We start from the raw sequence: 72089 nt of genomic DNA on the forward strand, positions 1-72089 counted from the left end.
TGGAAACAACTATGAAAGGATAAAATTCAAGATGCATGGGAGAGGATTGTCTGGTGGAGTATGGTGTTCGGTGAGTTGGGCTAGCGGGGGATGCAGGCGCTGCACGAACTAATGGGCCTTCAGGAGAAAAGTCGCTGATGCTGGGGAGAGAAACAATGTGGTTACAGCAGAAATGTCAGAGGAAGGATGTGCATGGGTGGTTAAGAGCCTTGAGAAATAGTGTGGAGGTTTCCAATGCAAAGTACTCTATCATCCATGCGATAAATCTGGTCTTTTCCGTCCTTGAAGAATTGCAGTGTCAAGAGAGGGAAACTAATTTTTCAATAACCCAACAGAATATCACACTCTTAGCCTCAAAAAGGTTCCTGAGTGAATAGAGGTGAACTCGGATAGAGGAGTTTAGACATGTTTTTTGGTAATGTTGTTCCTTCAGGTACAGAGCTCCTGAATAAAGTGAAATGTACAGGTCTGCACAGAACCCTGGAAATGGAACATTTCACTGACATTAATAATAACAATAACATTAAGTGGTTGCCTATCAGTTATTTACTGCTCATTATGTACCAGTATAATGCTAATATTTCATTGTATTATCCCATTTGAGCTTCATGAAAACCTTTAACATTCTGAATAATTTTAACAATTTTTTTCATAATTTCAATAAGCTTTTATGAAAGCAGACACACACACATGTCCTTGAATATATAAGTTTGATTCTATAATGGTACTGCATGGCCTTATAAAGCTTTCATTTTTTACATTTGCATAACATTAAGTTGGTTTTATTCAAGGGACACTGATATTCCAATATGTATTTTATTATCACCAAAATTGCTTTGGATTATTGTTTTTGTTGGAAAATGCTTTCCTCAAGGCCACTTTATTCTTTAATTAATTTAACAAATGTTTATTGAATATCTACTATCTTTCAGGTACTCAGGATACAGGATTGACTGCAGAGTTTTTCAACATCCACAATTTTGTAGGAAAAAAAGAATATGACATAGATAATTACTGCACAGTGTGATTTTTTTTTTTCTGCAAAATAAGTAAGTACTGGAAACTATAGAAGTACATGGTGAAGAAGACAGTTGGCCCAATCAAGAGATTCAGGGAAGACTTCCTGGAAGAAGTGACATCCAAACTAAGATTTAAAGTGTAAGTAGGAGTTTGAAGATAAACAAAATGGAAGGAGAAAAATATTGCGGGACTGGTGAATATAATTTATAAAATCCAGAGAAAACATAAGACACCAGCAGATCCTTAAATAGTTCAGTTAGGCTTTAGGCCAGTATGGGAGTGATAAAGAAGTGAAGGAGGAGGCCATGCACTGTGCTAAGGATAGATCATGACTGTTTATCTGCTGTATTAAAGAACTTGGATTTTATCCTTGGGGTAATGGTGCACGGCAGAGGGAATGTGGATCACTGAGGGCTATAACCAATGGAATGACATCAACAGGATTTTATTTTAGATCAACTTTTTATAGTGGAAAGTTATCTTCATCAACCCCTTCCCTTGTACACCCACCCTAAATAATACATTATTTAAGTAAAGACAGCATACTTGCTTTGCAAACACAGCCTATAAATGACTCTCCTATCTCTCAGTACCTGCCATTGTACATGTATGTGCCCTTCCTACCAGCCTGCCCTCTGCCTGGAAAAAATTTCATTGACAATGGAAATAAGGGCAAGGGATCGCAAGCAGAAACTGACTAGAATTTCTTTTTAAGCAGTAAGTTATTTTAGTTCAAAATAGAAAGTAACCCACAATCCTGTCCTAACAGGAATTTCCTGCTGTTGAGAGCCACTTCTGAAAGGAACCAACAATTTAAATATACACCTCCCTGCCCCTGGCAAATTCCCAACCCTATGCCAGTTTTTTAGTCTTTCTCTCTGACTCTTTGCTTCCTTTTCAAGCTATGTAAACCCCTGGCCTTTACTGGCCCTCATCCTTCCTGGTCTCCTGCCCCAGCTGAAAGTAAATATGGAAGATTGTTATCAGAAAGAAGAAAGAGGAGCTAGTATTTACAGAGCACCGGTTCAAGGCATGTTAGCTATTTCCTTATTCCTTACATTCATTCATTGTGTCCTTCTATCAACCCTGTGGAGGCAGGTGAAATCCTGATTTTGCATATGAGAAATTAGGTCTCATGGTGATTCATTTCTCCTATCTCTGTGCCAGGCACTGGGGCACTGAACTAGAAGTTCAGGGTCACTGGGCGTGGTTGGGGAAGAATTTGAGGTCAGATTCTTTTGGCTCATGCCTTCCCACCTACATCATAAACAGGGCTTGGTCCCTGTTATCAAGGTCTTTTGTTATTGGTGCCAGAGCGCACACAGTTTGCCAGTTTCTGGTTCCCTGGTTTTCCCTGCCTGTGCTGTTCTCAGTTTATGGCTACGTGCCCTCTCAGGCTTTGGAATCCTCATATCGCTTTCCCCTTGGGTGCCTGTAGCCTTCTAATTGTGGGCAGCTCACCTGCATACACCCCATTTCCTCCTTGCTCTGTGCTCAGCTCTGCCTCCACCCTGTCACCCCAAACCCCTATCTGCCAAGCACAGCCCAACATCTTCCTAGTTTCTTTTTTTTAAAGTTTTTTGATATATTTATGTTTTGTTTTGTTTTTTAAATCATGTTTATTCTATTACAGTTGTCTCAATTTTTCCCTTTGCCCTGCACCCATCCCACCCTATACCCCCTCCCAGAGTCAATTCCCACTCTGATGTCCATGTCCATGGGTCATTCATACATGTTCTTTGTCTAGTCCCTTCTCCTTCTTTCCACCATTGTCCTCCTTCCCCATCCCCTCTGGTCACTTTCAGTCTGCTCCATGTTTCTTTGCCTGTGGTTTATTATGTCCATTCGTTTATGTTGTTGAATAGATTCCACTTATAAGTGAGATCATATGATATTAGTCTTTCATTGACTGGCTCATTTCATTTAGCATAATATTCTCCAGTTCCACCCATGTTGTCGCAAAAGGTAGGAGTTCCATCTTTCTTTTTTTTTTTAAATGCAGATTGATTTTATTTATTTTTTTAAATGTCAAAATCCATTATAAAATATTAAAAAAATTTAATCTATTATAAAGCCTCAGCAATTAAAACATGACACCAGCACAGAAATAATCAAGTAGATCAATGAAATAAAATGAGCATTCTAGAAACAAACATATATATCTAACAATGTAATGTATGATTAAATTGATATTTCAAATCAATGGGGAAAATAAGGCTTATTCAACAAATAAGGTGCATGGACCACTATTTCTTGAAATAAAACAAATATAGGACCCTATTTCACATATTATACAAAAAATACTCAATTATATTTTTATATATTTGTATAAATATTTATACAAATATATAATTTGTATAAATTATACAATTTATACAAAAAATACTCAATTATATTTAAGTATATATAAAAAAAATTTATACAAAAAATACCAATATTTTTATATATTGTAAAAATTTAACAAATAAAAAATTATACAAATAATTTGTATAAATATATTTGTAAATATATTTATACAAATATAAATATACAAATATATATATACAAATATATATATATTTGTATATATAATATACAAATATATAAAAATCAATTTGTAAAACCTAAGGGGTTTTAGGAGAAAATACAAAATAATATTCAAACCCAGAAGCTAAGAAGTAAAATATTGACAATGTGACTATATTAAACATTTAAGGCTGTATAGTAATATACATATAAAAAAAAGCTAAAGGACAAGTAATAGACTAGGAAAGTGTTAGCAACACATCTAAAAAAGGGTTAATAGTTTTTCTTTGTTTTGGTTTTTTTAAGGGAAAAAATTCTACAAACATTTAATCAAAAACTAGATAAAGAATACCAAAAAGTCACTTAAAGCATTATAAAAATGATAGAAATAGGCAAGAAATATACAAAAACAGGTTTAGTTTCAACAAACAATAAAGTAACAATTAAAATAACACATCATTGTCACAATCAGATTAATAAGTATTAAAAATATCGGTCGGTGACTGTGAAAAGAACTGGGTATTCATAGACTTTTTCTTCACCTTCTTAAAGCAGTCCCTTTAGCATATTTTGCAATCTGGTTTGGTGGAGGTGTACTCTTTTAGCCTTATTTTTCTGGGAAACTCCTTATTTCACCTTCCATTTTAATGAAGAGCCTTGCTGGATAGAGCAGTTTTGGTTGCAGGCCTTTGCTTTTCATTCCTAAGAATATTTCTTGCCATTCCCTTCTGGCATATAGTGTTTCTTCTGAGAAGTCAGCTGCAGCCATAATGGGGTTCCCTTATATGCTATTACCTCTTTCTCTCTTGTTTCCTTTAGGATTCTCTGTTTGTCTTTGGTATTTGCCATTTTAATGATGATATGTCTTGGAGTGGGCCTTGTTGGGTTCCTCTTGAGTGGGACCCTCTGTGCTTCCTGGACTTGTGTGACTTTTTCTCTCCTCAAATCAGTGAAGTTTTCCATCATTACTTTTTCAAACAGGTTCTCTATCCCTTGCTTCTTCTCCTTCTGGTATCCCTATTATATGGATATTATGATGTTTCAGGTTGTCCTGCATTTCCCTAAATGCCTCTTCACTCTTTTTTAGTCTTTTTTCATTTTCTTGTTCTTTCTGGGAGCTTTTTCTACCTTGTCTTCCAGCTCACTGAGTCGATCCTCAGCTTCATCTAGCCTGTTTTGGATTCCTTCTACTGTGTTCTTCAATTCAGAAACTGTATTCTTCATTTCTCCGGCCTCTTATTGATACTTTCTATGTCCTTGTTCATGCTGATACAGTTTGCAGTAAGTTCCTCATAGTTTCCCTGTAGTGTTTTGTAATTCTCTCTGAGCTCATTGAGCTCATTGAGCTTCCTTAAAACTGGTGTTTTGAACTCAATAGCTGATTATTTACTTGCTTCTATTTCATTTAGTTCTCTTTCTGGGGATTTCTCCTTTCCCTTCGACTGTGTGTGTGTGTGTGTAGGGGTGTTTCTTTGTCTTCCCATTATCTGTAAGATTCTTATCTTTTGCTTCTGCTTCTTCAATTGATCTGTCTTGATTTCTTGACTGTGGTGTGAACTTCTATGGTAGGAGACCCTTGTTTTTACTTTCTGGATCTGCCTCTGATGATGTCAGATGCTGACCCTGTCTGACATTGGGCAGTCTGCTTGAGACTTCCAGAAATCTACTGCCTGTGGCTGTCTCCTTCAGCTGTTCATCTAGTTACTCTTCACTCAGCAGGCCGGCTTAGACAGCTCAGGGCAGGGGCAGAGTCCCTCCTAGACATGGGGTTATTGGGTCCTCTCACACTCCAGCCACTCAGGGGAGTGGTCTTCCTGAGCCATATGGCTGCTGCCCTATGGGGGAGGAGTCAGCACCAGGATCCTGCAAGGTACCCTCTCCGTTCTCTCCCCAAAGCCTCTGTCTCCAGTCTCTCTTCAAGTGTCTCTAGACCACTCTGAACCCCCTTTAGCCAGGGATCTACTATCTGTGTCTGCCACTCTGTACTCAGTAGTCAGGCTTTAGCACTACCAGGCCAGGGCTGAGTCCCTCCTGTGGGCAGGGCTATTGGGTCCTCTCACACTGTTGCCACTCAGGAGAGTGGTCTGCTTGAGCAAGGTGGCTGCTGCCACATGGGGGATGAGTCAGCACCAGGATCCTGGCGTCTACTCTCTCAGTTCTCTCCCCAAAGTCCCCTTCCCCAGTCTATCCTCAGGCATCTCTAGCCCACTCTGCCCCTGCCTTTGCTGGAGACCAGGGTAAGTGCCTGCAAATACAAATTTATGTGTCGGCCCTTTAAACGGCTCTTTGAATCTCTAGCTGCCTATCTCTGGCAGAGAACAACCCTGCTGATTTTTGGAGCTGGCTGTTATCTGTGTATTTCTTGGGCTCTGGTGCTGTAGGCTCGAGATCCCTGCTTATGGTTTAGACCCGCTCTTCTCAGGGGGATCCAATTGGTTCTTTCAATATCCTTCTGGTGCTGCCATCTGTGGGTGCCCCTCCTGTCTTGTCGAGTCTCTACTGCACTCCTTACAAGTTAGTTTGTGCAAAAGCTGATTCGTCTGCTCTCTGAGACTATAAGACTCCTCTCTCACTATTGTTCAGTTGTTTTTTCCAGGTGATTTCTCCACAATTTAGTTGTAATTCCAGATTTGTACTGGGAGGAGGTCAGTGTGACTTCCATTCATTCCTATGCCATCTTGATTCTCCAACATCTTCCTAGTTTCCAAGTACCTGTAGAACTCTCTAGTCTAAGATCTGCCCCTCTATTTTATTGTATCCTTCAAAAAATATCTTTAGAAACTGCTGTTTCCTGCATCTCCTACCATTGAGCATTTAAAACATTTTTTGAGTTATTTTTCCAAACTAAGTCATAAAAAGTTTCACAATGAAATAGTAATCCTCTTTGGTATTGATCTAATTAAATCTAGTTATTTCTTACAAACTAAATGAAAACAATAAAAGCAGGCTTATGCCTACTTTTGGTCAAAGCATATAGCTAGAGAATCACAAAGCTATGAGATCTCTTTGTGGCCATTGAGCTACTGTTAACCTTTAGGTAGAAACATGGCTAAGTTTAGAAAGAGGGAGAGAAAGAAAAGAATGATATTGTTTAAAATTCGGGGATCACGCCTTCAAATTCAGCAGGTTTAAGAAAGTGCTTAGCCACAGTAAAAGACTTTCACTAAAAGGGCGGTACTGTTGGGATTAAAAAACCCAAAAAAGGAAACAATACAACTGACTTCCTTTGCTGGTAGAGATGTGGCCCGAAGACCGACTTTTAAGCTTAGCCCAACCTTCAAAGCTTCCCTTAAACTCCCTATCTAAATAAAATAAAAGTATTATGTTGCTAGTTAATATAAAGATAAGTACTCAATGTATGCATTAATACATGACTCATTTTAAGCAATAGAAGCCTGGTGCAGAGGGTCTTGGTTAAAATTGATTATAATGACTTCACAGCAGTGCAGGCACCATGCCAGGTAGCATTGACTTATAACCTGTGTTTAACTCAGATTTGTTATATCAGTCATGGTAACCCAATGCATAGCGAGTTCACTTGATTTTTTTTTATTTCTTAAGATAACATTCAAACTAAAATACTAAAGCAAAGTAATAAGGACAAAAACTGTAGTGTTGGCATTTTTATTTTGACAGGCATAGATTTAAGTGAAGACTTTTTCAATTGCTAGTTGGATGATACCAAATAAGTGATTTAATCTAAGTTTCTGCTGCAGAGATTAAAATTAAAAAAATAAAAAAGCAAAAATAATGATGGTGACTACATTGTGTTACTGGGAGGATTTAGAAAGACAGCACGCAATGTCCTGCATATAATAAAAATTTTCAACAAATGATACTATATTCCTATAATTAATACAATGTTTTTCTCATCTTTGTACTTGGATTTAAAAATTAAGAGAAATTTCTCTACTGCTCTCACCTAAAATACATATTTTTGTGAGTAGCATATTAAAAAAATAGGAACCTTAATACAGAAATTCCAGACCAGGTCCCCTTATCATTTTGTAGTTAGTTAAAAAATTAAACCTTCTAATGCCACTGAAACCAGACTCCTCGGCTAAAAGTAAGGTTTCTAAGTTCTTCTTACTGAAAGTGAGTTCATAGAACCAGCAGCAGTAGCAGCATCTAGGATCTTATGAAAAATTTAGAATCTTGGGACTTTCTAGACAACTGAATCATAAAATGCACTTAAACAAAATCTTTAGGTGATTCATATGCACGTGAAAGTTCGAGAAGGATTGTTTGAGTAGGGTGGTTCCCAGACTTTAGCATGGCATGCACCTGGAGCACTTGCTAAAACACAGATAGCTGGGCCCAAACCCAGAGTCTGACTTAGTAAACTGTCTAGAGTGGGCCTAAGATTTTGCATTGCTAACAAGATGCTGCTGATGTTGCTAGTCTATGGACTACACTTTGATCATGACTAGGGCATTCAGTAGAGACTCTGGAAGGGTCATACTTTAATAGTAAGGCTAAAGTAGACCTTGAGTAAAGACTACTCTAGGCCCACTCTAGCCAGGCTTAAGAATAAGACTTGAAAGTATCAAGTCAACCTGCAAGTAACAAAAAAAGTTCACCAAAGTTCCTTCAAGGAAAACAGCAAAATCCAAACAGTCAGCAATATAACATTCAAAATGTTGATCATCTAATCAAAAATTGCTAGCCATGTGAAGAAACAGAAAAATGTGACACATAAGCAGGAGCCAATCAACAGAAACAAACACAGAAATGAAAGAGGTGATGGATTTAGCAGGTAAGAGTGTGACAACAACTATTGTATGTATATATGTTCAATGTGCTCAGGGACGTAAAGCAAAACATAAACATAAAAGGAGGAAAATAAAAAATATATTAAAGAACTAAATGGAATTTCCAGAGATGAAAGCTACAAATGACAAATATACCGAAGGAGATTAACAGCACATATATATCTAAGAGAATTAAAAATATATCTACATAAAAACCCATATAGAAATATCCAAAGGAACTTTAGTAGACAAAAAGTAGAAACAACTTAGATATCTTTCAATTAATGAATGGATAAACAAAATGTGGCCTGTCCATACAATGAATAGTATTCAGTCATACAAACAAATGAAGTATTGATACAATATGCTACCCATGACTGAATCTTAAAATATGTGGTAAATAAAACAAGCCAGTCTCAAAGGCTGTGTTATATGGTTCCACTTTTATTAAATGTCCAGGATAGGTAAATCTATAGAGACAGAAAATAGAATAATGATTTTCTAGAGCTGAAAAGGTAGGCTTGGGAGAAAATGAAGAATGTTTGCTAATGGATATAGAATTTGGGGAGAGGGGCATGAAAATGGTTTAAAAGTAATTGTGGTAATGGTTGGATAACTGATTGAATATACTAAAAACCATTGCTTTGTATGCTCTAAGTAGGTGAAATGGATGATATATGAATTATATCTTAATAAAGTTGTTACATTAAGAAATAGAAAAGAAAAAAGTTAGAAATGAATCTTACCCCTAGGAGATCATTAATGGCCTTGGCTTGAACAATTTCAGTCTGAGTTGGGAGATAAAATAGAAGACAAATTATGTGTGTTGTGGAAAAAAAAAGGAGTAGAGGAAATGATGGTATGTAAACAATGATTATAGACCTCTCTCCTAAGTCTAGCTGTAAAGGGACAAAAACACAACATAATGGAGAGGATTTTATGTGAAAGGGAATGAGATGATAGGAAGTGAAAAAAGGAAAGACAAAAAGTGGGGGTGAGAAAGAGAGGTGACTGAGCAAGGCATGAGAAGAGATCGAAATTAGAGAAATAAAAGGGATGAACCTTCCATCTGAGATTACACTTCAACTGATAAAGGAAGGTAGCAGCTTGGCTGTCTGGCTGAGAAGGCATTGCTCAGAGATCTCTAAACCTCTCTAACATTTTTACTAACCCTGGGGGCGGAGGCAATGTGTGTATGTGTGTGTAGGTGGGGGGAGGCTGTCCTTCTCAATGAAAAAGTGCCTATTCCCACAAGGAAACCCAACAGTTTTGAAGGCACAGCATCTATGGGGGGATGATCAAGCCAAATTAGAGATTTTGAACAAGAGCTACAAACTCAACTGTCTACAAGGTCCAGGCAGTTAACAATAATACCCAATGTTTATTGAGCACGTACGATTTGCAGGCACCAGTCTAAACATTCTATATTTATCAATTTAATTCTCATAACAGCCTCATGAGGTAAGTATTCTTAATGTTATTTGACAGGTAGAAAGAAAATCAAGGTACATGAAGGTAAAGGAACTCACCAAGGACACAGTTAGGAAGCTGATAGAACTGGCTGTTGCAACCTGAACTCTGACTGAGAGCACATGCTCTGAACCATGGAGTTATACTGTCTTTCTTTAAAGAGATATGAACAGCAAAATGGGGTGGGCCTATGGGAACAGAAGAGCACACGCTGAAGGGAGCAGTCATATGTCCAACCCATGTCTAACATGCCAAAACATGAACTCTGTGTTCCTGGACCGTAAGACATTTTTAAAGCAGAAGGTAAAATCTGAACTTGTAAATAAAATCTAATAATTTGTAAACATGGGCAATTTACTTTTAAATGTCTATATATTTATGGCAAACACGTCCACAGGCCAACCTCATAAAGATCCAGTGCAGGTGCTCTGCTTTGAAGAGAACTGTAGGCTTCTAAGGTGTCCAAGAAAAGGGAAGATATACATCCAAAATATAAAGTTTGATAATTTTAGAAGTTCTATATGCCTATAAATGGTATTTTAAATATACAGTGTAAGGGAAAATGTAAACACATCAAGAAATAAGTATCACACAAACATGCATCAAGAAGACAATCGGGTGACAACAGCCCAAATGCAAAGAAGAGAAAAAAGCAGACATTCTATTATTTCAGAATATCAAACTACCACCATAAAAATGCTGGGCTACAGTCATTGTCAAAGACAATTAGGATCTCTGTATACTGCACTCAATGAGATGAAAGATAGCAACGGGCTAATCCATCACTACCTCACGGGGTCATTGGAAGAAGAAAAACTAAAGAGCAGGTAGGCCTGGGCCTTATGCACTTGATACAAATAGGTGTGGGCCTAAATACATACCTTAAAAGATAGCACTTAAAAAACTGTTACTTTTTCTTAAGCAGAGACAGCCATAGAATGTAAACAGTTCCAAAACCTTCACCTCAAAGTAGTTTAAAAGTAATTTTTTATTACTATAGGTTGAATATTTTCATCTGTTTATTAGAATGATTTTGTCCTTATTTTATGAATCATCTCTTCTTCCTCTTTGCAATGTATCTATTGAAAATACAATTTTGATTATTAAGTTAGCAATTTTGGGGAAGCCGTTTGATCTCTGTATCAAGACAGTTTCCTATCTTTCTACTTGATAATATCACTTTTAGGAAAATATGTAAGAAATTCACTGGAAAGACAGAAAAATGTTTTATAAGCAAAGATATCCAAAGTGAGAGATATTTATAATAGAGCAACACTAAAAACAGCCTACAAACACACAAAAGGTAATCTCTTATGAGTTTTTTAATAGTATGGGAAATGCTTATGATATCTCATAAAAGAAGCAGTTAGTTGTTTAGATACTGTTATTACCACTGTGCAAATATGCATAGGAAAAGGACTGGAAGACAAAAATACAAGTATTGGATGATACAATTATGAATAATTTTCTTCTACTCTAACATGTTTTCCATATTTCATCCAATGAATAGGTATCATTTTTAATCACAACATTTTAATCACATAGATAACATGCTCAATCCAAACTGCTTCGTGGACTGATATGGGGGAGCTGTGGCTTCTTCAAGGAAATGTAAAGTCCTAAAAAAAGCCAAAAAATGCTCTTTATGAATATTCCAGTATCTCTGCACCAGAGACCAAGGCACCACTCATTGCATGATGTACATATAAGAACCTACTTAGTGCAGTTAAATGGGTAGACACTTGAGAAGTCAGAAAGAAAACATACGCACTAGGCAAACATTTGTGTGAGATGCACTATTATCTCTGCACACCTGGAACCTTAATTAAATGCAGATTCTGATTCAGTAGGTCCGAGGTGAGACCAGAGAGTTTTCTTGCATTTCTCACAAGCTCCCAGGCAATGCTGAGGCTGTTGGCTCAAACTGGTAACAAGAATCTTGGAGGCAGAAATTTAAGTGGTCCAGGCACAACTTCACAGGTAGTGTAAATCAAATCCTGCTTTTTGATGTCCGTTCGTTGTTGCTGGTTTGGTTCTCTATGCCTGGAAGCACAAATCTAATCGGTCAAGCTTGGGTCGTATGCTCACCCCTAAGCCAAGGAACACTGATTGATCTGTGCGTTTGCTGGCAGAAAGCGGTTCCCCCAAAGCAGAATTAGGCTGCTGGTACCATGAGAAGGGGCAATGGATGCCATGTGGTCCTGCAGGGACATAGGCAGAAAGGTGCACAGCTGGAATCTAAAAATTGACCGCCAAGTCAGGCCTCTTCCACAGCCACCCAGGAATAACATACCTATAGTGATGTATCTAAAACAACACTATACAACCTACTCGTGGCCCATGTTCAAACACTCTCATTTGCATTGAAAATATGAAAGACACACACCAGCGTAAAAGTAGCCAGCAATCATTACAACACAGTCACTATGACTGGACCAAAGGCATCAACCCACACAGAAGTGAGTCCACTGTTACTACTTTGTTCACCGGGTTGCCGTTCCTGCCTTGGGCCTTGTCTGAGAGAAACTGTTTACCGCCCCAAGGGAGCTCTCTTATTCTCACAAGCCGAAGTTGTCTTTTGTTCCAGTAAAGAAACTCTTGCTGCCAGTTCAATCCTCTGCCACACTTCCTACCACTGACGCACAACTCATCAAATCCCATGGCCCTCTCAGTCGAAGTGCCATCTGGCAGGGTTGCTGAAACAACACAAGCAGCACAATAACAGTAACAGTGAAGTATGGCCGTTTTATGAATGTGTGCTATGTGTAGGTGCTGCTCTAAGAGTTTACGTATATTAAGTGCCTCACTTACTGCACAAGGTGGGATATAGTACTGGTCTACGCAGCTCAGCGGCAACTCCGTTGCCTGGAGTCCCTTATCTGTTTAGTTCCAGGTTAAGCTTGGCCACGGGAAAGATCTGTCTGAGATCGGACAGGCAGAAGGAGGGCGGGGGGCTACTATTGTGTTCTGGTCGTGATGAGGGGCAGGCACCGAGGTGCAGGTGGGTTCCAGTCTATTTTTTAATTTCCCTGCTGGATGCCCAGCTCTTTCGCTCAACTTCTGGCCCTGCTGACCAAATGTGACTGAAGACGAGGGTGGTCAGATCCAGCAAATTAAAATACAGGGACATGGAGCTAAATTTAGATTTCAGATAAGCTGCATTAAAAAAAAAAGAAAAAAAGTATGTCCCATGCAATATCTGGGACATACTTATACCAAAAAATTATTTGTGGTTTCTTTGAAGTTCATATTAATTTGGAATCCTGCAGTTTACCTGGTAACCTGCCACAGACCTACCTCAATGGCTTTTACTGGGAATTCACAGAGGCCGCAGCCACAAAGAGACTTGCTCAGACTTCTGTAGCGCCTGGATGGTCCTAGCTTCTGGAAACCCCCTACTCATTCACCCATGACAGGGTTGCTGGGTAACATTTTTCTGCTCTTCTCAGGCCTTTATTTCCCCAGATTCCTCCCATAGTTGTGTAAGGTTAAATTCCTACAGTGCATTCATCATTCCACAACATTCATAGTCTTCTACTCCCTGATTAAATGCTAATACTCATTCTGACTTCAGGAGAAAGGTGCTATTGCTATGTCTAGTTCATAGGAGAATAAACATGACACAAAGAGGTAAATTTACTTGTCCAAAGCCACATCTCTGATAAGCAGGATTTAAACCCAGAAATTTTGCTAAAATAGCCAGCTTAACTATCATAATACAGTGCCACAACAGAATATAGAAAAGTATTACACAATGGTATATATAGGGAGAAATACCATATAATATATATATCTAGTATATATCATATACACATGTGTCATATAGAATTACATATATGACACATATAATGTGCATTATAAGTACATATCATATGTATATAAAGTATGTAACTGATTAGATATAGGCATAGATAGTCACCTTATATATAAAATTTAGCTCCAGGATTTCATAGGTGTTGATTTTTTAACTTTATCCACTAGTGCTTATCAAAATGCCACCGCTGTAAAATTGAAAACACACGCATATATGTGTGTGTATTCATATTCTCACCTGCATACATTTGATATTTATTGGTAACAACAGTTGAAAAAACAGTTTCTATAAAATCCTGGAACTAAATTGTCATATAAACAAAAAGGAATGAGTGAAATTGCTTATTTAGATGATATTGGTGACAAAAAAGAGAAAAAGACTGAGCTCATCAATGATTGAACGAGGATGCATTTGAACAGAGAAGGTTAGTAAGTTCTCTGTGTGGGAGGGTTCCTGAGATAGTTTAAGGCTGTGAAACAAATTCAGGGTTTAGAAGAAAATGGGAGGTAATTCCACGTAATGAGTATACGGCAGACTAATTATTGTAGTAAAATATGTTTAATTAAAGAGATATCTGCTTTCTAATGATTGTACTGACTGTACACCAGTTTGAAAACCCCAAAGATAGCTAAAGACTATATATATATATATATATATATATATATATATATATATATATAGTCTTTATATATATATATAAAGGTTGTGGGTTTATATAATTTAAATTTATATATATATATATAAAGGTTGCAGGGAAAGTTCACACAAGGAAAATAAATATATGTGCTTATGCTTATTATTGCAGTTTAGAGTTAGCATTCTAGCAATCCTAGGTTCTTTTAATAAAATATTCCCAGATTCTTTAATGCAATCCCCAGTTGAAGAGAAAAGAGAGTACTTGGAAATAAAAGTCTTAAGAGAATCATTTAAATATATTCAAATATAATTTTGGAAAAAAATACACTTTAACATAAATTTATAGGAAAATGGGAAATTATAACATGTTTATTCAGATTATTGGTACTAGATTCCATTCACAAAATATCAGCCAAGTCCATGCAGCCCTGAGTTGCAGTGGGACTTAGGAATGACGTATACAGTGCATTTTCATGTTCTACTTCAGCCCCACAACCATTGGTGGTCCAGTGGGCAGCGAAAAACACAGCCATGGCAGCCACTGCAGAGAGTATAATTGGGAGTTTCAGTCTGGAGCTGCAAACATGTAACCCTTTTGGCCTCTGACTCCTGTTACACAGTGTGTAACCATGTGTGTGTGAGTTTTGAGTATGGGGGATGTTATCAGGCATATCTTCAAGAGAATTTCAATCTGCAGGAAAACCCATAGTGATTCATTTTCTGGGCATATTCTGGCCTTGAACCATCTACCTCTCTCACCTCTTCCTGGACAAATGGTGGATGGAGGCATGGTGTTCTGGGGCCAGCATGCCCCAGCTCATGAGAGCTGACTGTCAAATTTTTTAGAAATCTTCAGGCTGCTTATTAAACAGAGCCATTAATAAAATTTAAATTACATAAACTCACAAGTAGGTAAAGGTAACAACTACTTGACGATTCCTAATTACTTTACTAGTTTCCTGTTACCTATGCTCTTGAGGTCATCTCCATCTGTTGTATCCATACAGCGGAAAATACTATACATTGCCGCATACCTCTTCATAACTCCACTTTCAGTGACTTCATGTTGGTAGTTGGAAATTGGTCACAGTGGGAATACTTGCACCACAGAAATCGGCATGTGCTACAAATGAGAGCTCACCTCGGCCTTAGATGGTCGTCATCCACCTTGCAGTGCACCACTGGACAGAGGCCGTGATGGGAACTGAGACATGATCCTAGGCATGGAGGGCGGCACTTGAGCTCTGGCTGCTCTGTGGAGCAGAGGAAAGGGATAACAGGCGACTCCACACAGAGGTGATCTAAATAGTTGTCATTCTGTGGAAGCTAGGCAGATAGAGATTGAATTTCTGGCTAGAGGCAGTTAAGATAAGATCTTAGAAAAGCAAGCAAAGCAAGAAGGTCTAAAGAATCGGGTTGGTGGTGAAACCACAGAACACTACTGAGCTAAGGAGATTAGCAGGTTTTGTGAGGTGGATCAGAGGCATAGACAGGGAAGACACATTTGGAGACAGGGACACTGATTTCTACACGTACCCTACCTACGTCACTTCAAATAAAACCCTATTTAAAATTTTTTTTTCCCTCTACTCAAAGCTTTTGAATCTTCAATGTCTGATCTCACATTAAAGAGGAAAGGAGCCAGATTAAAACAATTTACACAAAGGTATGATTAATATTCTTTAATACTAGAGCAAATGTTTACCCACTGCCACACACAGGCACACTCACACATGCATGTGCATGCATACACACACCCCACATACAGGTCAGCTAGAATAGTATTTACTGGAGAAAAACTATTGGCGTTAAAGTTAGTGGCAGATACATAGATTCCCAGTTGCTCATTCATGGCAGCAGGGCCAGACCTAAGATTCAGATGACTCCAAGCCTTGCGCTGTGACCTTTCGGCTCCATGATTAAACAAGCACTGGCTCCTGCCTGGTGTGATGCCTACTGTGATGCAGTAGAAACTTGGCCTCAACTGCATCCTGCCAGTTTAGTAGTCATGAGTGATGGAAAACAGTCTCCACTCTGGACGCTAGGATCCAGGCCTTAGAGTTTCAGTTATATGATACACTGAACTAGCAGTAATTGCAACATTGGGGTTTATGGCTGGGGAAGCCTCAGTCCATCATCAAGAGTTGGAGACCAACCCTTGGCGTTTGACTAGGCTTGCTCATCCCAAGGACTGGGGCGTAGCCTGCTACCACGGAGCTTGCTCCTTTGTTTGGAGGTGAGTCTGCAGGGTATCATTCTAGGTCATATTTATCCTTATTTCTCACTGACATACAGCCTGCATCTTCCAATAGATCCAGGGAATGTAACAAAGGAGTTCCTCAATGCACTGTTAGCATTTATTAGGTGGAAAGCTCAAGGATTTTCTTTTAAGTAGAAAAGCCTTCTGTCGTCTGTTTCCCAGTCTTCTAGAATATCTCATCCTCCTAGCAGAACACTTACTAACAAATTAATGACCCTTTTATGAACACCTGGAACAAGAATAAAACATTTCTTTTCTTATTCCCATTGTTTTGATGATAAGGGAATCTTGAATATGTTCACCCGAGGCAAAGATTGAGTGTGAAGTAGAAATTAAAAATTGAAGAGAGAAAAGGGAAAATTAATGGATTAATTTCCTAAGGGACGTGCAAAGGGAAATAATGAAAAGCTAAGATGGAGCTCAACTTTGGATAAAGAAAGAGACACTTTTTATGAAACAGGAAGAAAAGAGGAGAGTAGTGTGATGAAGCAGAGAAATTTAAATGCAAGTTTATTCTGCCAGCTGATATTACTTGAGCTCCTATTATGAAATGTGAATAAATCTCAGACACTTCCTGCCATGTGCGCGAGGGACTGGAGGAGGGGGAGGGGAAGTGTGACTCACAGCACAGCTCTCCCCCAAGTCACCTTCCTTCCAAATCCTCATTCCTGAGCTTTCTGTACTCTCAACAGAAGTGAAGGGTTTACAGATTATCGGAACGGTCCTGAATCAGCCCACTTTAAAACGCCGGGTGGTCTGATTCGCAGCTCTCATTGGTATCTGCGATCTATCATCTCTTGGTGCCTCCACTGAACTTTTCAATTTAATATCCTGTTGCACACCACTAGCAAAGGGATAGGAGACAAGTGAAAATACAATTTCATCTTAGTAAAATAGATGTTCTGTGCAGAGTAAGCACCTCAGATGATGGAAACACATGGGGTGGGAGGGGGCCCTACATGCTCTTCAATGACCAGAGAAAAGCTGCCGTTCAGAAATCTCCTTTATGACCCCAAGGAAGTAACCAGGAAACAGATGTGGAGTGCAAGAGTGGTAGGAGAAGGGAGGTTCCCCTGGAGGGAGGAGAATGTGTATCGGTCTGGAGGCAGGAGAGTTACTGGGATTGTAGATGGGCTAATAGGACTTGCAAGCTACACCCCAGAAATACCTTGAATGAATGCATTCCAGAGTGTTTGGAATTGATCCTGAGAACATAAGGGAACAGTAAGTAGAAGAGTGACAGTGATTGATTTTGTGTTTTGAAATCATTCTGATGGCCGTTTAGAGAATATGAGGGAGGGAAATGAGACTGCTGGGGGATTCGTGGGAGAAAGGATAGTATCGCGAGACAGAGTGAAATGGTGGAGATGGAGAGAAGTGGAAAGATGCTGGACAATGAGATGGTAGAACTTCCAGACATGATGACTGATTAAATAGGCGGCGTGAGAGGAGCTGCCAAAGGAAATGCCCACCTGTTGGTTTTGGGTAACTGGATTGATGGTCCTGTTTTCAATGAAACAAGTATTACTGGTTCAAGGTCCTAAAGCTTCCTGTAAATTAAAAGAAAGTAGGGAAGGTTGGAATTGTTTAGATTTGCTCTCATTCATTGGATATATTGTCTACTTGTACAAGGCATAAAAATGGGAAGAATGAAAGAAACTATGAAATACCAGAGAAAAGAAAGGGAGGGAGAAGAGGTGGAACAAAATGAGAGCTGGGAATCCCTACAGCCCCATCAAGGCTGGATCATACGAATTAACAGTGGAAACAAGAGTCTTGATTATAGTACTCTTATAGCAACCCTGAACGATGTGAGAGCAGAATCAAGGAAGGAAAACACAGATGGTGGGTTGAACCCAAGCTGAAGAATATATGGGGACCTGTGGGTAAGTATAGTAAAGTACGAGATGGCAGGCAATACCCAGGACTAATATGAGCATCTCTAAAAAGCCTTCCCATGAACACAGCATGATTAGGGAAACCAGAAAAGCCAGGATGGGGCCAATGAGAGAATAAGGAAAGACTAAAAGGCTGGAGTCCGAGGGACTGAGAGGGAAGGAGATTTCGATGAATAGGATGTAGTCATCGGAGAGAATGTCCGCAAGCCAGGGAATGGCAGCAGTGAAATCCCAAGTAATAAGGTGGATCCAGATGCTGTGAGGCAATATCATTGAAAGTGTCAGGAATATGAACATTGACATTCCAAAAAATGGGATCCAAAGGAAATCTGCGAGCAACGTAAGAGTCATGCAAGGTGACGTTAGTAAACCATGGGAACAGGATGAATAAAGAACAGAAAGGTGAAACTGTTCAGAGCTCGTGGTCAGTTGCGTGGAGAAAGAGACAGAGTGGCGGAGTGGACTGGGAATGAGTACTTTTCTCCCTTTGATTTCAGAAATGTTGCCTTTATTAGAAGGCAACTGACATTATTAAGAGAAAACAGGTTCGGGTAGTGGTCATAAGAGGGAAACTATTCCGGGGAGGAATTAGTTTACAAGCATATAATGTTACAATTATAGAAGGGAGCTCAGTGACAATTATTTTCACTCCACCGGTCATTGTGGAAGCAGGCAGAAGAGGGAAAGCAGGAAGGCTGAGGACGGTCAGGGACACAAGGTATAGCACGGAGCATTCTGGAAGGGATACAGTGAGAAACTTTCCCCTTGGTGGCAATATTTTAAACTTTCACAGTTGAAGCTCTTCTGGGTCATTAGCACTTCTAGAAACTCCCAAAGTCATTTTAAGTTTATTCACTAACATTTTGGGGTGGGGGGTTTATAGCTACTGAGCATCTCCAACATGAATTTTTTTGTAGAGGTCTTCCATTTTGAACAGTCTTTGTCTTTTGTTTTTCTTATCTTCACTCAAGGGGATGCTTATTGATTTTAGAGAGAAGGGAAGGGAAGGAGAGAGAAAGGGAGAGAAACATCTATGTGAGAGAGAAACATCAATCAGTTGCCTCCAGTACCTGCCCCAACCAGGGGATCAAACCTGCAACCCAGGCATGTGCCCTGACTGGGAATCAAACCCACGACCTTTTGGTGTATGGGACAACATTCCAGCCAACTGAGCCACACCAGCCAGGGTCCTTTCAACATTCTTTAGGTGCTAAGTGAGAAATGTTAGGCAGAAAATAAAACAAAACAGACAGGAAGATTATTTTCTGCTAGTTGGGGTCTGCACACAGAAAAGATTTACTAAGGAAACAAATCAGTTCAGAAAGCATTAGATTTCCTATTAAATACCATACGTTAAATATTAGAAAGAGATGACTAAGAGGCGGAGAAGATAGGAAGGTGTAACTTCAAAAGGTTTCACCCACACCCTGTCTTGTGGTTTCTACCCTGATGCTGCCACCACACCTATGAGTTTCACTTATAAAATAATGAAGAGGTAGAAGGACTAAAATCTGCTAAATAGTGCATAGTGGTGAACAGTCCCTCAAAGGCTAAACCTCGCTGACAAGATCAGTATTTCAATTTGGAGGATGTCTGATGATGTCAACTAGTATCTTTCCAATCTGGTCTACATGTGTATGCTGGTGTGTGCTGTTTTATCTTCAGCTCGTCTCTGAGAATATTAATCTCATTTCCTTTATTTCACTTACAAAATGTTGACATTAAAACCAAAGATAAAAATGGGGATAAATAGGGAGAAGGAATCCAAAGCACACATAGACTTTTTTAATTACAGTTTACTTTTGGTGTTATTTTACAGTGGTTTCAGGCATACACCATAGTGGTTAGGCAATCCTATACTTTACAAAGTGTTTCTGTCAATATTCCCAGTGCCCACCTGGCACTATACATAGTTACTGAAATGTTATCAACTATATTCCCTATGCTATACTTTATTTACATCCCCGTGCCTATTTTGTAACTTCCAATTTGTACTTAATTCCTTCACCTTTTCCACCCGGGCCCCAGCCCCCTTCCCTCTGGCAACCACCAGCCGGGTCATACACAGACTTTCAAAAATCCCTTTTAAGTGAAATTAATGATTAAAGTTTTATATGGCAAATAGAACCTCTGCAACATCGTAGGTACACAAAAACGTGATATGTGCGTGTGTAAACAGTCAAGAACTAGCAGTCATCACATTGGGTATCATTTAAGAAGCCCTTACTACGTGCTGAACTCTTTTCCTGTTATATCATTGTAATTCGGGCATCCATACCAGGTAGACACTCTCAACACATTTCACTGATGAACAAGCACATTGCACCGCTGGCACCGAAAGCAGCAGGTTACCTACCAAGCACCCGCCGCCAGCACGTCTTGGAGCTGAGCCATCTGACTCCAACGCCCACACTGTCCTGATGATCATGTTTGAAACTTCCCACCACAGTCCCATTCAAAGCAGACCCACCCCAATTTTTAGGTGGGACTGGTGACCTTGATTTTACCTTCTGACTCAAAGCCCCAAGCTCAGTTTGCAGTTAAATTGAAGAAAGTGGAGCAGGGGAGCCGTGAGAGTCGGGGAAACCAAATGGATGAGAACAGGTGGAAACTAGGAAGAATAGAAGGAATAAAGAACGAGCACAGCCATGGGGCCGGGGATTGAGAGGATCCAGGAGGGCAGGGCGCTAGTCCACACAGGGGACACGGAAAGCGGAGCAGGATCACGCCAGGTGGCGGTCGCACCTGTGCACGTGACCCGCGCGGGCGCTGGGGCGGTGGCGCGCTCACCTGGATCCACGTGACGGGGCGGGACCCGCGAGGCCCCGGGTAGTGCGGCCACGCCCCCTCCCGCGCGGCGCTCCCCAACGCGAGGACCCGAGCTCCAAGGCGCGGCTGAGCCCGGGAGGTTGGAGGCGGGCGGAGGGAGGTGGCGGCGCGCGGAGACGCAGCAGCGGCAGCGGCAGCATGTCGGCCGGCGGAGCGCCAGTCGTGCCGCCCCCGAACCCCGCCGTGTCCTTCCCGGCCCCTCGGGTCACCCTGCCAGCCGGCCCTGACATCCTGCGGACGTATTCGGGAGCCTTCGTCTGCCTGGAGATCGTAAGTGGGGCAACCTCGGCGAGGGTCGCACCTGGGAAGCGAGGACTGGCAGCGGCATCCTTGGCCCCCTTGCTTTCTCTCTCTGCGCGCCCCCCAGCTCCCTTCCCTTTAATGTGGCCTTTCCCTTCGCTCCTCCCGGGGTCCCATAGGAGCCCAGCGCGGCATGACGCTGGGTGGCGGCGCTGCCACCCGGGCCCTCTCGCCTGGCACCTGTTAACGCTGGCACCTGCGCCTCCGCTGGCGATAGAAATGGCCCCAAGAGATCGAGCAGGCGGTCCGGCGGGACGGAGGTTTGGGGACTTTGGGAGAAGAGTGTTGGGTTTAAGGGCGCCGTCAGAGATCCCCCCGGAGGCTTGGCCAGCGGCCGCGCTTGGCTAGAGCCAGAGCAGGCGCTCTCGGCCTTGCCTGTTGCTAACCTGCCATTTTGTTGGGTGGTGCAAAGGTGTAGCCAGTAACTGGTGACCAGGAGGCTGCCACTCTGTAGAAAGCAATCAGGAGGTAGCAGAAAGAGGAGGAGTAAGGCTGAAGACCTGGGCATTTCCCCGCGTGCCATTACGAGTGTCCCTTGGACTGGGGAGAGGAACAGGGCTCCCGAAGCAGGGCAGAAAGAAAGTGAAGTGTGTAAGGTGCCCTTGGCAATTTCTAATGAAGTGGGCGTGAGAATGGGGAGGGAAAAGTACAAACGTGGCTGTCAAGTTCCTCTGCCCGCTTTTGCGCCTTCTTCTTTGGTTTACCTACCTCGGCACACTTTGTAGGGCCCAAGTGAAAGTGAGGTCACCTGGCCTGTTGTGCAGCCTTCTTGAGCTGGAGACTGGAACTTTTTTTAAAAGGAACTTTGCAGAGTTGGAAGCTTTTGAAGCTCGTTGTGGGGCAGGAGAAAATTTGCAAACATAAATTGGGCAACCCGAAGTTGCATCATGCCCTGAGAACTACAAATAGAGTGCAAATGTCAGTGCCTCTCTGCAGGCTGGTTCTGTTTGCTCCTTTTGGATTTTTTCATATCTCTCCCCTCACCCCCTCCTTTTGAGTTTGCATAACCTGGATTTGGGTCGCTTTGGTTTCCCTTTTGTGCTTGTAGGGCTGGAACACCTTGTGAGCATTGGTTTTCTGCCTTATTATGCTAAGACAGCTAGGGCGCCCTAAGTCAAGTTTAGCTCAGATTTGAATCTGAAAAAGGAGATAAGTGAGTTGCAGGCTATGACATCAGTAATCGGATCGTGACTGTGAGGCTAGGAGAGGCTGGTTTGAGTCTGAGCCCAGTTCAGAAGCATGTAAATGCTTCAGATGAGGCGTAGGCATCCATGTGCGAAGCGTGGGGAGCAGATGGCATTGGGCCAACTGCACAGCTGTGGGGGGAGAGATGCATTGAGAGCAGTGAAGATCTGGGGAGAAAGATTGCATGGGCTCTGGGCTGCTTCAATTCTAGGTTCCCCAAACTCCAGTTGTCTGCACACCTCTTTTAGAAGTTCCTGCCCAATGCTCATGCTGCTTGTACTAGAATTTACAGACCATTCACTTAAATAGATGCACTTGCTAAACTTCAGTGCCTACCTGAGCCTCATCCGAAGCAATAATAGATGTGAATTTTCAAGTTTGATATGCTTTCAAGTTGGTTATGTTTTTCAAGTGTTTATTCAAATATATACTTATGTATTTACATATATAAGTATATATGTAAAGAAACATGTATGCATACATAAAACAATTGAGTTGGCCAAAATGTTTGTTTAGTATTTTTCCATATGATGGCTCTAGTCGTGCTTAGTTGTCTTTAACTTCATTTGAAACAATTTTAGATTGAATTGTGACAGCTGACATATCAGTGCGCATATTTTAAAAACTTATCAAAACTGGTGAATTTTTGTGCAGCCATTTTAATATTGAAGATGGAAGGATGCCGTGGCTGGTGTGGCTCAGTGGATTGAGGACTGGACAGAGAACCAAAGGGTCATCGGTTTGATTACCAGTCAGGGCACGTGCCTCGGTTGCAGGCCAGGTCCCCAGTTGGGAAGGCACAACAGGCAACCACACATTGTCGTTTCTGTCCCTCTCTTTCTCCCTCCCTTCTCCTCTCTCTAAAAAATAAATAAAATCTTTAAAAAAATGAAGATGGAAACATGCAACATTTTTCAGCATATTGTGCTTTATTACCTCAAGAAAGGTAAAAACACAACTGAAATTCAAAAAGAGATTTGTTCAGTGTATGGAGAAGGTGCTGTGACTGAGCAAATGTGTTAAAAGTGGTTTGCGAAGTTTCTTGGTACTATTGACATTTTGGCCAAATAATTCTTTGCTATGGGGCTGTCTTCTGAACTGAAAGATGTTTAGCAGGACCCCTGGCTATAAGCAACAGCAGGAGATAGCCAGCATACTCAAAATATCCATATCAATAAAGTTATTGGTGAAAATTAAAAATGTGTCTTTTATTTTACAGAAAAAACTAAACGGACTTTTTGGCCAACTCAATGTATATGTGTATATATGCAAAAAAAGGCTCATCCATGAGTCATCATATCAAATCCCATCACAAGAATGACCCATGAACATGTGACACTTTCAGAAACACTGCCTACTTCTGAGGGGAAAGAGGGAAGTGAGTTAATCTATTTGCTCTCCTCTATATGCATATCTCTTTATTTATCTAGTCCAGTGGTTAGTTCTCATCTCTTGCTGTACTTAATTACTTGGGCAACTTTTTAAAATACTGTTGCCAGCACAGACTAATTAAATCAGAATCTCTCGGGGAGCACCCGGAGTCTGCTAGGGTTTTTAAAAGCTCCCAGAGGTTCTAATGTGCAGTCCTAGTTGGGAACCTCTGAGGGAGGCCTTTCCCTCGCTCTGTGGATGAGGCAGCTCTGTCGTGCAGATGTGGGTTATCTCTGCCTCTGATAGAATTTCTACCACTCTCTGTCCTCGGAGGGAACCCAGATTCGCAGAAGGATCCAGTTCATTCCTCTGATCTCTGCGTTTCCTCTGGCTTCTTACTCCCCAGACACATTTAGGACCTTTATCTAGCTAGAACAGAATCCCTTCCAAAAGCCCTTTCACTTTACTTTTCACTGTGGCCACACATCTTGACAGGCTTAAATCTTGGGCCTCTATTACCCCTTTTACTTGAATATCAGCCTCTCTCCTTCCCCACACTACACTCCATAAAAGTAAAAGGACCGTAATAGTGCAATGGAACGAGTGACTTTAGAGAAACAAGAGACCACACTGGAAACAAACCATGGATCCTCGACTCTCATCCTCCCACGCCACTCAGAGATGCTGAGTTACGTGCTGTCAGGGAGCAGAGACAGGGTGTCCAGGTACCCCTCTGTCTAGAACACCCACCCTGAGCAGGTGCACAGATAGGAGCTAGATAAGTACTTTTAGCCCTTGGATCCCTGCTTTCTTAATTTCCCTCCAGTTTTCCAATTCCATCTCCCGTGGACCCTCTTTAGAAATTCTTCAAGCTGTAAATTAAATGTGAGATTTGCCACATTTGGGTGATCTCCTTCCCGTGGACCCATTATTTTAGCCTCTTTCAGTGTTTCTGGCTATCCCTAAATTTATTCTTAATTTTAACCTTCTTTTCGAATTCATCTGTCTTTGTAATTTTTCTATTTATGTCCTGTTGCTGTCTACAATTTAACATGTGAAAACAGCATCTGACAGAGATGGCCTGGCCTGTTGAGAGTTCACTGAGCTCATAAAACCCTGGTCATGGAGTACAGTCCTCTCACTAACCAGTAACATTGTTTGAAGAACTCAGTCCCAATCTCCCTTGCTATACCCCATTCACAGTCTCTCAGGTGGAAGCCATTTGGGGGGAGATATTTCAAAAGATACAAATAGTGCCTGCCTAACAGCACCAAGTAAAGCAACTTAGGGTACTGGCTTCATAGACGGAAATACGCAACCTCACATGCACAGGGTGGTTTTCTGAAGTAGGTGTGTGTTCCACGCCCAGGTACCGAAGATGCCAGCCACCCATTTTTATATTCAGCTGTATTTACCAATGCATGCTTGCCATAACGAGTTTAATACCGAGCTGGTTTTATAAAGTGAAGCCTTTCGGTGTAGAATGGAAAATAGCACTTTCAAAAGTTATTTTTAAATCTCTCAATGTTTCTTAAATTAATGTTTTCTAAATCGCTCATCAGGTATTTATTGAGTAAGTACTGTGCACAAGGCACTCTTCTGGGAACAAAGGCGCTTGGACTACCTTCCTCCCCTCAAAGAGCTTGTAACCTGGGTAAGAGGATACATGCAGAAATACCTACCATTCAGGGAAGACAGATGTAAGCATGGAAAGTGAGAAACAGCTACAGCATTTTCTTGGCCAGTCTCTTCATAAGAAAATGATGTTGGAGCATCAGTACTGTTAGGCTGAACAAGATATTTCAGGCCCCTGGCCTCAATGAGCTTATCTTGTGTAATACACAAGAAAGATTGGACATAACAGTATTAAACACGAAAAAGAACAAAGGTCATTATTGAATTCAGTGTGTTTCACAGTTTCAATGTTTAGAAAACCATTTACATTCCCTGAGATATTCATTAACATTCTCTTTATCGGAGATATCTTAGGACTCTTATTCACATGCTTCTAACTGTAGTGTTTTGGGTGCCACAATACTTTTTATTTATTCAACAAATAATTAAGAATCTGGTATGCATGAGGCTTTATTTTATGCCCTGGGAATAGGGTAATTAACATGGCTCCTGCCCATACAAGAAATTCCTGTACAATGAAGTATAAAGTCAAGAAAGAATTACAGTGCCGTGGTTGAAGTGACAAAATTGGGTTATGAAAAGCACTGTTGGAAAACAGGGTAGAGTATATCTGGCCACTGGGGACGCCGGCACAGGCAGCTTTCATGGAATGGTGACATTTGATTGTAGTCTTAAATGAAGTGTAGACGTTCAACAGACAGGGAGAGTGGGAAAGAGAATTCGAGGGAGAAACGTGGGCATGCGCAAAGCCCAGAGATAAGAAGGGCCATGGCATGAAGGTTCTGGCAGCCGTGAGAGTGTTCTGTTCGTTTGTTTTTACATGACTTGTGGGAAGGTGGCAGGAAAAGAAGGAAAAAGCAGAGGGTTCAAACTGTGATTTGCTGAGAGGAGAGAGGCCAAGGCATAGAATGTGCTCTGTCTGTGATGGGGAGCTGCTGAAGGACAGGGATAAACTAGATCAGACCTGTGTTTAGAAACCTGTGAGAGGCGAGGGTTGGTTATGAAACAGAGTGAAGGCAGTGAGATCAGTTAAGGGGCTTCTTGCAGTGGTTCGGTGAGGGATGATGAGACCCGGAAACAGGGCAAAGGAAAGAAGCAGACGAGAGAGACAGGCTGGAGGCATAGGAGGTCCAGCAAGTATGTGACATTTTATTGAGCAAAAAGGAAAAAGGACCCGTGGACATGGGCAACAGGGTGGTGATTGCAGAGCAGAGGAGGGTGTAAAGGGGATCCATGGCAATGGAAAAAATCCAATAAAGAAAAGTAAAAAAAAAAAAAAAAAAAAATTGTGAAGTTTGGCATGTCCTGAAATGAGACTACACCAAACTGAAATATAAGCTGTAACTCAGAAGAATTATGCCAGAAAAGCAAATGTTAATGAAAGGATGAGGGAGAGGGAAGGGCTGTGCAGCAGGCACGTGCATTCATGCAGATAAATCTATGGAAGGGATTTCAGGTTACTTTCAACCCAAAGCTTTGATGTTAGTTGAACTAACACATAAATGTTCAGATACATAGAGATTTCTTTTTCTTGCCCGGAAAATACATTTTTGGTTGCAAAGGGAAACGGTGCGTTGGCAGCGGTGAAGAGGGGCCCGCCATGGGCATGTGCCCTCCTTAAGGGAGTTTTGATGCTGAGGGTCAGATTTTCCCTTTGCCTCTGTTACAACTCTTTATCCCTGTGAAAGAGTCTATAAAACTTCAGAGGAGAAAATAAACCCACACCCCTGCCAGTGATTCTTTTCAGCAGTCATGGGCCCTGACTGGCCGCCCAGTAAGAAAGATGAAGAACTGAAGTATGGAAAACTTTAAACCAAGTTGCTGAAAACCTTGACCTTGAGCTTCCGAGTAAAAGATCAAGGAGAGGAGATTTGCTCTGTAGAGCTGATAGAAATGTTGCGCCTGGTGGTAGGAGCCACGCACGTGGCGTGTCTGCACTCACATGGACAAATAGAAATGACAGACTGTAACGACGAAGGGTCAGAGCCAGGCTGGTGTGCCCAATATCACGCTGCAGGGCTTCGCAGACGCTCTTTGATTGTTCTGTGGGACAAACTGAACAGTGTGTGGACGCATCCTAGAGGAACTGGCTGCAGTGGAGAAGGGCAGCCCTGCCTCTTACGCCCTGCCCAGCTCTTAAAATGTCATGATTCTTCTCCAGGGATGTGTAGTTTGACTTGATTTCCTGTGTCCTGTTTTATACGAAAAGGGCCCTGTCCTTTCATAGCCACCGTCTATGACATTCTTAATTTTTGTACAATCGTTTTCAGAAAGGGGGGAGATGGCAAGGAAGGGAAGAGGCGTGCTTTGCACAGTTCTGGCTGGCGTCAGGATGCTGGCACGCATGGACGTTCTTCACCTACGGCAAAACTAGTTACCTACAAACATGAGAGAGAGGATTTTAAAAATCGAGAAAAATTAGACGTAAGACTATAAAGGGGCCTGAACATATTTCTCCCCTGTAATATGTGCTTTGAATTTCAAGGTGAGCATCAGCTATTTGAGAAACCAAAATGGAAGTCTGGGTCATATGAGGCGGAAGAAAGTATAATTTTTCATAGCATCCTTGGGCATACTTCTAAAGCGTTCCAGTGTAAGTCTAAAAAGCAAAACTTCTTTTGCATTAGGGTGGTTTGTATCTGGGCCTCTTCTATGGCCCTTTCTCTTTGCTTCCCAAAATTTACATTGTTTTTCTTTCTCTGATTTAAATAAACAAAAAACCTTGCCAACATGTATCTCTAGTTGAGAACTGCACTAGGACTAGTCCAGGACCGGTGAGAATGAGAGTCGGCACAGTGAGGGGATGGATGGGGATGGATGGAGGAGACCGGCGGTGGAGGGGAGGTATAGCAGGGGGGAAGGCACAAGATACACACTCTCCTGGCCAAAAGTTTCAGTGGAAATTGCAGCAAAATAGGTAAACTGAACAAATTTGGGGCACGAAGAAGGTTGGAAATGAGGTGTCATGAGCTAGACTAGTGAAAGGTGCCAACTTCCCCCTAATTTTCCACTCTAGTCTTCTGAGATCTTGTGGTAGGCGTTGCCAATAATAACTTGAAAATTGAGAAGTACGTGTTCCTGCTTCAGTAGATTCTTGCTCGTCTTTGAACACCCACCATGTACCGGGGGTGAGCTAGGCTTCCGACAGCAGGGTGTTCCTAGCATCCCAACCGGCACTTCTGGAGCCTTTTCTTCCAGAACTGTTCATTACACACACTGGCGGGTCCCCATTCATGTCCCCCATTCATTTCAAGGAGAATGCAATGGCGCATCTTCTGCAGAAAGCATTCGGAGCGTTCAGAGATATTTAAGGCAAGGTTGCCCACTCTGGTAACAATCCAGTGGGCGAAATACACCCGTGCACCCAGTTTTTCAAACCAGCTGTAAGCATGGAGGATACATGCATCGGTAACCATAGCAGCACCAAGGGATGGCACTCAGCAGGGAAGTCTTTCTGGAAGACATTGCATCTTTCTGGAATACTTGGAGTTCAGTTTTCTGGCAAATGTTTTGATGGCAGCATGACCAGTGTAATGGACTCAGTGTGAAACATAGGCCAGAATACAAAAGTGTGTGTGTGTGTGTGTGTGTGTGTGTGTGTGTGTAGTGGTAGGGAAAATACATATAGATGGTGGTAGGGAACGGGGCCTTACAGGGGACAAAGTGAGCTTGGAGAGCAGCAGCATTCTCTAGTACCACCTGGCTAGTCACATTGTGGATGAATTTACTTTTATGAGCTACCTTGTGAACATATCTATCCAATGTATCTGTTGACCAAAGTATGTTCCCAGTTTGAAAAAAAAAAAGTCTGTGGAGCCCTGGCCAGGTGGCTCAGTTGGTTGGAGCATCATCCCATACAACAAAAGGTTGCAGATTCAGTTCCCAGCCAGGGCACATAGCTGGGTTGTAGGTTTGATTCCCCAGTTGGAGTGTGTACGGGCGACAACTGACAGGTGTTCTCTCTCTATCTCTCTATCTCTATCTCTCTGGGGTTTTTTCCTTGCTCTATCTCTCTCTTCCTTCCTCTCTTTCTAAAAATCAATAAAAAATATATCCTCAGGTGAGGATTAAAAAAATTTTTGAAATACAATTTGTATATTAAATGGAGTTCATTGTAGGTGATCTCTTTACTAGGGTATCAGCTTGTTGAACATATTAAATAGTTCCTTAACCATGTTGTTTTGTTTACAGGTACCCAATAAATAAGCATCTATTAAAATAGGCGGGGTTATCAAGTTACTAAGGTATTCTGAACTTTTGGCAGGACACAGATTCCTTTGTAATTCTGATGGAAGTTGTGGACTGTGTCCTCAGAAAAATGATTATGTACTTATATACCCAATTTGATATCATTTCAGGGACTCAACCTTCTTCCTGCTCCCACCACGGCAATCTGTGGCAAAAGAGTAGAAGCCCTGCTCTGGAATGAACACTAAACTTTGAGAGGGGCACAATAGCATAATATTAAGACCATTAGCTCTGGAAGTCAATTGCCAGATTCAAATCCCAGGTCTAACATTTATAAACTGTGTAACTTAGGGCAAGTTATTAATGGCTCTCAACCTCAATTAACTTACCTGTAAAATGGGAATAGGACTATTCTCAGATTTTGTGAGGATTAGATTGGTCCAAATAAAACACTTACAATAGTGCTTGGAACATAGGAGCTCAGTAAATGCTAGCAAATATTTTTATTATCTTCATTAGCTCCATCCTCTTACTCAAACTAACTCTCTAAGCCAGACTGGGAGATATTTTTTTTTTCTCTAGGCTTGTTGGCTTGTTGATTTTCACTGCTATAAAGTGATGAAGTACCCGGTATGTAAATAGTATGAGAATTGGAAAGAGAGGGTTACAGGTTATATACAGGAAGTTCTAAATAATGAAGCATTTTTCCTTAGGGGCTGTTGAACAGTCCTTTATACCTTCACATTCACTCACCTTTCCCTGTTCTCATTCCAAACAGTGACTGAAAATAGGTCAGAGTTGGAATCAGCCTGTTTACTTAGTGAATAATAAGAATACATTAAGATGAAGGTGTCAAATGGGTTTAAAAATTATTGGCTAAGATGTCGGAGGGCATATTTATAAGCAGGCTATTAGGAAATAAATGACATTTGAGAAGAAAAAGGGCATTTGCAAAGAGAATCCTTTGGGGACATAAGAATGCCATCCAAATGGGAGCCAAGTGGAGAAGTCTGCTGTCCCTGTAGCCAGAATTACAAGAGCTGCTGTTTGCTCGATACCATCTTTTCCCATGGGGTCAAGTATTTTTACCAGCCCATAGATTCTAGTGAAAACATGTTCTAACTCCAACCCCGAGGGTTCAGTTCAGTGAGAGGCGTGGATGAGTCCGTCCGTGATTTTCTTGTGGGAAGGCTCCAACCAAGTCTCACCCCTCTGGCTTGCAGGAGCCAAACTACAGTGAGAAGTATATGGTCCGCCAAAAGGGGGTGCTTGTTGTTGGGATGTGTGGCAATCAAATAACTGCAGCTCATAATGCATCTGAGCACCTTAGGTGTATGCCAGGGACACAGAAAGTGGAGCCCAGTCACAGGGAGAGCTGAACACTGCTTCTAGGAAATGTGTGCTTTTGCATTACCTGGAGGTCAGGTGGTCTTTCGTTAGAGCTGGAGGAGCAGAGCTCTGAGCCTTAACTTAGGTCCGGAGAGAAATTTCAAAATGCGATACATTTGGTAGGAGCTGATGGTTGTTAACGAAACTTGCTGTGCTAATCATTTCACAATATGTGTAAGTCAAACCATTATGTTGTGCACTTTAAAGTTACCGTGAGTGCTGTGTGTCAGTTCTATCTCATGAAAACTGGAAGAAAAAAAAAAAGTTTGAAAAATGTGATGCATTTGGAAGTTTTAGCAAAATCATACTGTTTTTGGACACTGAAGAGCAACGGAAGGCTGTGATAGACAAAAAATCAGAATGTGGATTCGGATCCAAGCAGAGAACAGCCTGGGCGATCATGGATTTCCACCCCCCCCCCCACCCCGTTTGCTGTGTGTTTTCCCTGCAGTTGCTATGACATTTTATCAGCTGCTGTCCCTCAGGTTTTAACCACTGTTGTGCTCTGTTGTTCATCTCTGAAAACAAGGCTCCCTCCAGAGTCACGGCTGCTTAACAGGCGACTGATAGTGACGGTGTGTTTGGTAGTACTCTGAGCTTGACAATGCCCAGAATTAGATGAAGAGAATATGCTGAGTGTGGGTAATGTCAGTAAAAGAATTTGTAAAGTTGGAGCCAGGTCGGGAGGCTCGGGAGAAAAGGTACCTTTTGCCCAAAGGAAATCCTGAGGTAGGGAAGAAATAAATGTGTCGTGGCCCTGGCGACGCCAGGGTGGCAGCTTGCAGGGAGGAAGGTGGCTCTCCCGAGCTGGCTTAATTATGTTCTCTGGCCCATCCTCCAGCTCCCAAAGCTGCTGGGGTGAGCAGGACCTAAATCTGAATTTCGCAGGCTTTCAGAGCTGGGGATGCAATTTGTTCATATGCCTTCCTCCCTACCTACCCCATCAACACACACCGCAAACAGGGAGGTGAATCTGTTCTCTTTTCACACACGCACCAAGCTTCCTTCCCAAGCTTTTGAGGTGCCGAAAGGGCTATCATTTGGAGTATGACAAGAACAATTAATGTACACCGCGTCACATTAGCATCCCCTGTCAAAGCCCAGATCTGACTGAAAGCCTATTTTCAACCCCGCCTCCCCTGCCTGCCTCCCGGGCTCCTCCCAGGATATTTCTTCACCACCCCCAACCCCCGCCCCCCAGCCTCGCAGACCACGCGGTGTTGAGCTCTTTTTATAGCACTCTCCACAATCTGCTCCTGAATCAGATTGGATGGTGTCTATTTCTCGCTTATTTAGAGCTCCTGGAGACGGAGCCTTGCCTTTTTTTTTCCCTTTCTTTTCTTTTTTTCCCTTCTTTTCTGGAGTATCCTTCCGTAGTGCCTGGCAGTAGATTTGAGGTTGGCCCATTTGAGGTCCAGTCTAGGTTTAGGAAATATTTTGTTTTATTCCAAGAGATCACATACCCTGTTCTTCAGAAGTGTCCATTTATCACAATTTTTATATCATACAATTATGTATATCTATTTGAGTCTGCCTGCCCCTAATAAACCATGACCATTGTTTTTTATTACCCTTGATACTCATACCTTCTCAATAAATGACTCTTGTGTTAATAGATAGTTAATAATGATGTATATTTCTTAAACAGTATTTAAAGGAACATAGGTTATTTGTAGTGGAAGAGGAAGCAAAGGCTACCAGGAAGAAGATGCCAAAGGGAAAAAAAAATATTTGAAGATCTTATCACCATCAAATATTTATTAAACAGTATGAAAGATTAGAAAATATTTTATCGGGACCATTATTTTTTCATAGCTACTAATAATGTTGTAGTTAAATTTTTTCATATGCATTAATATTCATGACTTAGATTTATTTCATAGAACTTTCTGGGTTGATTGTTAATGTTTGATTTGAAATTAGGACCTGAGATATACCACAACAATTATAAATTTATTAGGTTGGTGCTTTAATTTTCATTGCTCAAGTGATAATTTATTATGCTTTCAAAAATGTTTATCAAAGTAGTAATGGATTGTATAACTGGGCCTTTTTTTTTTTTTTTAGAAACTTGAATTAAAACTTGTGTTTTTAACTTTCAGTGGCTTATGTAATTGGGTTATTGTCTAGATACTTAAGAAGCAAGATGCACATGATTATTCATTTTTAATACCTGGAGCTCCAACTGTTCTCATATGGGCACTAGGCATTTATTTGCTCTTGAAGCATATATGTCACGGTCTTCTACATGCCAGATATACATGCTCCTGTGATATCATCTGTGTGTGAGGGGACGAGGGGTGGGGGTTGATTCCCACTTGCCTGTAGGTGTCTTTGGGCAGGTATACAGCCTAGGTTTTTGTGTTTCCAAGTCTAGCATAGTGCCTGATGGATGGATAGCTAGGAAAGGATTAGCATGCAGTTTAATAAATGGCTTCGGATGCAGGCACACAGGGCAGCATGCCAGGGACTGAAAGCCAGGAACATTCAGTCACAGAGTTTCTCATCAGTGTAACACACCTGCAATGAGGAGGGGTTCTTGAGCATGGGGCAGAATTCAGGAAAGACTTTTGGGACCACGTGCTGTCCAAGATGAACTATGAATGGGGGTTTCCTCAAATACACATCAGGAGGGAAAGGCATTCTTGACCAGCATATGCTGGCCACTCAGACATGAAAGAGCTTTGTCTTTGGATTGTGGGGGTTTTTTTCTATAGCATAAAATGTGAGAGACTTAGTGGCAAGAGACAAGGATGGAAAACAAAGATTAGATCATAAAGGGCCCACACTCCACGCAAAGGAGGTGCAGCCTCCGTGGCCTTAGTGGTGGTATGGAGGGGACTGCCGTTGTTAGTTTCATGGCATTTCCTATCGCCACCCCCTAACCATTTTTCCCTGCCATGTTCTCTCACGCACTACTAGTTGCCCAAGTCATAAATCTGGATATTTTCCTTATCTTTTGCTGTCATGCCCTGCGTCTGATCAGTCACCAACTACCATCCTATCTACTGTTTAAATTTCTGTCTAATCTATTCATGTCTCTCTGTGCTCAGAGCCCTGCGTCTAGTTTGCACTCTGTTGTTATAGGTTTATAACAGTGTCCCTATGTGGCCCATAGCTCCATCCTTTCCTCTCCAGTCATGTCACACTCTAGCCAGAGACAAACTTCTGAATGCTCACCTGATCGCGTTAGGCTGCCCAAGATGATCTGTGGCCTCCCGTTGCCCTTGGCTGAGGTTCTTTCCTTAGCCTGACCTTCAGGACCTTCAGCTCAGTCTCCAGCTCCACCAGGCTCTCTCAGCTCCCACCCAATCATCTCAAGACTCACCTTCTGCCCTGCAAGAGCCTTCTCTTCACCCTGCCACTCCACCAGGCCTGTCCTCTGGGTTGTTGCTCCCAGAATATTTTCTGATTTTCAAATCTGTATTTAGAGCCCTCATTGTGTGGGCCTGGAACACTCAGTATTTGCCCAATCATGACATACCTGAGGCAGCCTTTTAATCCCTTTCTTAATCGTCTCTTTGCTATGAGAGACTGCGAATTCTGGGATGGCGGAAGCCAAGTGCAGCTTGTTTACATTTCATTCCCAGAAGCTGGCACAGTGCCTAACAGGCAGTAGGTATGTACTGAATTAGACCTATGAATATCTAAAGTTCCTATTTCCATGACCAGCACATAGAAGAGTATCAATGAATGATGGTAGATTTTATTGGCTACTATCATACACAACAGCTGAAACTTTTATTCTATATAGGCAGTAATTTCACATGTACAACTAGCTCATGATCGGGACTGAAACATGGCCATTAGAAAGTTATAGCTGATCTTTGTGCATAAACTTTGGGATGTGGTGAGAGCAGAAGCTACTGTACAGTGGTTTGAAGAGTAGCACCAACAAGAGGTGGAGACCAAGCACAGATGAATTTGTAAAAACAGTTAGCCGAGACAGAAAACACTTAGGGCAGTAGTGAGAGAGGCAGCAAGGTCAAAGGGAAGTGTTTTTAGATGATGAAAGAATACTGGACCTGTTCACAGGCTGAGGACAAGAATCCAGCCTGAAGGCAGGTGCAGAAACAGGTGTGGTGTCAGATGGGGCCTGTGAATAGAAGCCCTGGGCTGGCACCCGAGGGCGGAAGGCATCTCACGTCACGATGACGAAAAGGAAATGGTGAGGCTGCAGGAACGTGCGCAGGGGTCTGGGGAGAGGCACAGGAAATTGTAAGGGCGATGCATGCACATTCAGTTGTGCCACGCAAGCTGACTGCTGCTTTTCTTTTTACCCTTAGCTCTTCGGGGGACTCGTCTGGATTTTGGTTGCCTCCTCCAATGTTCCTCTACCTCTGCTCCAAGGATGGGTCATGTTCGTGTCTGTGACGGCTTTTACCCTTTCCCTCCTCTTCCTGGGGGTGTTCCTCTCCGGCATGGTGACTCAGATCGATGCCAACTGGAACTTCCTGGTAAGAGATTTTTCAGTCTTTTTCAGGAAAATGTGGGAAGCTTTTAACTATCTCATTCTGTCCTGATGGGCCTGCACTTCATTCTGTCTGTTGCTCCTGCTGGGAGACACAAGGGCAGACCACAGCATCTGCTTTGCCCCCTTGCTGCGCAGCAGGACCCCAGTGTGTGAGATTCCTGTGTTGATAGAGCTGAGCAGTCTTTCTGTTACTCCTTTATGAGTTGGGTGACCTTTACTCAGAGACTGTCTTAGTTCATACAACAAGGGAATTGTGTTATAGTTATTGAACTATTGAACAGGTGCCTTTGATTGATGGATTCTGTGACATACAAGGTCTGCCCAGAAGGTGTCAAGCTATGTAAAATGAAAAATAGAGACATTTCTTGAAGAAGATACAAGAAACATTGTACATAGGGCAATGATACCTCAGTCTCCTTCAAAGTAGGTACCTTGGGACCTCACACAGTTCTTCCAGTTGGCATCAGCTGCCCTGTCATATTTTCCAGAATCTCATTCATGGTCTGAAATCTCATCCCTTTCAAAGATGATTTTAGTTTTGGGAAAACCAGATGTCGCAGAGCACCAAAAGCCAGGAGTCACAGGACCGTAGGGGTGCTGGGTGATTTGATGTTTCACCAATAAACTCTGCACGAGATGTGATAAGTGAGCAGGCATGTTGTCGTGATGAAGCTGCCAATCACCAGTTGCCCAACAGCTGTGGCCTTCTGAATCATCCAAATAGTTTTCCTCAGAGGAACGTTCAGGCTTAATGAAAAGTTTGATGCAGATTCATTGCTCTACTCGCTCCATCATTTTGAATGCAGCAGCCACACAGTACACATGCTCACTCAAAAGCATCTACCACCCCCACTGACTATTACAATGAAGTCATCATTGTTCATGAATATGCATTCCTGTTCAGTCTCCTTGGCTGCCAGGTTATATCAACATCGTGCAAACCATTCTCATTATATTAACAATGGCTGGACTTGTTCTGGACAGACCTTGTATATTTTGAAATTTTCCATTGATTTCTGTTTCAGATATGAAATACATACATTCTTTTCAGAAAACAAGTAGCTATATATTCTACTCTCCAAATATTTAGAAAAGAAAAGGCTTGTTTTATATTTATACATATACCTCAGAGATATCGTAGGTTCAGTTCTAAACTACCACAATAAAGCAAATATTGCAATAAAATGGGTCACATAAATTGTTTGGTTTCCCAGAGCATATAAAAGTAATGTTTATACTAGGCTGTAGTCTGTTAAGTGTGCAATAGCATTATGTCTAAGAAAAGAATGTACATACTTTAATTAAAAAATACTTTACTGCTAAAAAATGTTAGGGTTTTTCATTGGCCTTGATTTCAATATTGTTGTGTCTTGGGGAAAAGGGAGGTCAGAGGGTAGGAAGGGAGATGGGAATGGCCGGAGCAGAGCACACAACATTTATTGATTAAGTCTGCCGTCTTATATGGGAGCAGTTTAAGGCACCCTGAAACTGTTACAATAGAAGCATCAAAAAATGCTGATCACAAATCATCATAACAAATAATAATGAAAAAGTTTAAAAAATTGTGAGAATTACCAAAATGTGAGAGACAAAAAGTGAGCAAATGCTGTTAGAAAACTGCACCAAATGGACTCCAAATAGCCACAATCTTCAATTTGTAAAACACAATATCTAAGAAGCGCAATAAAGCAAAAGCACAGTAAAATGAGGTATTGCCTGCATTTTCAATTCCTGTTCTAAATGATCAAGAATTGGTAAGTTTTAAGAAATGAATTTGCAGTCAGCATGGTTCTTAAAATTACAGCACCATTCAATTGGATCAACTTATTTCCCTTTTCCCATGTAACATGCTTGTGGTTATTCATTCTCTGGGCCTATTTCCGAATGGCCCAGTGGAGCATGAATTCCAGTCCATGGTGGACAGCACTCTAACCAAGTTCATGACCAGCACCCCTTTGCTTTCCATCACACATTGGTGTTTAGAAAGTTAAGTTAGGCCTCTAGACAGGCTTGATACATGTCCCTTTCAAGTATGTTAGCATTTTACTCAGCCACCTCAGGACAACCATTAGAGGAATATCATTTGTTCTTGTCTTATTGATAGAGCAGGAGGAGGACTGCCTTCCCAGATGTTATCAGCAGTCACGTCTGGTGAATGTGGCGGCCTGCATGAATCCAGCCAGGGGCAAATGGCAGGTGTAAAGCTAAGGGGAAATGTGTGTGCAGTAGTTAGCACACAGGGTGCAAGGTTCGGTCTGGCTTGCTTGATAAGTATGTAGCCTCGGGCAAGATAGTGAACCTCTATGAATTTCTATTTCTTCCTCTGTAAAATGATAATAATTACACCTACCTCACAGATGCTGTTAAGGAATAATGAGATTAATGTGTTATAAAGAGCTCAGCTGCATGTCTGATTCATAGGAAGTAATCAATAATCATCGTCATTCCTTAGACACGCCAAGGCTTGCAGTAGGAACCTTTGAAAATCCTTCTGTGTCTTAGGCTGCTGATACAGCGTGCTCATACCTTTTTGCCATGATTTCTCATTAATGATGAGAAATTAGTTGAAGTAATTGTTCAAGTAATGAAAATCAAAGATCCATGTTTAAGTTACAGATAGATGCCTCATCTCCTTTTTCTAAATGCCTGGCTTTCCCATAATATGGATGAATGAATCGGTCAGTCCCTATATTGGTGAGTGCCATCAAGCTGTTTTAGTGTCAGGCTTTAGTAAAAATGGTACTTGACAGTAGGTACCAGTGTGGCCCTACTGGTGCTTTGGTGCTAGCTAATATATAGTCATTGTCCCAGCCTCCTGCCTCTTCCCCAGGGCTGTGGCCTCCATCACCCTGGCCCTTCCCTGGGACCTTCCTGGGCCTCCTCATTGCCCAGCAACTAAAGAGTTAATTGGAGGAGAAGTAGTGAGTCTCCAGGACCCTGCAGGGCCTAGCTTTCTTTCTAAATGTCTAAAGCACATTCCCCATCAATGTTTAAATATTTCTTCCAATAACACTTCTGGTTTTATTAGACACATGTCCATACCATGTTTTTCCTTTTTGTTTATATTGAGTCTTATCATCAGTATTGAAAACGGTCATTCATATTCTTGTTAATTCATTAGGTTTCCTACAAAATTAGAAAAACCTACCAGCATGTTCCACAGGTTACCTGCAGAGTTCATCCTGTGGGTTTTTTTTTTTTTTTTTTTAAGCTGGAATAGTCCACACTTACTGAGGGAAGAAGGTAATGGCAACACACAGCACACAGTACAGAGCTTGTCACTACACAGACTCATGATATGGGAGGCTTGCTTGCTTTCTCTCTTTCTCTCTTTCTTTCTTTCTTTCTTCTTTTTCTTTTATTATTGTTTAACCTGTTGCACAGTTGTTCCGACTTTTCTCCCTTCTCCTTCCCCAGCTCCACGCTCTCCCCACTCAAGTCAATCCCCATATTGTTGTCTGCATCCATGGGTTGTGCATAAATGTCCTCTGGTTAATCCCTTCACCATCTTTCATCTCATCCCACCCCCATCTTTCCAGAAGCTGCCAGTCTATTTATCTAAACTTCTGTTCCTATCTTGTTTGTTAATCACATTCCACACTGACTGGCTTAATTTACTTATAATTTTCTCCAGGTCCATCCATACTGTTGCAAAAGGTAAGAGGTTCTTCATTTTCACTGCTGCGTAGTATTTCATTCTATAATTGTACCACAGCCTTTTTATCCACTCATCCACTGATGGGCACTTAGGCTTTGTCAAATCTTGGCTATTGTAAATAACACTGCTATAATCATAGGAGTGCATATATTTTCTGTACTGGTGTTTCAGGATCCTTGGGGTATATTCTTCAAAGTAGATTGAGTCAAAAGGGAGTTCCATTTTAAATTTTTTGAAGATACTCCATATTGTTTTCCACAGTGGCCGTCCCAGTCTGCGTTCCCACCAACAGTGCACTAGGGTTCCTTTTCTCCATACCCTGGCCAACACTCATTGTCTATTGATTTGTTGATCATAGCAATTCTGACAAGTGTAAGGTGATATCTCATTGAGGTTTAAATTTACATTTCTCTGATGGTTAATGATGTTGAGCATTTTTTCATATGTCTATGAGCCCTCTGTATGTCCTCTTTGGAGAAGTGTCTATTCAGGTCTTTTGCCCATTTCTTAATTGGGTTGTTTGTCTTCCTGGCATTGAGTTGTACTAGCTCTTTGTATATTTTGGAGATTAAACCTTTGTCAGATATATGATTGGCAAAAATATTCTCCCATAAAATGGGCTCCCTATTCATCTTGCTGATGGTTTCTGTAGCTATACCAAAATTTTTAATTTGATGTAGTCCCATTTGTTTATTTTCTGCTTTGTTTCCAGTGTCTTAGGAGATAAATCATCAAAAATATTTTTACATTGAATATCTGAGATTTTATTCCCTATGTTCTCTTCCAGGATTTTTATGGTTTGTGACTTACATTTAAGTATTTTATCCATTTTGAGTTTTTTGTTGTGTGTATGGTGTAAGTTACTAGTCTAGTTTCTTTCATTTTTTTTTTTTTTTGCACGTATCTAGTTTTCCCAAAACCAGTTACTGAGAAGACTATCTTTGCTCCATTGTGTGCACTTGCCACCTTTTTCAAGTATCAATTGCTCATGCAATACAGGCATGGTTTATTCCTGAGCTCTCTGTTCTATTCCATTGATTGACAGGCATACTTTTCAAGAGCCAACTCTTGCTTTGAAGAAGTTTACTTAAATGCTTGCCATGTTTAGAAATGACTCCTTATTTTCTTTGAGATTTTCTACATACTCTGCATTTTTGATAGGTTTTGTAATATATCTTGTGTACTCTCAGCCAGAAAAATTTTTGAGTCATGTGTATCATAGCATTGTCACCAGATGGTAACAATTTTGAATTGCTACATTCTGAAATTGTTAGATCTAATTGTTGAAAAAAATGTTTCCCCCTGTGATAATGGTTTACTGTTGCTTGTATACTATTCATGAAGGAAACAAGAGTACATTTTGATAAAGAATGAATTTTCTAGAAGTATTTGTTATGGATATTAAATATTATATTTATAGCTCCTAGCTTTTTTTTTATTGATTATGAGATTAAATTAACATGCTTGGTAAATCAAAAAAATGATTTTTTCCCAAGATTTCTAGTGTTGGTAGAAATGGTAAAATAAAAATATAATATGTAATAAAAAAGAAAGTAGACTCTAGACCCAGACAGACCTATGTGGGCTTGAGTTCTCCCCTCCAAATTTCATCTTTGTGTGGCTTTGAGACAGTCACCCAGCTAAAAAAAAAAAAAAATTACAAAGAAGAAATTTCATATTTGTAAAATGAGTATAATAAAAGGTGATTGTAAGGATGAGTGATAATGGATGTAAAGTACTTAGTGTATGGGAACTGTTAACAAAAACACAAATCAGTATGTTGATCTATTAATTCAGGTAAGGTGATGTGAATTTTAGTAGAGTTATGCTTTACATAAATATCAATAATGTATGAAATAACCTAATAACAGTTGAGTTTTGTATGAATATTTCCTATACTTTTTGTAGAAATACATGAACTTACTATTTTTTAAGAATTTGGGGGGATATGTTATTGAATTCTATGATTTTATATGTCTTCTGTATCTTTCAATATATGGTGTGACAATCTAATGGATAAAAATGATTGCTAAAAAATAAAATAATAATAAAATATATGTGTATATTATTAGATAACTATATATTATACTATAGTAATATAGCTATTTTATAATAACTGTAATAACAAGATATAATTTAAATATTATTTTACTTAAATTTTAAGGAGAGCATATGTTATTCCTTCTTATGTTGTGTTCATTAATAATAATATCGGTGGCACCTTAATGTAAACTAAAATTATATATTTCATTATAAAACTCAGTATACAGAAGGGTTGCCCCTGCACCGACTACATTGGGCCAGTTGCTTTTCACTTAGATCCTAATAGCCTGGCATTGCGAAAGCAGCCAAAAGAAATGGCTAATGTAGTTGAAGATGGGTTCAATGTCCTAATCTTCCACAACCTCAACTTCATCATTTGAAATAAAGAACAGAAAAAACATATGCTATTAGTTTTCAATGTAAATGTCTCTCTTTTCCCTCGCCTTCAGGATTTTGCATACCATTTTACAGTGTTTGTCTTCTACTTCGGAGCCTTTCTGCTGGAAGCAGCAGCCACATCCCTGCACGATCTGCACTGCAATACGACCTTGACTGTGCAGCCGCTCTTGAGCGACAACCAGTACAACATAAACGTAGCAGCTACAGTGAGTGTTTGACAATGACACTGTACCAGCATTTCCCTTCCACCGTCAAGGTCTCCAAGTACCTCCTCAGGCCACCAGAGTTTTCTTTAATAGTAGCCCTTAGCATTAAACATATAATAGCTATGTGTCTGTACAGTAACCTTATGAGCAAAGTACCATCACTACCACTAGTGTTGTGGATGCTGAAACTGAAGCGCAGGGAGGTTGACATTCGTGTAAGATTATAGCAGTCCATGGCAGCTGTTGGCCTTCCACAACAAAGTCTACTTTGTAAAAAGAATTAATTGTGCCTTTTATTTCTTGTAACTTCAGACATGGTAAGGGAGATTCGTTCTTCAGTGTTTGGTCCCTATTTGTAATTCATTTGGACTCTGAATATTTACTGAGAGCCGACCAGGGGGCAGGCAGTTTACTGGGCACTAGGACAGGGATGAATAAGGTGCAGTTCCTGCCATGAAGAGAAGTCTGGGGGAGTGTGACGGTAAATGTGCCAATTACAATAGATGATATAGAGATGAAATGCCTTCCATGGGGGACTTTTTTGAATTTTTTTATCTTTCTTAATTCATATACTTAAGTGAGTTTGTCATTTTTTGTGTTGACATAGCCAACTTGAATGAATGATGTGGTATTTCTGTTTTTATAGATAATTTTAGGGTGTCAGCCATCTAAATTATTCCCTGAAATCTCTTGATATTTAATATGGCTGTACAGCATGTTGTTGATTCTACTGTTTTTACACAGATAGTGTATAAACAGTCCAAGAGTCCCCACATAGCCACTGAAATATATCTGGACTAATGCTGTCCAATAGAACTTTCTGAGATGATAGAAATGTTCTATAGATGCACTGTCTAATATGCTCGCTACTCATGAATTAATTTATTTATTTACTTTTAAGTCTAAAAGCCATGTGTGGCTAATCGCTGTCACACTGGACAGCCCAGGTCTGGAATCTAGGTTCTGAAGGGTAGAGGGCTAGTGATCGCAAGACCTCCTGCCGTAAGTTTCCCACGTCTCTGTGGGGACTGTCAGAGTCCATTCGTGGTCTGCGTGAGTCAGGCTGAAGCTGGGATTGCAATGGAAAGGAGGAATGGTGCTGGCTTTGAAAGGCTTACAGATCAGTGATTTTTACACCGTCTTTTATGAGAAATGTCACTGTTGTACTCAATGAAATCTTACTTAAAACTCAGTAAGTGTGGAAGGTAAAAAGCATACATGTCCTAGTGGGAGGTGGAAAAGAGGGTCTTGAATGATACCCAACCTTCGTTCCCATAAGGCCACTTCTACCCACCTCATCACCTCCGAGGTGCTTTCGTAGAATCCTTGGGATCCAAAGATCACAGTTGGGAAACCACTGGTTTTAATAGTTTTACAAAGTGAAGTTCAGGGACTTAGAATTGACTTCTTTTTTCAAGCGTCCTTTCTAGTAGTTGTCCATTCCCAATAGGTTTTCCTTTAACTGCTTCCATCCCCTCCTTTTCAATGGTGCAAGCTAGACTCTCATTACAACTTTTGGATCCATGCGGTAGCCACATACTGATTTATTTATAGTTGCCCTAAGATCCTACTTTTGTAAGAATAGTAGGTGCTCAAGTGCTTGATGGGTGATGGATGTCATTAATTTTTCACTAATATGTCTTTGCCCTAAGAGCTCAGTTTTCAGTGTTCTCCATAATGTGATTCTGTTCTGGCTGCCTCTCTTCTGTGACTTTGTCCCTGTTATCTTTCCCTTCCTTTGTCTGCCTAAGTGAAATTGCCTTAGTAAACCTCTGTGTGCTTCACATTTCATATTAAGCCCCATTACATCTGTATACTCTAGTGGAAGTAAATCATGTTTCTGAGTTTTAATATCACTTAAATGTATGAGTCATTCATTTGTGACATCATGTTGACTCCCTCGCTTTTCAGAGGAAAATTCCTGTTCACTAATAATAGATAATCAAAAGTGGTCAGTCTTGTTCACCAATGTCTAGGTTAGAGGTGTACCAGAGAGGCAAGCAGAAGGATGGGGAGAGCAGCAAGAGGGTAATTACACTGGGAGAGTGTTCTTTAGGTTAACCTGATATCCCTTCTCAGAGCTGTAGTTTTCTGGTGAAAGATCCCTGCACTTGATAATTCTTTATGACATTTAATTGCTTTGTCTTGTAGTTTCTAATGGACCATAAACCCCCCCCGTGTTGTCAGAACAATATCTACTATTTGTTTATATGCACCAAATATACTGGTGCTAAAGAAACCCTTGTTGAATACTAAGGCAAGTAATTTAGAGCCGAGTGTAGACATGGAGGACATCTTCTGTGACAACCTGATGATTTACTTCTATGGGTTTTCTTGGGTCACTGAGATGATCGGTTCCATCCCCAAGTCCCAATAATTGCACTTTCTTTGGCTGTGATATCATTGTATGACTAGACATCTCATAATGAATTTTTGAATACCACATTGTGGGTATCACAAATACTTAACAAGTGAATCCAGTATGTGAACAAATGCTCAGCCTAAGGCTGTCTACACATGAGAAAATTATTAGGGGCTAGAATCTTTAAAAGAAGGGTTAATGATGTAAGAGGATAAAACAGTAGTACAAATTAGCTAAAAAAAAAAAAAGAGATGAATATGAATCATTTTCTTAAGAGTTGAAGTGTCTTCAATACTTATGAAAGTGTTGGTCAGTCTTCAGATGATTGTAAGAACAAGCATTTTCTTAAAGTCAGTGTTATAAATCTGATGAGAATTTGTGTTTCTTTTTCCTTAGATTTTTGCCTTTGTGACGACAGCTTGTTATGGTTGCAGTTTGGGTCTGGCTTTACGAAGATGGCGACCGTAACACTCCTTAGATACTAACTGTCTGTGTGTTAGTTTCATTTGTCTACTTTATATGTCTGATCAATTTGGATACCATTTTATCCAGATATAACACATTCCAAAAGCAATTTGTTTAGTATATGAAGAGAATTTAAGTACAGTTTTGGCTTATTTCAAGGATAGAATTTTCATTTTATGACACTATTAAACAGAGAAATGGCCTCTAACTTTACATCAGCCTCTTTTCTTTTTATTTTTTTAAAGAATTTTTTCTTTTATAGCCATAAAATACAGAGGTGTTTTGTTGGTTTTTTTGTTTTTTTTCATGAAAATGGGTGTCTCTTTTGTTTAGTTGCTAAATCATGTGAACCTTAATTTTAATGGGTAACAAAAACTCCCTAAAATAAAACACATTTCAAACAGGCTTCCCACTGAACCCTATCTTTTAGTATAAACAGAGGTTGGCACCCTTTTTCTATAAAGGCCCAAAGGGTAACTATTTTAGCCTCTGTGGGCCATACAGTCTCTGTCACAACTACTCACCTCTGCTGTTACTACATGAAAGCAGCTGTCAGTAACATGTAAATGAATGAGTTTGGCTGTGTTCCAATAAAACTTTCTTTACAAAAGCAGACAGCAGGCTAGATTTGGCCTGTGGGCTGCAGGCTATAGTTTGCTGACTTCTGGTGTAAAGCCTTAGCTATGCATTCTGTATATTATTGTACTCATACTGAAAGGTGTAAAGTCAATTAGACAAGCCACATAATATTTAGTCTCCCTAATCATATTGCCTTTGTGTTCATGGACAAATGCTTACCCTTGATGGGGCATATAGTTTCTCAAGCTAATTCAAGCAGAGTCTTAAGTATAGGAAAAAGTAATTTATGACATGAACCCTAGTTGCTTAGTCAAACTTGAGGTCTCCTAACACCTGAGCAAAACTCTCATCTGGCATCCTTAACATGAGCTCTCCAGAGGCCATCAGCCACCACTGGAATTGGTATCCAGCTACTTGTGTCTTACTTTGGATTTATTTATGCTTCAGAATACAGCCGTTTGCCCTGTGCATGAATATATGAATACTTGTATGTGGATATGTGAGGCTTTACCAAATAGAGCTCTCTGAAGAGTTAACTTTTTACTTCTAATTATTTTATATTACCTTCTGAGTTAAGTTTAAATAGATTATTAAACATAACTTAACATTGTAGATTCTTACATGTTTTGTAATAGCCCTAAGATCTATGTTGTTTTTACATTAGTGACGGATACACAAAATCAGTTCTAAAACAACAGCCATCACAAAAACTGTGTGTGGTTGAATAGCACAGGAATGTATTTTAACCCCTTATAGAGATCCTGGTTGTGGAAAGGTGCCAAAATGGCTTGGGTGGGAGAAGCTAGGCCCAACTCCCACCACACTGTTCAAACAAGGGACTCATCTCTTGCCCTGAGAGGGCTGCCTTTAGGAAGAGGGGGCTTTTGATTGTTCTACATTTTCAACCCTTTTCTTTCTATGGCTGAATCAACTCCTCGGAGTGCCATATATAAGTCGGGCTATTCGATTTCACGGGCATAGAACAATCCTGAATGTGTAGCATGACCAATGCTCAATGATCAAATGCTATTGATACAGTAATCCCCTAGAAAGAAGAATCTTACTAGAGTCCGGTTGTGATGTAATTGTAATGGTAAAAGACCTGGTTCCACATGTGGCCAGAGGGTATCAGTCTTAGGACTTTATACTCATGTCATATCTTTTCTATAATATCCTACTTCCTTGGTTTTTCTAGCTCCATACCACACACCTATACCTGTATTATGAATTGTATATTACAAAGTCATAAATGTGCCATAAGGATATATAGTCCATTCTAGTCGAAAGTGTTTAATCTACTAGGTTTAGTTGTGAGATTTTATTTTTTGTTTCCAAGGTATAACAAGTCCGTGCTCGGTGGCATTAAATTCAATGATTTCTGGGAACTGCTTCGATGGCACTTTTGTAAACAGATTGCTTCTTGATCATTAAAAAACATACCTAAAACTCATTTAACTGTGAAGACTTAGATTTGTAGACTAATCGTGTTCTAGATTTTTGAGTTGAGTGACAAAGCACTTGAACAAAAATTATGGCATTTGAGAATTTTTTATACACCTTAGCTGTAAAAATGAGAAAGTGTTGGTTGGTTTTGAAATCTGGTAACTCCATGATGAAAAGAAATTTACTTTACAAGTGTTATGACTCTAATAAAGTATTCATTTGGTAATCTTTTTTTGGTCATCTATTTTTTATTCAATTCACTTTGAAATTCAGTTAAGGGTTTTTAAACTTGACAGACTTGAAACTTCTACTCTCATAATATATAAAAAGAGTTTTGCTTTAAACATTTCAGTGTAAAAGATAGTCTCTCAGGAAATGTCACTAAATCTTTTTTTCTTTAATGCAGGTCAAAGGGGTAAGACTTTGGAAGTAATATTATAAAGGAAGTTTCGATTATACTCCATTTTATTTAAAAAGCATTTATATAATGCTTAATGTATGCCTGGCAGTGTTCTAAGCATTTTTTCCAAATATTAGCTCATTTAATTCTCATCATAGCAACTCTGTGGGGTAGATTCTATCATCTATCTCATTTTAAAGATGGCAGAAGTAGAACACAGACCTTCAGAAACACCCAGGGTCATGTCCCTAGCAAGTGGGAAAGCGGGATGTTACACCTCACCAGCCTGGCTCCAAAGTCCAGGATTAGTGACTGTTATCCCTGAGCTTTTCCAGATTTTACATATTTTATATATTCAAAAATATGACCCTTTTTTTCTCCCAAAGAAGTTTTTAGCAGAATGTTTAGTAACATAATTGTATATGGTGGATGTCATCTTTTTAGGACTTTCTTCTTGTCATAACCAAGGACTCACCTTCTTCCACCCTGTTCCTTGGCAGTTTAGCTAGGAGTATGCACCATATGGGGGTAAGGAATTGTTTCTCACCCAGCCTCATCTTCTTTGCTTGATAATCACCCTTAAAAACCAATCCTACTGGCATCCCACTGGCTCTTGCTGATACAGACTAGTTACTTTTTACAACTGCTTTGAGGTATAATCTCTTTCTTCTCTATCAGACCCAACATGAATTCAGCTTGGCTATGCTGAAGTTTAATCTTGGTTATCAGCCTGGCATCCAGGAGAGAGGAGGGGACATGTCCTGAGGGGAGCCTTCTGTTGGCTTCCTGGAAGAGAGGTCTCATGTGGGGAGAGGACTAACTCTTAAAAATGAGGCATAAGACTCCTCCGGCTCAAAGAGTCAGAATTCTGGAGAGCCACTATCCTGGGGGTACCCATTCAGACATCCCCATCCTAGATTTCAGAGTCCCAGGCTCTCCTCCCAGGGTGTTGAATGTTACGTCACACCTCTGCCTTAGTCAAGCATTCTGCTATCTTTGAAGTTCAGTAAACCTGTCCGGTCTTGAGTTGCTCTCCCACTGAAAAAGATAAGAGTCCTCTTTGTAAACTATGCAATAGGCCCTTTGGCTGTTGTCACACTAGTTTTAATTCTGTTAGTAACTCTCAGTTTCCAGTGGTTGATGCAAGGCATCAACTGAAACTAATCACCATCTTTTTGCTCTTGTTTGTAATGTAATGAGTTAATTCCTCTGTGTTTTCAAAGAGGAAATCGTCACTTGGGTCAGGGTGTTCCCCTCCACCAAGGACATTCTCCTGTGTTATTTACCTCAGAATGTATTTGCACTTCCTATTTTATCAGCACTGCTATTATTACAAAATTTAATTTAAATGTATAATTTTTCTTGCAATTAAACAACAACAAAACCAGTATTTCACTCCCAAGAGTCACTGCTAAATTGGCTAAGATTCCAATAACTAATCTTAACTTTTTTTTTGAGTCCAGAGCATTGAGTTAGATTTGGGTTCCAGAAAGGGGATTCAGATGACTTGCCAAAATAGAGATTCCCCTAACTAGCATAAATCTTCAGAAAATTCTTCTCTACCTGGAACCATTCGGTTCTGTGTTTATTTACGGTATTTGTTCATTGTGTCTTAATAGTAAGTACTTTTATTTTGATAAATTATCAAAGTCCTCCTCCTGCCTCTTCTATCTTTTCTTTTTCCTCTTTTACTTCTGAATCTATGGGTCATTTTAGATAAGTCTGAAATGGCAGACATGGGTATTTAAATTGTTAAAGTATCTTATGTGGTTAATTAGGGGAAATGCAAATAACTTGTTAGTGTATTAAGTGCATTAACTCATTTTTCCAAAACTGCATACTTTTCCAAAACTATGGTTCAGTCGTATACATACACTGGATTTTTGTTGTTGTTATTCGTGTAAATAGAAAAGCAGCAGACTGATATAAGAGACCTTTCATTTATCCACTTATTCAACAAATATTTACTGAATTTTTTATGTCAGCCATGGTTAGAGATGCTACAATGAACAGAGAGTGACAAGAACTCTCTCTTCCTCAAAGGGCTTATGTTTTGGTGTGCAAGAGGCAATGAGCAAAAGCAAAGTACATGTACAAAATGTTAGATACTCATGAGTGCTAAGGAGGAAAACAAAGCAGAGTCAAGGGAAACAGAGTTATAATTTTAAATAAGTTGGGCATGGAAAGACCCTCTTTGAGGAATGAGCAGAATCCTGAAGCTGAGGGAGGGGGTGAGTGTCTAAGAGAAAAGGCCTCAGGGATTTGAGTGTAACACTAAGTGTCAGCTTGCAACATACAAATAATGATAAATCCCACATAGGTGGAGATTCTTAAAATTAAAGAATTCTTGGGTGGCTGTTGACTTCAGGGCTTTTAAAGCCTTAACATGTCCTTAAGAAATGCCTACAGGGTGACCTCACCACTAAGGTAAAATCAACCGCCAAGTGATCTTCTCAAGTAAAAATTCAGTATTATTCCAAAGAGAAGTAAGAGAGTCTTTTCAACTATTCAAAAATACACATTGAAAACCCATTTTGGGCCAGGCACTGTAGAGGAGATGGAGCAGATGATGGATAAGACCCAGCAACTTTGTCCATAAGGAAGGGAATGTACAAATAAACATACAATTAACACATAAAGCTAATTTTAGAGATAAGCATAGGAAGTTTTGGAAGCACAAGGAAAGACTAATCTGGTCTTGGAGGGGAGACATATTAGACTACTTCTTGGTGCAAGTGACATGTAAGACACCTGAAGGATGAGTTAGAGCCAATCAAGAAAATATCAAGACAATAAGGAGAAGGTCGTTCCAGGTAGAGAACCCCACTTGTGTCAAGGCCCAATGGAAACAGAGAAGCTATGTCCAGGAAGGTTCTGTGTGACTGTAGCTTAGAGTGAGATACAGTGAGAAATGTAGGGATGATGCTGGAGTTGTGAACAGGGTGCCAGTAGAAAGGCCCTTCTGTGTCATGCTAGGGACTTTGGGCTCTGTCCTAAGGGGGTCAAGACCACACTAAACCAACTTGCACCTGCCCAGCTATCTTCTCATAAGTTCTCTTTCTTCACTTACGAATTTTTTTTTGTGCCTCAAATGAGTATTGGAATTTCCCCAGTTGTCCTGAAAGAGTTTGTCCAAATGTCTAGACTATATCATTTTAGTCTGAGAATTTTGTGCTTCCTGTCACAAACATACAGCAGTTCATCCTCAGGTGATCAGATGTAGCGAATCCTATTTTAAGTCCACGGTCCATTCTCTTTCTCCCAATGTGTCATCATAATTCCCTGATCAGCTGCCAGTGTTCCTGTGACCTGTATTCTAACATGACGATCTCACCTAGCCCCCAAGTCTCCCTTTTATTTTTGAAATGGAGAATGGCCAGAAATCTTTCTTCTTTTTCAATTTTTGCTGGCAGATTCAAGAGCAAAGACACACATCTGATATGTGGTACAACCATGTGCAAAGTCATCATTAGTCAAACTGCTAACATTGCTAGATGACAGGCACACCAATATGGGCACCAACCTACTGTCCCCCTGTAGTGATGAAGCCCTGGATGGGAACTTCTCATCACCCAGCCATTTGGATATGCATTTTTCCCTCAGTCTAAATAGTAAGCTTTATATTTCTGTACAGCATAGACTAAAAGATATAGCAACATACTGGCTATCACAACATTTCCTATTTACCTATAGTAAATTCAAATCACTTCTGACATTATGAGTTATTCTCTGGGATACTTGGTCTGAAGACGTTTTGAATGAAGAATTTATTCTGCTTCAAAACAGCTGCAGCCAAAACGTTCATTCATGCGTGGTATGGATCTCAGTCAGGAAAAATGAGTATAAGGCTATTGATTCACAAACTCGGGAGGTTCTGGGTTGAAATCTGAAACTGGCCCACCCACATGGAGGGCAAAGAGAGACCAAAGAAAGACACAGATCGCTCCAGATGGTTGCACGGTTGGTAGGTTTAATAAGCAAGAGAACTCACATATAAGGCTTGGCTTGGGTAGACACAAGACAAGTAGGCCTCTTCACCAGCCCACCAGAATCTTAAAAGGTTATACAATGGCCTTACCTGGGTTTCATCACGTATAGTGCCAGGTAGCCTCAACAACACCTTACTTTCTCAGGACTACCTCCTTGAAACAGCTCCTGATGTGGGAACAGCAGACAGAATATACATTCCAAGGACAGGGGCGGGGGTGAGGAGCCTCTGATTTCTCAGGTGCAGCTTGCAAATCAACCAAGGGTCCTCTCAATGACCTGCTCCAACAAAGGTATATATGGGGAGAGCCACAAAGATCTATAAACTATTTTGAAATCACTGTAATCCTGCTCTCTGAATACTAGACAAGTAAATGTTAGGGAATAATTTTATGGCTTCTCTGGAGCTTTTAACAAATGTTCTCCAACTTTTGACTGTAGAATAGTTAACCATCACCATTTACTGAACATTCACTGTGCTAGTCACTGATCTAAGAATACTAAACATATCATATTTACTCTTCCCAATAACCCAAGACAGAGTCTTAGGATCACCCTGATCCAAACGTGGAAACTAGGGACATTGAAATGTTGGGATTTGTATAGAGTCATACAGCCAGGACCACAGCCATATTTCAAACCCAGGACATATGGATCCAAGAGACTAGAAAGCACTAATATCCAAAACACGTTTAAAAGTTGCAATTCTGAACCCAATGCAAGTAGTAGAGTAGATTGACAATTTTTCTGGTTTTATCATAGTTTTGAATTTGGTCAATAAACGCTGGAGAAATGCTGGAGTATTTTACACCAAAACAAAAAACATTTTCCAAAGATCTTCAGCTACCTCTGTTTCTGTACTTCAGCCTGATATCAGCCTTTTCATCTGCCACTGGGATCCAGCAAAGAGCACCAGGCTACGAATTGTATAAATGAATGAAAACAAATGCAAAGAGTCAAGATGGTGGAGGAGTGAGTAGAAGTCACACTGACCTCTTCACAGGACCAAGCTGGAATTACAGCTAAATTGTGGAGAAATCACCGGAAACGAACAGAGGTTCGAGAAGGTGGGTGTGAGGCCCACGGGCAGCAGCACCAGAAGGACATTGAAAGGGCTAGTTGGATCCCCCTGAGAAGAATGGGGTTGGGGTCTAAACCAAAAGCAGGGATCTCCAGCCTACAGCACCAGAGCCCAGAAAGTACACAGAAAACAGCCAGCTGCAAAAAACGGCAGGGTTGCTCTCTGTCAGAGACAGGCGGCTGGAGACACAGAGCTGTTTAAGGGGCCAACTCATAAATTTTTATTTGCAGCCACTTACCCTGGTCTCTGGCAAAGTCGAGGGCAGAGTGGGCTGGAGAAGCCAGAGGAGAGACTGGGGAAGGAGGCTTTGGGGAGAGAACGGAGAGAGTGGCCAGCAGGATCTTGGTGCTACCTCATCCCCCATGTGGCAGCAGCCATCTTGCTCAGGCAGAGACCACACCCCCTAAGTGGCAGAAGTATCAGAGGACCCAATAGCCCCGCCCCAAGGTGGGATTCCGCCCCTCCCTGTGCTGTCTAAGATGCCTGTTGAGTGCAGAGTGGCAGCCGCAGATAGTAGATCCCTGGCTAAAGGGGGAGCATAGTGGTCTGGAGACAGTTGAGGAGAGACTGGGGACAGAGGCTTTGGGGAGAGAATGTAGAGAGTAGCCAGTGGGATCCCAGTGCTGACTCCTCCCCCATATGGCAGCAGCCATTTTACTCAGGCGGGAAACCACTCCCCTGAGCAGCAGCAACTTGAGAGGACCCAATAATCCCATCCCCAGGAGGGACTTTGCTCCACCCTGTGGTGTCTAAGCCTGACTGCTGAGTGAAGAGTGACTAGATGAACAGCTGAAGGAGACAGCCACAGACAGTAGATTCCTGGAAGTCTCAAACAGACTGCCTAAGGTCAGACAGGGACAACATGTGACATCATCAGAAGCAGATCCAGAAAGTAAAAACAGCAGTCTCCTACCATAGAAGTTCACACCACCAAGTCAGGAAATAAAGACAGATCAATTGAAGAAGCAGAAGCAAAAAAGAAGAGTCTCACAAATAATGGGAAGACAGAGATATACTCCCCCAACTTGAAGGGAAAGGAGGAATCCCCAGAAAGAGAACTAAATGAAATAGAAGCAAGTAAATAATCAGCTATTGAGTTCAAAACACCAGTTCTAAGGAAGCTCAATGAGCTCAGTGAGCTCAGAGAGAATTACAAAACACTCCAGGGAAACTATGAGGAACTTACTGCAAACCGTATCAGCATGAAAAAGGACGTAGAAACTATCAATAAGAGGCAAGAGGAAATGAAGAATACAATTCCTGAATTGAAGAACACAGTAGAAGGAATCAAATCACAGTAGCAGGCTAGATGAAGCCGAGGATAGAATCAGTGAGCTGGAGTACAAGGTAGAAAAAAGCTTCTAGGAAGAACAAGAAAATGAAAAAAGACTTAAAAAAGAGTGAAGAGGTATTTAGGGAAAAGCAGGACAATCTGAAACATCATAATATCCATATAATAGGGATACCAGAAGCAGAAGGAGCAAGGGATAGAGAACCTGTTTGAAAAAGTAATGATGGAAAACTTCACTGATTTGAGGAGAGAAAAAGTCACACAAGTCCAGGAAGCACAGAGGGTCCCACTCAAGAGGAACCCAATGAGGCCCACTCCAAGACATACCATCATTAAAATGGCAAATATCAAAGACAAACAGAAAATCCTAAAGAAAGCAAGGGAAAAAGAGATAATAACATATAGGGGAACCCCGATATGGCTAACAGCTGACTTCTCAAAAGAAACATTGCAAGCCAGAAGGGAGTGGCAAGGTACATTCCAAGGAATGAAAAGCAAAGGCCTGCAACCAAGACTGCTCTACCCAGCAAGGCTCTCAATTAAAATGGAAGGCAAAATAAGGAGTTTCCCAGACAAAAGAAGGCTAAAAGAATACATAATACATGCCCACCAAACCAGCACTGCAAAATATGCTAATAGGACTGCTTTAAGAAGATGAAGAAAAAGAGCCTAAGAATGAATACCCAGTTCCTTTCATAGTTGCCAATACTTGATATTGCCAATATTTTTAATACGTATTAATCTGTGACAATCATGTGTTATTTTAATTGTTCCTTTATTATTTGTTGAAACTAAACCTGTTTTTGTATATTTCTTGCCTATTTCTTTTTTTTTTTTTTAAAGCTTTAAATGACTTTTTGGTATTCTTTATCCATTTATCAATTGTTATCAATTAAAGGTATGTAGAATTCCCCCCCCCAAAAAAAAACAAAAAATGAAAACAACTATTAACCCTCTTTTAGATGTATGCCAAATACTTTCCTAGTCCATTACTTGTCCTTTAAGTTTTTTATATGTATATTACTATACAGCCTTAAATGTTTAATATAGTCATATTGTCAATATTTTACTTTATAGCTTCTGGGTTTGAATATTTTATTTCGGGGTAAGAAAAATGTTAGTTTGTATTATCTTCTAAAACTCCTTAGATTCTACATATTGATTTTTAACTCATCTGAGTGTTTCTTGCATAATCTGTGAAATAGGGCCCTATATTTGTTTTATTTCAAGTAATAGTGAGCCATGAACCTTATTTGTTGGATAAGCCTTATTTTGCCCATTGATTTGAAATATCAATTTAATCATACACTACATTGTTAGATATATATGTTTGTTTCTAGAATGCTCATTATATTTCATTGATCTACGTGATTATTTCTGTGCTGGTGTCATGTTGGTTTAATTGCTGAGAATTTATAATGGTTTTAAATTTTTTAATATTTTATAATTAACTTTGATATTTAAAAAAAATAAAATCAATCTGCATTTAAGAAAGAAAGGAAGGAAGGAAGATGGAACTCCTACCTTTTGCAACAACATGGATGGAACTGAAGAATATTATGCTAAGTGAAATAAGCCAGTTGGTGAAAGACAAATACCATATGATTTCACCTATAAGTGGAATCTATTCAACAAAATAAAATAAGGAACAAAGTAAATCACAGGCATGGAAATATGGAACAGACTGAAAGTGACCAGAGGGGTTGGGAAAGAAGACAGTGGTGGAAAGAAGGGGAAGGGACTAGCCAAAGAACATGTATGAATGACCCAAGGACATGGACGACAAAGTGGGAATTGACTGTGGGAGCGGGGGTTGGTGGTGGGATGGGTGGAGGGGGTAAAGGGGTAAAAATTGACACAACTGTAATAGAATAAACGATTTAAAAATTAAAAAAATAAAGTAAAAAAATAAAACAAATGCAAAATTAACATCCTAAGTTCCACTGAGTCTTGTTCTACGGTTTATAGGGCCTGAGAAAACTTTCCCAAAACTCACATGTGCTCCGCTCACTCACAGTAGATAACTGTGGGACCATCCTACTGATCCAATGACCCTAAAGCAAAACTTCAGTCCAACTTTGGGATTCTTTTTATATAGAATTTGTTTTGTCTGGGTTCATATGTACACTGCAGAGTCACAAGTAAGAAATTTTTTTTTGTCCCCTTGTTTTTCTGTTTTGGTTACTTGGTACTTCTTTTTTTTTATTAAATTCGTTATAGCCAAAGAGCATACAGTGCTAAAACCGATTTCCTAACTTTTATTTTAGCTGTTCTTCCATCCGACCAGGAGAGGGCAGTCCAAGTACACTTCAGGTACTTGGTAAGCAGAGGCTGAAACAGGAGACTTCGGAAAGATTTTCCATTTTAACATGATGTACTCTTGAGTTTCTTCCCTCGGGGTAACTTGTAAAACAAAGTTTAAGGCCAGGTGTAGCTTGCTGTTCTAAGCGGAGAACTATCACCCCTTTTAAGGCACTAACAGCACCTGATCATTAGAAGCATGGATAACAATAATTGTAAAAACAATGTCTGTTTGCGTTGGGGGAAGGGAGAAACTAAAAACAGCAGGGCCTTCCGTGTCCTTGAGACACTCTCTTACAATTAAAAGTCATCTTTTCAACGCCTTTCAATATCCTTCCTGTTAATCAAAATACCATTTTGGAAAATGCTCACTGGTCTCCCCTTGCAAACCTTGGCCATTCCTTCCTTCTGAGGCAGGGTGCCGCTCTTCCCCTTAAAACCTTGGCAGTGATTGAATTATTAATAACCACACAGACTTAAGACCATTGTGCATTCTATGCAATGATCGAAACTGTTTTAAAGCGCTGCGGATTGTGGTGAACTGCCTGTTTCTGTCTTTTCCTTCTTGAGAAAAGCCTCGGTTCCTCTCAGCCAGCTTGGTCGGGTGGTGTCATGAAAAGGGCACGGAGTCTGGAGCCGGAGGGAACTTGTTTCATTTTGGCGCAGTCACGAGGTTCGGGGCAGGTCTTTTCATTTCTGGGTCACGGTTTCTCCAGTCTGGAAGGTGAGCAAGGCTCTGATTTTATTGAGCAAGAATTGAAGCAGGAGCTTCTCCTGTCATTGTTTGTGTTACTGTTATTTTGACCAAATTACCCAAGTACTGGCCAGCAACTTCCCTGCACAGGGTAGTCAAGGTTTTCCTTTGTTCTGGTAACACAGGCATGAGCCCCACCGAGTCTGGTGTTTATCAGACCTTCCAGTGTTCAAATCTAAGGAGGAAAATTCAAAGTTTCTTTTCATTCACACACACACAAAGTCTTATCTCAAATTTTCTCTTATATAAAATCCCTTTCTTCTATATACCTTCTTTGCATTTTGGTGTTGCATTCAGGAATACCAACACCAAAAATAGTAAGAAATAGTAACAATCTCAATACTTTACTTGTGGTTGACTATGAGTATATTGTAATAGTTACCTGTTAGAAAAGTACCTAATTTGGTCTTCAAGAAACAATGTTTTCAGCAAATACTACAAATGTAATTAAAGTCTTTCTTATGTGCTTTGCATATTGTACTGTTTTATATGCATAACTTGCATATAGAAATCAAACTGTCAAGTTAAACAAAACACTTTCACAAATATAATTTGTTAATTACAACAGGCTTCTATGAAGGTAGATATTATTAACATTCTACCGAGAAATAAACTGATGCTAACATATGACACCATTGGATCTAAATAGATCTCATAAGTCAGATTTCAGACCCCTAGTTCAGTATCTTTCTACAGAACAGTATCATCTTTCTAGCCCAATTTCAAGCAACTTAAACTAGGGTACATTTATCACAGATCAGCAGGTGAACCACACCTCTCCTCAGCAGGAACACCGGAGGCTGGTGTAACACTCTGCACCCTCTTCAACACTATTCAGCAGAGTGGATTTGTCGCACACCATCCAACCCCCGAGGTAACCAAGGAGCTTCACCAATTCTTGTGGGATGGGATAGAGTTAGTCTCTGGGGAGACCCTAGGAGCTAAACACAAACAAACAAACAAACAAAGCAAATCTTTGACCTTCAAGCCAGTAACACGTTTGAGTGGCTGCTTCGCCATTGGAAGTCACAGTGAAACTCAGCAAGACTGAAGGACTACATACATGCATGAAACCATTTGGATGAGAAGACCTGGGAAGAGTCATTGCAAAGGACGGTGTTATAACTATGGGTCTAGTTTTTCAGTATGGATAATTGGAATTTATGTGTTGGTTCGCATACTCTTTATTCTCAGGGAATCCCCAAAAATGAAGGGTGATGCTAACATACTACATAGGCACTGATAACTAATAAAGGTTTGCTAATGAAAGAGTCAGAAAGGGGTAATATTTACAAACATGTAGCCCCAATAATACCAAGAGCCGACTATAGGTCAAGGTACTGTGCTAGGAGTTTTCGTATATTGTTTCATTCAGCCTCTATGACAACCGTATGAGGTAAGAACCGTCATTATTAAACAAGTACAGATAAGAAAGGAAAGGCTCAAGGAAAGCTCCTTTGCATGAACCAAAGGCTTTCACAGGGAGATAATGAGGAAATGAGGTCACAGTGGAACGCAGGAACAAATTATTACAGGCCTTGGATGATAAGCTGTGTGTTTAATATTTTATTCTGTAAGGAACACTGAAGTGCAAAGAAGTGTTTTAATAAGATTATTCAAGCTACAATGTGTACGGACAAATTGAAGGAGGAGAGACTGATGATAGCCTGCAAACTAGAGACTGTGTGTGTGTGTGTTCATTCATTCCTTCATTCAACAAAATTTTATTGAGGGCTTTTATGGGTCAGGTATTTTTTCTTAAACCATGAGAATATGAATTTCTTGGCCACTGCTCACCAAAAACTGACAATCCTATGAGAGAAAATAGGCATCATAAAAATACGTTATAATCAGACTGTGAACAGAGTGCTCTAGGTGTGCAGGGGCAGGCACTATCTCAATTGCGCGTGATCAGAACTTCTTGGAAGAGCAGATGTCTAAGCTGAGTGTGAACCATGAATATAAATTAATCAGGCACTTGAGGGGAGGAGCAGTTTTAGAAAGTGGTGATACTATGCCCAAAAGAAGGAAATGGCTTGAGCATGATGGAAGGACCAGAAATAGTTCCTCTGATTGGGACACAGCATGGGACCTGCAATTGAGCCTAGAAATTAGAGGCCAGCTCATTGCGGTGCAGTCTTTCTATCAAGAGGATTTGGACCTGATCTTGAGGGTGAGGAAAGCCACAGGTCTGAAGCAGAATTATGACTTCAATCAGATTTTTGCTTGAGAAAGATTTCTCTGATACTGATGGGAAGACTGGGTTGTAGGGGGTGGTAACTGGAAACAGGGAAGTGAGGAGGCCACTGAAGAATCCAGGCTAGAAATGATGAAGTTCAAAATTAAAGCGGTGGCGTAGGACATGATGGAGGAGAAGAAATGACCAAAGAAGATAAACAAGGTATAATCGATAGACCGTAATAACTCAGGATTCTGCCTCAAGCTCTGGAAACTAAGTTAGGGGGTGTTTGTTGTTATTTTGTTTTGTATTTTTAAAAAATCTGCCCAGAACTAATAGGAGATTCTTTTTAATCTTTATTTATCTCTCAAGGTAAATATTCAGCAAAAATATTGATATAGATGATTACAGGGTACTACATTGTACCCCCCTTTTGGTAATGTATGATACATGTTCTGTATTTCTTTTTTAAAATAACACAAACATTAACTTCCAAAGCACATATGACTTTTCAGGATTTTAAATGAGAGTTTATGCAAATCTAGAATTACAATCCTTTATTAGGACACCTCAGAAAATACATTTTTTTTTTCCAGATGAGGCACTGCTGATGGGAGCCATATATAATATTTATTTTAAGTGTGAAACTCAGTCGCCGAAACCAAGTTACTGCACCAAACAACCGTCTATTTATCCCTCTCTATGGCAACTATCACCAGCACTCCAGTGCTCTCCACTGCCGAGCGCTGAGCGGAGCCTGGAGGGTGCTCCTCCGCTTGCAGGGAGAGGGCCTGTCCCGGAGCTGACCTCGCTCCCCGGGGCATTGCCTTCGCTTCCTTCGCTTCCTTCGCTCCACGGCCCAGGGTCTGCTGGCTCCCTTTGCTACCCTGCACCTGGGCCTACTTCCGTTTTCTTTTCCATGAGATTTTAGGCCAGGAGACTCTTCCCATTCTCATTTGGCAAGCTCCAGATCATTACCATTTTAGGGCTGGAAGGGAGTGCGGAGAGAGCACTGCATTCCGTCCCCTCCGTTACAAATGAGGATGCTGGGGCTCAGAGAAGTGAAGGGACTTGGCCCCCTCACCTCCGTAATTTATGCCAGAGCTGGGCTGTTAATGCAGCCTGCTACCTCCCTCCCCCAAGCCAAGGGATTCCAACATCAGATGAATGGGTGCAGTAGGTTATACGGTGGACACTTTTGTTTGGCTTTGTCTATTTGATGGATTATTTGTTTTACTCTTCAGTTTTCCTGTGGAATGTCGCTTCCCCATTTTTATCTCTGTGGTTCAAGCAAAATTCACTCCAATCCCTAGTTCCATGGGTAGCACAGAACTGGAGCCCGGTTCATCAGAGGACCACATCCATCACGCACAATATTTGGCTCAGAAATGAGCTCCTAACTCAGTCAATCGGGAGTTCTAGTACAATTACTGAGACAGGGACTGTGCCCATGCCTCTCATCCTCCATTGGACTTCAGCAGAATCTAGAAGCACGTAGCTTCAAGTTACTTAAAGCCATCTTACCATCACACAAAATCGAGAGAAGAAGTCACAGCTTAGAGACAGAAAGGCTCAGAGTCCTGATGACAATGAGTCCTAAATTCTCCCACCCATGATAGATCCTTTACCTGACTTTTTCAGTCCCGTTATCGATGAGGTTCTTCTTTTGCTTAAGCCTGCTCTGGGTGTATTATCTGTCACTTGTTGAAGTGCCTTAACCAATAAAATGAACTTTTATAAAGTCTCTTCAACACAGTCAGTTTTCAATTTGATGATTTTTTTTCCTAAAGGTCTGGTATTTCTAGAATCTCAGAAATTCAATAACTTGCTGAAATGAGTTGAAGTGAAGAAATATGTGTTGTGAAATTCTTGCATCGCAATAATATGCTATAGTTCTCCACTCTATAAAAAGACACCATTGCTCATTTTACCAAAACCTGATTTTCTCATTATATCCATGGATGTGTGAATCTATTAGCTTAATTTGAAACTTACACTAACATCATAACTTTTTATGCTGTAAACTGAACTCTAGCATCAGGCTTTTCCTTCTATTTGTTTTTATAAGATCATAATTTCCTGTTCTTCAGAACAAAGTGAGTTTAAAGGGTTTTTAAATTAAATAGTTGTTTTTTAAATAAATGAGTCTCACGAGGTTTCTTAAACTTCAAACCACTGTAAAAGAATGACATGGTAATGAGCTAAATGTAAATGAAACAGAACCTTCCAGATTAAATTTACCTCCAAGTCCACATGAATTTATAAACCAAAGGGAAATTTTTTGATTTGTACCAAAACCCCATGGGAGAATGGATAATACTAACATGTTGGTCTATGCAAAGTTGGGTCCTTCTATTGAATAATTGCCTTTTTTTTAACATATGGGAAGTGTCTTCCCGTGGAGTCCCAAACAGGGAGCTCTCCTGAGTAAAGCCACTGGAGGAAGGTCAGTTAGAGAAGACAGCTCACATACCGCGGCTCAACTAAGGTGGGCCACAGTTTGCAAGGCAGCTTCAAGTTTAGGAGGAAAGGACACGGTGGCTTAAAGACATCAACAGTAATTGATTGTGTCCATCATCTTTTGAAAGAAGGCTTCCCTCCTTTCATTCAGTTTCCAAATCACACACCTGCTCATTTCTATTCTCATTCCTGGTTTTGATTCACTGCTTCTCCAGAGTCATTCTGTGCCACTCTCCGCTGCTTTACTCCTTTTCAGCTAAATATTGTACCCCCTCCTATATCTCAAACTTGTCGAGCTCTTTTGTGCCACAGGGCCTTTGCGCTAGCAACCCCCTCTTGCCTAGAAGACTCTTTGCATGGCTCTTTGCAAATTGGTCTGTATGATATGCTCAGAGGTACTGTCCCTCCTCATTCTGTCTCACATGGCTGACACCCCATTTTTCTCTCATGTCACCCTGTCACCTTCTTACATAGCTGTTATGATCCTTTCTCTTATTTCCTTATGTTTTTGTCCGTCTCTCTCTTTTAGAGTATAAGCACTTAAAGTGCAAAGATAATTTTCTTTTTTTGCTGCCGTGGCTCCAGAGCCTTGAATAGTACTTGCACTGTATTGTACAAACAATAAATATTGGTGGAATAAATGGGAAGGTAAAGGGTAAAATCACACAAAGATGCTCCTTTTTCATCAAGATTTTCCCTTCTAAAGAATTTTATATTGAAAAGGATGGTTAATGTGCGTAAACATTAGCCACCCCAGCCAGGGCTGGAGGAAGAAGGTTTTTTTAATGTGTTTGGCTTCCATTGACTTCCATGAGGGAGGCAGCACACCTGTGGCTTCATGGCCATAGCCTAACTTAGGAGGGTGAGTGTGGCGTAGTGAATTGTTCCACCAATGAACACAAACTGTTTCATTGTCTCTACAAATTAAAACAACTCAAATATCCAGAATACTAGGCTACTAGAAGGAATTCTCTGTTTTTTTCCCCCTGGACTTTCACTTAAAGACGAAGCAGTAGCACAGGGTACTGCTAGGTTTAGGAACAAACCCCAACGGCCAAAGGAGAAGTGACTCAGTAGCAATGGAAAACAGGAAAGCTATCAGGCTACATGTCATCATGGTGATGTCAATTCTTTAAAAAATATTTCTATATTAACTGACCTTACATTTAAGTATACTCACAAATTCAACATAAACCACAATGCATTATTCCATTCGACTTTTTAACAACTCAGTGGATAGGCATAATAGGCATTTCATATCCCCGAAGTCCCAAACCAGGAATGTGATAAGACCACAAACAATCTACTTAGAGACCAGAATACTAATGGTACCTGGAAGCCACATGAAAAGAAAAGCTTAAGAGAAAGGGATAATCAGGGTCTTTTCTTTATGTTTCTCAAGTAAATAAAAGTACATAAACCAGTAACTTACTATGTATAAAGTTTTGCCAGGTTTGGTGATATGTGCATGTAAGACTAAAATCTCCTGACCAGGAGGGGTCAAACTAGTAAGCTGATAAAATCAAGCATGCATGCATAAGATGGTTTGATAACAGTACAGAACGTAACTGTGTAATGCAGAAAGGGATTCAGATCATTGGTGCTAAAGCAATTGGGGAGGAGGGGGAAGGAGGGCACCAACTTCAAGCTAGAGGAGAAAAGGAAAGCACTCCCTGGAGGTAGAGATTCAGCTCAGCAGAGTCAACTCAGACACAGAGGCTTGGTGGGTAAAGTCTCAGCATAAACAAACACAGTGACAAGGGGGACATTCCGCCATGCTCAGGAAACAAAATGACTTGGACAAAGGATCTACATTGAAGAGGAACTGGGTTACAAAGGACCTTGAAGGCACACTACACAGGTCGAGGTGTCATTAGAGGCAAATGTGCACACAGCAAAGGAAGTAAAAAGTGAGAAAAAAGAGAGGATGTCAAGAAGAAATGAAGATGGCAGGAAGGAGAGGGAGAAAAGGAAGAGGTGTTTATCGTGGGGGTGAAGTCAACTTTTTTTAAGTCATCTCTCTTCTAAGCCAAAAACACCAGGCCAGGTAACTGAACTAATGTAGAAAATTCTGCATGCACAGCTACTCTGTCCACAGGTCATACTGCATTTGTGTATGGCGGTCAAGGCACGTGTTTGTAGTTTATCTAAATGGCCTTAAAGAAATGTGTTTGTAGATAAAAGCCTGGTGGATATTTTTTGCTGTCATTGTTGTCTTAAAGAATATATGCATCCTCCAAGCAACTATACATCTTAAACAGTTTCCAATAAATGAGGATATACTTGGAGATATCCATTTGGTATCTGACAATAAGGGAATGAGAAGTGAGGGTAGCAGAGCCAGGAGTAGGAAATAGGATTAATGCCACCTTATTTGGCAGAATGGAGAACTGACCATGGGAGGTGGACCTGGCGGGTCCTCTCATGCTATGGAGATGAGGGGCTTGGTTGGCAGGAAAAGGGAAGACAACTACTGAGGGCCTCCTAGGGCAGGTGCTCAGTGCTCTAAACAATTTACTCTTTAATGTCATAGAAGAATCCAATGAAGAATTTTTATAGCCACTAATTTACAAATGAGTGAAAAACCATTAAGCAAATTGTCCAAGATCTTATGTTAAGTGGTAAGTCCATTCTGATACTCAGTATTTGAAGAATGCTCACCTTTCTCTACTGCTTGTTTCACCTCCCATCATCTTGTTCAAACTACTCTCAGCTCTTGGCAAGATCTACAACTTCCTGCCAAACGTTATTTCTGACTCCGATCCTGTCCCCCTTAGATCTGTCCTCTCTCCTGCAACCAGAGTGAGATTATCAAACCAGAAATCAGATCAATTCACACACCCGCTGAAACCCTCCCAAGACAACATGTTTTCTTCTGACTGAAAGGCCCAGTTCCTTAGCATTGACTCTAAGTGGGTCAACCATACAATGTTCCATCCAACCATAAAATAGATCATCTTCTGAGAGTGAAAGGAGAAACTATTAAAATTAATCTGAAACAACAAACATGACCAGGACAGCTCCAGATAAATAGGGACGTGTCATCACTCTATAATGGAGTCTTTCGAGAGCTGTTCTTAACTCTCGCATCTCACCCTTCCTCAATTTCCCCATGGCCTTCTTGCACACTCACTGTACTAAGTGACTGGAAATCTCCTCTGTATCATGTGCTTTTCTCTGTGGGTCTTGGACACATTTTCGCATCATCTCGTCCCTTGTCACCAATTTTTTTTCACCCAGCTAATTCCTAATGTCTGTTAGAACCCAGATGAGGATTTACTTCCTCTGAGAATATTCCCCAACTTCTTAAGGCCCAATTCAATGCTGTTTTTATAGGTTCCCTCTCACCATGTCCATGCCCCTCGAATTACATTTAATAGACTGAACCATAATTGTCTGTTTTCTTGTATATCTTACCATCTGACCTGATGGCCTCAGATATCCTTTTAGGCCATCATTATGTATTAAAATAATTATACACCTAGCACACGGTTTTATTTCTAAGATATAGCAGGCATTTATATAGAGAGATTTAATAAACATATATTGAATGGAAAGATGGATGGATGAATAAATGAAAGGATAAATAAATAAAAAATATTTTCCAAACTGATAAACCACTAGTATGATTCAACCTTCATGCTCTTCTAGGTGATGATTTCCTAGCCTGACGAAATATCTAACTCACAAAATTGGGATATCCGCTATTAGAGCTACAGGATCTGTATTTTTAACAAGATTACTGGACAATTCTTATGTAACTGTAGTCCAGTTGATCTGGATTTAAGAAACTACCAATATGCAATAATCATCTTATAGATTTCATTCATTCCTATATACTTTGTTCTGGTAGAGAAAAATATTAACCCTCTATCTGAAAATTAGAAGATATTTGCCTTGAAGTTGACAGGATGCAATAGATGTAGTTACCGAGTCCTTGGATTGTCAGGAGAGTTCAGTATGACCTGAAATACTCAGGGGTAGGTCTATTCAGAAATGCATCCCAGGGCTCCCACTCCAGATATCCATCTCTTTAATATGGAGCTAGCTCCTGTTGGCTCACTGCTTTGGTCCATGTTTTTAAGATAAGAAAGATTTCTTAGAATAAGTCAGCAACTAGGAGTGAGAAGAAGGCAAGAGTTCTCCTTGGGGACTACATTGCTGATTTTTTTAAAAATTGCCACATCTCCTATCTTTAACATTTGAAAAAGACTGTACTGAAAAGTTTTAAATTTATGGCAGGTTACAGGGGATTTTTAGTGTGGCCTGATCCAATTATTCCCTTTGAAGTGGTGCCTATGATATAATGCACTTCACCAAAGAAGAGAAAAGAAAAATAGCCTGTCTCCTTGAGAACAAGAACAAACGCCTTGCAAACATTAATTGAAAGCCTACTTGTGAGTAGTGGAGCTGAGCTATTGAGAGCGAAAGATCAACAAATCCATAACTTGCCTCCACACCTCATTCACCTGCAGCTGGGAGACAAGATGGACAAAGACCTCCCTGCTGACTTCTCAGAATCATTAGCCTCTCCTCTAACAACCTGCAGGTAAGAAATCTCAAAAAAGGGACAGTATTTGGAACTCTTAAAAAAGGCAGGAAAATGAAGGTCAGAAGACAGACTCCACCAGTTTATTGTAACTGTTGGATGAAACACTCAAGTTCTGGGCTCAATAATTTATCCCTTCATAAAAATAAGTCTTGTAGTACTTGCCCAACATGCCAGGCCTAATTACCATGATTTAATGCCATAACATGTTTTGCATTCCTTGGTGAAAGCTGCTATCTAAAAGGTCAAGATACCAGTCTAAGCTTGTTTTGTTCTTGAGATTAAAATTTTGACATTAAAATTTTGACATTAACATTTTTTAAAAAATTTCTCATACAGGCTAAAGATAGATAAATACTCTCTAAGTCTTTGGTGATTCACCCACTGACACTTGGATGTATCATGAATGAGGATAATGACGGGCTTTGTATCTCTGTATAGCAGGAAATTGGTCGTATATAAATCAGGAGGGCCTCTCTGTAGAGTATAAATCAGAGGGCAATTGAAAAATAAATAACTGTACATCAGAGCAGGAGAAAGTGTGGATGAAAGTGAAGAAAAAAAGACGACTGTATTTAAGTAGAAAACCTAGACTACAAAGTGGAAAAACTGATGCAAAGAATCTGAAAGAGATTATAGGTATTTCAAGATGTCAGGCAAAAAGAAAATTCTTATTCAGCAGTCCACTTAAAAAGATTTAAGGGCATGTTTTCTCTTTAACTTTTTGTTTTGAAATAATTTCAGATTTACAGAATAGTTGCAGAAATAGTAGAGCAATTTTCCTCTAATGTTAATTAATATCTAATATAACAATAATATAATCACTTAAACCAGGAAATTTTCATTGATACAATACTATTAACTAGCCTACAGTTTTTATTTAACTTTCACTGGTTGTCCCATTTTGTCCTTTTTCTGCTGCAGGATCCAATTTAGGGTTCTATATTGAATATTTTTGTCACGTCAAAGTCTCCTAAAATATGTGACAGTTCTTGAGTCTTTCTTTTATTACCTTGTCACTTTCAAAGAGTACTCATTATTTATTTTGTAGAATATCCTTCCTTTTGAGTTTGGTATTTCCTCATGTTAGACAGGAGGGATTAGAGGACCTATTTTGGACGAGATATCACAGAAGCGATGCTGCGCCCTTCTCATCACCTCAGTTCAGGGGTACCTTATGTTGATATATCTGATCACGGGAGGTATAAATTTTGATCACTTGGTTGCCATGGGTTTTTCACTGTAAAGTTACTTTTTTTCATTGTACTTAATGAGTAGATTATGAAGAAAAGCTGTGAGATCATGAAAATATATTTTTCTTTTAAAAAAACTTTGTTTTTAGAGCAGTTTTAGGGTCACAGCAAAATGAGAAGGTGCAGAGATTTTCATACACCCCTGCCCTTGCATCCCCCACCAAAGTGGTACGTTTGTTACAATCAGTGAACCTATAGTGATAGATCATTATCACCCATGGTCTGTAGTTCACATTATGGTTCACTCTTGGTGTCAGACATTCTGTGGATTTGGTCAAAACTAGAATGGCATGTATTTATCACTGCAGTATCATTTACAGTATTTCACTGCCCTAAAAACCCACTATTCCTCTCCTCACCCAGCCCCTGGCAACCACTGATCTTTTTACTGTCTCTATAGTTTTGCTTTTTCTAGAATGTCATATGATTGGAATCATACATTATATAGCCATTTTATATTAGTTTCTTATACTTAGTCATATGCATCTCAGTTTCCTCCATGTCTTTTTTATGGCTTGGTAGCTCATTTCTTTTGAGCACTGAATAATATTTCATTTTCTGGATGTACCATTTTTCTTTATCCATTCACCTACTGAAGGACACCTTGGTTGCTTCCAAGTTTTAACAATTATGAGTAAAGCTGTTACAAAACATCTGTGTGGAGGTTCTTATTCCCTGCCTATGATATTTTTTCTCTGCCTTTGCACATGGTTTTGGTCTCTTTCAGATTTCACTCTCTCCACCCTAAATACACTCTCACCTTACTCCTTTGTGTTTCCTGCTTAACACGATTAATCTCGGTTTTCAATTAGCTCCTTTTTGAAAATCTATTTTCTTATTTATGAAATATAAGTACCATTTATCAATTCCACAAATAAAGACAATTCCACTGTGTTTCTGATAATTCCCTGGGTGCTAGACTGTAGCAGTGATCAATGTCCCGCCCTCTTGGAGATCACATTTGATTCAATAGCCACTCAACCAATATCAGAGTGTAACAAGAACAACTCAATTTTGTTAAATTCCAAATAAAACAAACAACAGGGCCTAAATCTGGGGAGAAATTGTCCATCTTGTTTATATTACTAAGATTTTTTTTTTTTTTTTTTGCTAAATCTCTATGATGTAAATTTCAACAGTAATCAGGTTGTGTGGTGGGCAGAGAATCACCAAAGTGGAGACCCTGAACTTCTGTGGGCATGTTTATGTTTTCTATTCTGCTTTCAACATATAAGGTTGTGGTGACATTTACTTGTTTTCTTTAGTCATTCTTCCTGTATATTCATGTCTCCATCTGGAACTTAATTTCAAGTCTACTCTGAATGCCAGCCAGAATTTGCAGAACACTGTGAGTCTCTTCCATAGCAAGCTCTCAGAGAATGGTGGCTGAGCTGGGGAGAAATAACCCAGGCCTCCCTGCGCATGGAACCCAAACCCACCGAAGACTCCAGAGGACAGATGAGAAATGCACTAAGAGTGGACACACCATGAACAGAACACAGCCTAGGGCCACATATGTGATAGAAATGCCCATCTTGTTTAAACAAATGGAAGGACAGACTTTCTAATTTTATGAAGCTATTCACCACAATATACTTGTTTACATAGGTGACCCATATAAAAAATTCTACCTAAAAGATTGAAAAGTTACATGCGTCGCATTGAACTTAGAACCATTGCAGCGTAGAGCACTGCGGATGCTACATATCCAAAAATCAAAAGTGTGAACTCCTCACACAACGTGCCTGCCAAGCTGTCCTCTAGATCAGTGGTCTCCAGGCTTTTTGGCACCAGGGACTGTTTTCGTGGGAGACAATTTTTCCATGGATAGAGGGCAGTGGTATGGTTTTGGGATGATTCAAGTGCATTACATTCAAGCTCATTTCCTGCTGTGCAGCCGGGCTCCTAACGGGCAAAGACCGGTACTGGCCCACGGACTGAGGTCAGTGCCAAAACACTCATTGCTTTTTCACCTAAAGAACTTCAAGCTGTTGAAATGCCCTTACTTTGTGAAATTCAAATGTCTCTATGTCTCTAATAGAAAACTTTCTGGATATCAATTTTCATTCACGCAAGAGCAAAACAACTTAAGCCTTCACATTGTAAATTTGGAAAGTTTAGTTTTCCTCCAATATCCTCAGGGATGCTTTGTGGGCCTGGTGGTCTCCTGGACCCTCTCATTCTGGGTGCCTGCTCACATGGAATGCACCCTCCAGGTCTTCCATCTTATTTCCAGAAGCAGCTGTCCATTTGTCACATTATGTGCCCCAGGTACTGATGGCCTTGCCCAGAGTTCATCCTCCAAACCACCAAGTACTAAAAGCTGTTTAATAAACTATTTATTGCAAATTGGTAAGGTCAGAAAGTAGAGTAATTACTAGATAGTACAGTTATAAAACACATGGTCATCTTCAATGCAGGGAATTCATTTCCCATTAGCCATTCTTCTCTTTAGTCTCTGGTCTACCACCATGTATTCACCTGCTCTATCCAGCCATATTTTTCTCTTTTTCTTTCTAGAAACCTAGAATGTCCAGAGTTTCTGCCTAAACACACTCAATTCTGTCTTATTTTATTATGGAAAGCAATTTATTCTCTAGCTTCTCCTACTCAGACTAATTTGGAGTTAGGAGAGTATATTTATATAATAAGATTATATTATAGGGAATTTTTTATATGCAAAAAGAACAAGCTTCCCACTTAGATCAACTCCCCTTAGTTCCTAAGGTAACCAGCTCAGTTTATAACTACGTTTAAAATAACACAGATTTCTTCCCTATATCCTTATACTGGCCTGAAATGTGTCACTTACTGTTTCTATCTGCTGACTTGAATTCTTTCATTCAATGATAGTTATTGATTTTTTTTCCTACATGCCAGCCACTGTGCTAGGTTTTAAGGGATATAAAGAGCCAATTCCAGCCCTCAGTGATACAGAGACAATACAAAGACAATGAAAATATGCTATAATAATTGCTCTTCTGGGGCTAAGCACAGTGTTTATGGGTGATATAAATTTGGAGGCTGCACTGGATTGAACTACATTCCTCTTCACCAACCCCATCCCTAGAAAAACAGGTATAGCCAAATCCTAACTATAGTACCTGTGAATGTGGCAACTGGAAATAGTCTTTGGAAATGTAACGAAGTTGAGGATATCAAGATGAGATCATTATCCTGGATTTACAGGGAGCCCTAAAATCAGTGTCTACTGTCTTTATAGAAGAGAAACGGCCATGACACAGAGACACAGGGAAGAAAGCCGTGAGAACAGGAAGCAGGGTTTGGGCAAGGAAAGCCGGGAGCCACCAGAACCCAGAAAGAGCAAGGAAGCATCCCCGCTAGACACTTTGGAAGGTGTTCACCCCTTCCAACACCTTGTTTTCAGACCTCTAGCCTCTGGTGAGAAGATAAGTTTTCTGTTATTTTAAGCCATCACATGTGTGATAATTGGTTGCAGCAGTCCTAGGAAACCAATGTAAAGAGTCTTCCAAATTTATCTCAGAAATAAGATGTTAAATAAAGAAAATCAATGTGAGCAGGTTAGTGAACGGATAAGAGGGATTAAAGAGTGTCCTGGCTTAGAGAACAGTGCATGTTTAATAGGACCAAGTCAGGTGATGAAGGCTACTGCTTTTCTGTTTCCTAGAAGAGCAGGAATGGCCGTGGAGACGACTCACAGCCAACAAAAGGGACCATTTACCTCTACGGGAACAGAATACATAATACACCCATATGCTCATACAATATGCGCAATATTAGTTATGAATTATCTGATTTAATATTGATATCTAAATATTCACTTTCAAATATAGGTAGATATTTTAAATGTGACTCGGAGTAAAAAAGCAATCTCCTATGTGCTGCTTTTTTTTTTCTTTTTTTTTTTTTTGCTGCAATTCTGCCCAGCAGGAAAACTTAATGACTTGGGGCTCATTTCACCATCCACAGCACCTACAATGGCAAAGTTCAGAGCAGACTAGCTCCCTCCTCCCTCGACCTCCTTGAATTGAGAGTGAGAATCTATTTAATATTGCAAAGGGTGAGTGTACTGACTTCCACTGAGAGGTCTCAGAAATTGCCCTGTACAATATGCCAAACTTTTAAAATTTGACTACCAGCATTTTGAATGATAAAATTAAAATTGGGAAAATTTAATATTTATTCTTGTATCCTGGAAATTCATCCCATGAGGTGATATAAACCTTCAGCTTCAGCTTTGGTTGAATATTGGTTCTAACACTTGGTTACTTAACAGTCAGCCCAAATGTGTATTGGGTGACCCCAGGCCATGCATTTCATGAGCTTATCTGGGTGGGTCTGCAACATAATGTGGCCTGCACTGTGCTAAGGGACCAGGAAGGAGCAAGAATTCTGACAAAAACAGTTAACGTGTTTAATTAACAAAATAAGTACTCTATGCAATCCTGAAATATGTTTACGATTTATTGTGTTTAAGATTAAAGTGCCCACCCCCAGGCCCCAAGTGCTATGGGGGTTGGTCATCAACTATATGTATTAAAAATGGCTGCATCAAATAAATGTTTATTGATGTTTTTTCAAAAAAGATTAAAATATGTTTAAGATTAAAATATGGTTATCTGGGAAAGAAAAAGGAAACCCAGAGACATGTCCTGTGTCTAACTAGTCCATCTTACTGGAGAAGAGCTTTTGTGAAGTCTAATGACAAGAAAAAAATATCCTTCTGAATTCATGGCATGGTGCATGCCAGATGAAGAAGGAATGTCGAACTCTGAAAAAGCAATCTGGTGCGTCTCTAGGTGCAATAAGAGAATGAAAAGCACTAGTGAATGTAGGTGGAGGAGGGAAACTGAGAGAGAGCTTGGAGGAGGACCAGCCTGGGGTACAGAGAAGTCACTTCCTCCCAGTCATTCATGGAACAGAGAGATAGGATAATTCTGTCTTCTATCTTGTTTTGTTTTGTCTCCATTTT

The 72089-nt window shown here is 40.3% G+C and overlaps 1 protein-coding gene across 1 annotated transcript; it reads left to right on the plus strand.

Moving 5' to 3' along the window:
• Positions 1 to 21289: 21289 nt before the first annotated feature.
• On the plus strand, positions 21290 to 47067 carry MAL2 (mal, T cell differentiation protein 2). The gene is made up of 4 exons (XM_054590430.1): positions 21290 to 21453; positions 35538 to 35708; positions 41876 to 42031; positions 44790 to 47067. The coding sequence occupies exons 1-4, from the start codon at positions 21322 to 21324 to the stop codon at positions 44859 to 44861; spliced, it is 531 nt and encodes a 176-aa protein (XP_054446405.1). The 5' UTR covers positions 21290 to 21321; the 3' UTR covers positions 44862 to 47067.
• The last annotated feature ends 25022 nt before the right edge of the window (positions 47068 to 72089 follow it).

This window comes from Pteronotus mesoamericanus, unplaced genomic scaffold (genome assembly GCF_021234165.1).
Source record: "Pteronotus mesoamericanus isolate MK-2021 breed Mesoamerican mustached bat unplaced genomic scaffold, CSHL_Meso_final scaffold_174, whole genome shotgun sequence".
NCBI classification, from domain to species: Eukaryota; Metazoa; Chordata; class Mammalia; order Chiroptera; family Mormoopidae; genus Pteronotus; species Pteronotus mesoamericanus.

Excerpts from the sequence above, each read along its gene's own strand:
- MAL2 (XM_054590430.1), top strand. The coding sequence starts at position 21,322 with ATGTCGGCCGGCGGAGCGCCAGTCGTGCCGCCCCCGAACCCCGCCGTG. Across the intron at positions 21,454-35,537 it reads CCTTCGTCTGCCTGGAGATC|CTCTTCGGGGGACTCGTCTG; the intron begins GTAAGTGGGGCA and ends TTTTACCCTTAG. Across the intron at positions 42,032-44,789 it reads ACATAAACGTAGCAGCTACA|ATTTTTGCCTTTGTGACGAC; the intron begins GTGAGTGTTTGA and ends CTTTTTCCTTAG.